General features: G+C 39.3%; 1 protein-coding gene across 2 annotated transcripts; it reads left to right on the top strand.

Moving 5' to 3' along the window:
- Nucleotides 1–21,909: 21,909 nt before the first annotated feature.
- Nucleotides 21,910–62,356, top strand: slc6a17 (solute carrier family 6 member 17). Of its 2 annotated transcripts, XM_017722027.2 has the most exons (12): nucleotides 21,910–22,289; nucleotides 29,453–29,869; nucleotides 37,640–37,797; nucleotides 43,056–43,182; nucleotides 45,217–45,398; nucleotides 48,534–48,644; nucleotides 49,489–49,730; nucleotides 50,101–50,293; nucleotides 50,516–50,708; nucleotides 51,589–51,748; nucleotides 51,962–52,124; nucleotides 53,878–54,246. In XM_017722027.2, exons 2-12 carry the CDS (start codon nucleotides 29,572–29,574, stop codon nucleotides 54,244–54,246), a joined length of 2,196 nt encoding a protein of 731 aa, XP_017577516.1. In that variant the 5' UTR covers nucleotides 21,910–22,289; nucleotides 29,453–29,571. The 2 variants fall into 2 exon arrangements, with proteins under 2 accessions (XP_017577516.1, XP_037391603.1); XM_037535706.1 differs by lacking the exon at nucleotides 21,910–22,289 and having other exon boundaries at nucleotides 29,572–29,869; nucleotides 53,878–62,356.
- Nucleotides 62,357–72,089: the final 9,733 nt, after the last annotated feature.

Genomic DNA, 72,089 nt, shown 5'->3' with positions numbered 1-72,089 from the left:
TTCAGGACTTGGTTTCTTCACTATGGGATGCAGGTCACTCTTCTCACTCTTTCACACCTATAAATGTGCCAACACCATAACCTGAGTATAGCACATATAGCACATCTTATTGTGTAGTCTAGGCCTGAGGCTTGACTAGACAACATGCATGAAGAATATTTTTGGTCTTTTATTCTTAGGAAAAGATTATAGGCTGAGCCCTGCACTCATAAAAATAAAGGCTCCATATGGTTCTTGGATAGCACAGATGGTCCTAGAAAAAAACCTTTCAATGATATATAATCTATATTATGTTTTTTCTACATGTAAAATATATGTTATATATAAATGCTATGTATATTTTCAACTTATAAAAGGTTCCCTCTCACACCCATGTCACAAAAACAGAACCATCTATTGAAAGGTTCTTCGGGTAACCAAAAGCATTAGCTTTCTGAAGAATCCTTTTTGGTTTCTTTATTTTCCAGAGCGGGCTTAGCTTGTTGAAAACTGATTTGGACATTAGAAAACTAGTCTGCAGCATTTGAGAACCTTCTATTCTACTATTTTTTCATTCTCTCAAGGTTGATTCATGCCTCATTCAAATAATTTCCATCTACCAGGTCTTAGGGCCTGGAACCCACCCAAATGCACCACCGCCACACAGTTGGTAATGTATAGCCCATTATGGGCCACTGCCTTTGAGTCATAATGCGTCTTCTGCACTGGAAGGGCCTAAACCCAGTAGTGACTATAAGTCGCTACTTCAAAAAGCGAGACAGGAGCATCAGACAGGAGATATATGTCCACAATCATTCCCTGTAATGACCATGCCGCTTGAAGCAGGGAATCTGAGCAGGAGTTTAAGAAGCCTAAAACTGTATATCAATCGTGGAGGCCATGGAGTTTTTATAGCGCTTTACACCAAGTTCGGCGCTGAAGCCAAGGTTGTTTAATATTGCCTGTTTTCATGAATACAGCAGCAGGCAAGGCTTAATGTAAAAAAGATGCCCCCCTTTTCTCTTCTACTTCTGCCAAGACAGTGTAGACCTGTATGTAAAGCTACTGAAGCCAGAGAAGACATCACACACCACTGCAAGTGAAATAAATCTCTCGAACTTTCTGGAAAACATTTTAGTTCTTGCTTGTGTTTTTAACGACTAGAAATATATTCTTGCTGTCATAAGAAAACCATGTATCTGTGAAATGTCGAGTTTATAGGCAAACAAGCTTACTTTCCTTTAATGTTTGCAAATGTTACAAGATTTTTATAGTAATTTTTGAATTATTTTCATTTATCCACATGTCACAAAATGTTCATACAATGTAAAAGGGGCTCACTCATATGGCGATTTGATATAATTTGTATAGTAGTCTGAATACAAACCTAAGCTCATGGAGGTTGAACTAGGGGAGCTGGAAATGTGTCCTTGGCAAGTGAAACATAAAACATAAAACTGTATGGAGGTTTGGAGCTTTAGAACGACACCAGTATGTTGGACAGAGGCCTGTAAGAATGGACCGGGGCTAACACAGATATACTAAAATGAAGAAGATGTCAGGTGAGGTCTTCATCTGCTGGAGCAAGAAGTGAAATCAATTGAACAATGAGGTGTGAAGAGAGGGAGGGAGGAGGAGGATGATAAGTCACGCTGCCCTCTGCGGTGTGGAGACATGGTCATTTGTCACTGGGTGGAGGGCTGAGAACATAAGAAATAGAAGCAGATATGGATTGCTTTGTGTGTGTATGTGTGTCAGTTTGTGTGTGTGTGGGCCACGGATGGTCCTCCAGCTCCTTCATTTTTCACAGTCAGAAAATACAATCACTCTATACAGCTATAAACTATGCACATGCAGCAAAAGCCACGGATGAAACTCAAACGTCATATGAACAGAAGAGAGCAGGGCAAAATACTATAATGTTCAGTAGTTCAAATCTAGAACAGGATTCCTGAAGTTTGGTCAGATTAAAGTTTCATTATGTACTATATACTGTCAAAACTGAAAGAAGCAGCATTACTGGGTAAGGAGAAAAAATGCTAAAATATGGTGTAATTGAGACTGGTTTAAGCTGAAACTAATTAAAAGTCAGATCTGTTGAATCAGATTTTATGGGGGTTTTCAGACCATATCATATGTCTTTACGTATTAATTTCACATGCACAGACTCCAAAAGAAGACCCAGCTTAATGTTTGGTTCTCAAGTGCAAAATCTACAATAGTAGATCATTGACTGAGATCTTCTGAAGACACTTCCTTCACCAAGTTTGGCCTTGGAGCTCTTTCTGAACTTGATGCACTTGCAATCATCACATTCATCCCCTCAGGGAAGAGGCTGACCTTGCACAATGTTTTTCTGTACATTGCGTGCAACTGCACACTTCTATCAGAGAGGTCTCCAAATCCCCAAGTCCCCAAAACTTGCATTGCTCTAGAAATTCAGTTGATATTGCCAGAATATAAGTGATTACACTTGAGCTACAAAGCAATTGTAGCTAATCAAAGCCATATATTCCACAGGCTAGCACTGTGTAAAGTGTTAAATCGTCTTACATTTTCTTCAAACCACATCAGATTGTTAAGTAATCTCAAACAGACTCACTCATTTGCTTTCACAATGCAAATTGGCAGCTTTCATTATTCGTTAGCGATGTAGCACTAGCGCAAAAGTAAAGAGGTAAATTTTAATTACCAAACATGTCTTGGCTGATTGAGTACATTTAGAGTACTCTGTATATTTTTTTTTGACAAACTATCCCTTTAAAAGCTTAGTGGACGATGTGGAAAGCTTCTGTATGGCTCTGAGTGAGCAGGCTCAGAGACTGTGTGATACAGCTGGCTCTCCTCTCCTGTGTGAGCACTCCACAGAGGTGACCTTCAAGAAAGCAGAAACACAGAGCACAGACAGTGGAAATTTTCACACATTTTCACACGCGCACACACACGCGCACAAACACACACACACACACACACACACACACACACACACACACACACACAGATCAGCAGGTCACACACACACACACACACACACACACACATACACACACACACAGAGAGATCAACATATCACACACACACACACACACACACACACTCACACACAGATCAGCAGATCTCTCACACACACACACACATACGCACACACACACACAGAGCCACACATAGATAGATAGATAGATAGATAGATAGATAGATAGATAGATAGATAGATAGATAGATAGATAGATAGATACTACTAATTCCTTCGGACCACCTCTATTACTCCATTCATCTTGAAATGTTCATACATTGTAAAGGACAGCTGGTATTTTCAAATCATTTTCAAATGTGTTGCTGTTTTCCTGAAAAAATAAATAATCTATACTTACTGTCTATTTTGACTGAAAATACATAAATACAATAAATACATGAAGAATGTTTTCTGACTTTTGCACAATACTGTGGAAATGAAGACAAAGAGACATGAAGACACTGCCACTAGAGGGCACTGGAACATAAGTCCATCATTCAGTTAACTAGTGAATTTCAGCTGATTGTGATAATAGTGCCATTTCACCTGCCTGCCTGCTTCCCCACACAATACTACACAGCAGAAACGCTAACCAATACATATTACAGCATAAAGATACTGATATTAATACTCTCGCATTTCAAAGCAGGACACTAACATGCTTCCTGAAGAGATGGTAGACTTGCACTTTATACTTATGATGGCACTGTGTTTGCAATTCCTTCTGCACAGATTCAGCTTGTACACTGCTTTTCCATCCTCCATCAGGTCATGGTGTTTTCCTATGTAGACTTAATTGGACGCCAAGAAGCGTAATAGATGCACTCCGGTGTGATAAGTGTGCAGACACATCTAGCATTCTGACTTCCTCACACACCTCCTCACAGCCTGGCCTTCTCTCTGTGCAAGAGCCGGATCTGTGCTGCTGGTAACCTTAGACAGCTGTTGTATGAGGTTAAACTGAGAACATGGAGAGACCCAGAATAGCTCATTGATCCCTGGCTGTTTGTGAGGCCTCATTGTTTCAGTGCTCTTAACTATCCCATAACAAGCGTCTGTTTTGCTTGCACTTTTATGAGTGCCACTATAATGAGCTTTACCTTCAGCTTACACGGAAATGAGATTCATGAAGCAGAAAGCAAATTATCATTCTCTCCCTCTCTCTCTCCCTCTCTCTCTCTCCCCATCACCTTCCTCGAGCATATGTGCCCTTCTGCTTAGTTAAACAAGAAATAAAGAACATAATAACCCGGGCTGAGCTGTAAGGAGATGAAGACATACAAAGACATCCAAAAAGACAAGAAGTCGTGAGTCACGCACTCTTAAAGATGAAGAAAACTTGCCTAAACAATCTTTCAATGGCTGTTTCCTTTAAAACTACTTTTGTAAAAGAGCAAGTGTGAAAATCACTTTAAAGCTTTATAGAACTTCATGTAAACATTGTATACCAGTAGAATTTATTACTTTTTTCTTTAAAAGCCAAGAAACGTTTTGTCGCTGTCCAAAAAAACCCTACATGCATCTCCATTTTTGTTGATTTTTATTTGTTAATTTATTTTATATGTACATGGCAGCAGTACAATGTGTGTAAATAGCATGAACGGACTAATAGAAAAGCTCCAAAATCACTTAAAATAAATCTTCTTCAACTTACATTAAAAATGTATACCCTTTTTGCCGTCTCTTGTAAAATCACCAATCTGGAGATTTTATTTATTTTTGATTGTTTTTTTTTTTTGTTTTGTTTTGGGTTTTTATTGGTTAACAACAATGTATGAGGCTTGATTATTTAATGTATTAATTAGACTGTTTCTCAATGGTTACCACTATATATGTAGTAATGTTAAACGTCTGGGCATTAAGTGTATTTATCCTAGTAAAAATACTCTCATTAAAATGCATATAAATCTTAGTGCAGTTAAAAGTAACAAGACTTTCTTATTGTCAAAAAAGTAGTTGATATCTTTTGAGCTTCTGTAAATCTGCTTTGGGACAGAAGCTGTTGGTAAAAAGCGCAATATAAATCAGTTGAACTGAATGGAAATTAACTGAACTGAATTGAATTGTTATTTTTCTTGTCTTGGTTATCATGTCACTGTGTGTGCTGTACACTGTGTTGTTTGCTGTAGTGAGCCAAACCCTTGTTGGTGTAGTACAATGGTGTGTGAAAAGCTCTGGCTGAGCAGTCAGTTTATTGATGAACTGTCATACTCTCTCTCTCTCCCTCTCTCTTTATTTTCATTTATCAAAAGGCCCCTGTGAACAAACCCTGTAGTCATTAAGCGGGTGGATTAAGAAGTGAAGCTTTAGGTTACAGATTATAAATGAACTGTGCTCAAGTGAATTGCCTCAAATGGATATTACACTTTTAATATGTTATAATGGGCACAGTTTTATGTACGGTAGTAGTACTGTATAGGTTCATCACTTATCTCACTTAGCAGTCATACATGCAATATGGTATAGCTATGTTATGCTCTATCATTAGTACTGTTGTTATTCTTGTGTATTAAAATAGGAAAGTAAATAGATATATAGACAGACAGACAGGCAAAGATAGACATTCTTGGATAGAATGACAGAGTGACAGACAGCTAAATAGACAGCAGTGTATTACTCTACTTCTCTATTCCAATAAATAACAAAATAAATAAAAAATCTGAAACTGTATATGCATTATTATTTATTTATGTTTATATATACCTACTTTTAGCACTGTAGTGTTGTCAGAAGCCAGCACAAAAGATTTTATTTCACTTTTACAGTGTAAATTGTGAGGTAAATCTAATCTGATCTAATCCTATCTACTATTATCCTATCTAATACTTCCTCCTTTCGAAAAGCTGCTAGAATGTTACCTTACAGCGAGCTCACTCTACTGTTTGACTGGCATTCTCGTGTGTAGCAGGAGAGTCTGTGCATCTGCTTCATTACTTTCCTATGAGCTAAAGCCTCACTGCAAATCACAGTGTGGAAGGGTCAGTAAACATGACCATCATGAAGGGTGGACTGTGTGTGACTCAGACTGACGTGCCGTTTCTGCACCGACACATCCTCAGCTCACAATGGATGACTCACTACTAACACTTTCCCTCTGTTTCCCCCCCTCAGTTCATGAATGCTTTGTTTTGCTCTTGATCATACTCTGCATGTTTTTCTGTTAAAAATAGAGACGGGGAAGCTGGAGAAGCACTGAAAATGACCACTGCTCCTACTTACCATGAGATTAGAGATCATTTTAGAGCGTTATATAAGCCAAGCCCGCTGTCTATGCTCAAAGTCTGTAGGAGACCATCTGCCGTAGCATTGCACCTCACACTATCACAGTAATATGGGCTTAGGCCTGACTTAACCCTCACAACCCTCTTACAGCGACTAGCCGGAGTGGCTTACGTAACAGAGACAGCCATCACAGTTCATATTAAAGATGACTAACACAGTACAGGACATGCAGCTTATTCTGCATGCATATACTGTTTTCCAAGGGCATGCCGTCTAAAGTGGGAAAGAAATGACAACCAGTGAATATGCCTCCTTAGGGGGTGGAGTTGGAAATGAGTGAGAGATATGTTCATGACAGTTCTGTGAAGAAGAGTGTCACGTATGTACAAAACATTCAGATTACACAGAAATATCAGAGGTTATTTTAGTATGAAATACTAATGGAAGGAATTCTATTGGTTATCTCAAACTATTCCAGTGCATTGAAAAATAAAGAGTGGCACCAACTACTTCGAACTAAGCTTAGACAATACTGATTTTGTTTTTACTGGGATATGCAACTGATGCCAGTGAGGGTTTTTTATGAAGCTGCCACTTTACAATATTTACAATCTGTGTGTTCATTGGTGAATTTCACACAAAAAGGTAGACAGACACACATACTCAACAATTACACACGGTGAGAGGCAGATGATGTGTATTTCACATAGCTGCATAACTCCAGACTTGAGTCATGAACAGTCTCGTAGAAAGATGCCATAGAAAGGGATGGGTCTACAGACTCTGGAAATGTTTGAACTGGATTTCTGCGCTGTATAATCGAAAAGATAGAGAAATCTGTATAGAAACATTGAATTTGATGTGCAGGTGTGTTTGTGGACCCCAAAAAGGTTAGAGGACCATCTGCTGAAACGTGCTTTAGCAAGCCAAATGTGGTTCCATTTTTAGCACATCATTTTCCACATGTTCAAAGTTCAGTCTTGGAAGTTGTTTGCTCTCACTGCTTTTCAAAATCCAAATAATCACCATTTCAAATATAGCCTCGGCAGTCCTGAAAACCTTACTCCACGTGTCAGATGTCCGGTTTTGTGTTTAGCACAAATTTTCTTCTTTATTGTCAACTCCTTGTCTTTTTAACAGCTTCTTGACAGCTACAAATCCTTTCAGACCCATAGTACTGAGTTGCCTATACACAGTGGAAGGATGGACAACACCACCTGTGGATTTTTTTTAAATCTGAAGCAAGAGTGGAGATTAATTTTCTCCTCTGTCTCAAAGATGAAAGCTTTAAGTATTGCTAATCTGAAGGTGACAGTTGTGGTGGCCTACCAGGTGTTGCACGGTAGTAAGGAAGCCAATTTATATATATATATATATATATATATATATATAATTTTTTTTGAATAGCAGCTTTGGAAAGTCTTGTTTTTTCATTTATTTTTCTTATTAACATTTTTCTTCCTTATGTAAGCGGATTATATCATTTCTAATCTTCTTAGAAATCTGAAAAATGAGTAACTTTTATGTAAGTGCTGTTTTAAGTGGACACGAAGAGTTGGCACAGGACTGTATGCATGTTCAATATTCAAGCGAAAGGTGTTCTTCACTCATCAACTATTTATTGTGCATATTAGGCCAAACTACAGGTGTGGAATGTACGCTGCTCAAAAAAATAAAGGGAACACTTAAACAACACAATATAACTCCAAGTAAATCAAACTTCTGTTAAATCAAACTGTCCACTTAGGAAGCAACACTGATTGACAATCAATTTCACTGCTGTTGTGTAAATGGAATAGACAACAGGTGGAAATTATTGGCAATTAGCAAGACACACTCAATAAAGGAGTGGTTCTGCAGGTGGGTCCACAGACCACTTCTCAGTACCCTTCTGCTTTCTGGCTGATGTTTTGGTCACTTTTGAACGTTGGTGGTGCTTTCACACTCGTGGTAGCATGAGACGGACTCTACAACCCACACAAGTGGCTCAGGTAGTGCAGCTCATCCAGGATGGCACATCAATGCGAGCTGTGGCAAGAAGGTTTGTTGTGTCTGTCAGCGTAGTGTCCAGAGGCTGGAGGCGCTACCAGGAGACAGGCCAGTACACCAGGAGACGTGGAGGAGGCCATAGGAGGGGAACAACCCAGCACCAGGACCGCTACCTCCGCCTTTGTGCAAGGAGGAACAGGAGGAGCACTGCCAGAGGCCTGCAAAATGACCTCCAGCAGGCCACAAATGTGAATGTGTCTGCACAAACGGTTAGATACCGACTCCATGAGGATGGTATGAGGGCCTGACGTCCACAGATGGGGGTTGTGCTCACAGCCCAACACTGTGCATGATGCTTGGCATTTGCCAGAGAACAAATTCACCACTGGCGCCCTGTGCTCTTCACAGATGAAAGCAGGTTCACACTGAGCACATGTGACAGACGTGACAGAGTCTGGAGACGCCATGGAGAGCGATCTGCTGCTTGCAACATCCTTCAGCATGACCGGTTTGGCAGTGGGTCAGTAATGGTGTGGAGTGGCATGTCTTTGGAGGGCCACACAGCCATCCATGTGCTCGCCAGAGGTAGGCTGACTGCCATTAGGTACTGAGATGAGATCCTCAGACCCCTTGTGAGACCATTTGCTGGTGCGTTTGGCCCTGGGTTCCTCCTAATGCAGGACAATGCTAGACCTCATGTGGCTGGAGTGTGTCAGCAGTTCCTGCAAGATGAAGGCATTGAAGCTATGGACTGGCCCGCCCGTCCCCCAAACCTGAATCCGATTGAGCACATCTGGGACATCATGTCTCGCTCCATCCACCAACCACAGACGGATGCTTTAGTCCAGGTCTGGGAGGAGATCCCTCAGGAGAACATCCGCCACCTCATCAGGAGCATGCCCAGGCATTGTAGGGAGGTCATACAGGCACGTGGAGGCCACACACAATACTGAGCCTCATTTTGACTTGTTTTAAGGACATTACATCAACGTTGGATCAGCTTGTCGTGTGTTTTTCCACTTTAATGTTGTGTGTGACTCCAAATCCAGGCCTCCATTGGTTAATAAATTTGATTTCCATTGATTTTTGTGTGATTTTGTTGTCCGCACATTCAGCTTTGTACAGAACAAAGTATTCAATGAGAATATTTTGTTCATTCAGATCTAGGATGTGTTATTTGAGTGTTCCCTTTATTTTTTTGAGCAGTGTACTTAAAATCTGCACTTTAAGCACAGTTTGCAGGCTGCCTTAAACTGCTGACGCCAGGTGAACTGTATGCTGAGGGATTATCTAAAGAAAGTTCTGGGAAACTTGGTTCTGCTCATCTTTCTATTCATAGACTGTGAAGGTAAATGCTTTTCCGGTGATCTTTTAACACACAACAGCAGCTCTGATTAATATATATTTCTTCAGATAAAAAAAAAAAATCTAATCCTTTGTGAACAGGTATGCCATGAAATTACAACAGCTGAGCAGAACCTTGAAATTAGAGCATGCAAATGATCCTAATCAGCGCTTTATTGTCCAGAGACACATACTGATTAAATAGGAGAGCACACACGGAGTGTGATTTTGTTATTCTGCTGCATAGTGTTGGCAACAATATCACATATACACAGCAGCACAATCCTCAGAGAGCTCCTGTCAGCATGCAGGATGAAACGGCTGTCTCGTTTTCTCATAGATGAATGATATATTTAGGTTATCACTGAAATACATTTTGACTGGGATCTTATATTCCTTTCAGTATAGTATATCGATGAGTCACAATGTTCCTGCGCATGCGTGCATACACTGCTGGAATCATCATAAAGCACTGTGTGGGTTTGGCCTCTCATGATTAAACCCTCAAATAAAGATTATGGAAGCACTGGCTTGAGCCATTTCAGAATACTTCATATTATATTCATTTCTTCTATTGAGCACATTGAATAAACAGGAACAATAGGCATTTAGTTTACTGGAAATGCACAGACAGGACATCCAAAATTTTCTTCTAATAAATATTGATTATAAACTCTACCATGGATAATGTTACAGAGAATGTAATACCAGCTAAGACAGCTTTGTTTATATATAGGTATGTCTTGTTCATGGCGAATTTGCTCTGCAGATGGTTGCATGTTTTGCTGTGTAGGCAGACCCACCATTCCAGACACTCATTAACTTTATGACCACAGTTTGCAGTTAGCGCAAAATGAAATGTGCTCCCAAGCTTGCAATCAATCAGAAGCAAAAGCTGTCACTTCTGCTTATGATGAATAGTGACAAACTGCTACTTTTTAACCAGTAAAAAGCCCATATAATACTTTTTTATCCACTTATGATATTTATGTGTTTATATAACAGAATAAGTCATCAATCTTTTCTACATGACCATTTCTTACTGCTCTTTAGTCCTTAGAATTACAACCCCAATTCCAATGAAGGTGGGACATTGTGTAAAACAGATTCTCTGAATCTTTTGATATTATGGACTGTAGATGATGAAATCCCTAAATTCCTTGCAATTGCACATTGAGAAACGTTTTTCTTAAACTGTTGGACTACTTGCTCACGCAGTTGTTCACATCCTTGCTTGTGAACGACTGAGCCTTTCAGGGATGCTGCCTTTATACCCAATCATGACACTCACCTGTTTCCAATTAACCTGTTCACCTGTGGAATGTTCAAAACACGTGTTTTTTGAGCATTCCTCAACTTTCCCAGCCTATTGTTGCCCCTGTCCCAACTTCTTTGGAACGTGTTGCAGGCATCAAATTCAAAATGAGTAAATATTTGCAAAAAACAATAAAGTTTATCCGTTTGAACATTAAATATCTTGTCTTTGAAGTGTTTTCAATTGAATATAGGTTGAAAAGAATTTCCAAATCATCGTATTCTGTTTTTATTTATGTTTTACACAACGTCCCAACTTCATTGTGTAACGCGGAGCGAGGAGGCGGACGCATGTGCTGAGATAAGCGAGATTTATTAGGGGCAAATCCAGGGTTGTGGTCAAAACAGTCCAGGGTCAATGAGCCAACACGGATAGATCGGGGGTAAGCCATGACAGACAGACAGACAGACAGACAGACAGACAATCAATATTTACACGGGGCAAGGACAACGACCAAATACACCAAACAAAGACCAATACAAAGCCCGGCGAACACAAGGGGCAAACACAGGGCTTAAATACACTGGGAAAATGAGGGTCAGGTGAAAACAATCCGGGCGGAGTTACAAAACCAAAACAAACGCACATGGACAAACCAAAACAAAAAGGCACATGGAGTGGGAGGAGCCAATCGTGACACATTGGAATTGGGGTTGTAAGATTGAAATATGTAAAGGCCTAAGTCAAAAAGCAGTCCAGGCTGAAACACTCTTTATAACTTCAGCATAAATGGGCAGGGCTAATCTGATGTAGGCTGACAAGATGGACATACACAGATCAGCCACAATATTAAAACTACCTCCTTGGATCTTCACTCACTGTGCATTTTATCAGCTCCACTTATTGTATAGGTGCACTTTGTATTTCTATAATTACAGACTGTAGTCCATCTGTTTCTCTGCATACTTTGTTAGCTCACTCTTGCACTGTGGTGAGGACCCCAGCAGGAGCACACATAAAGCAGGTATTATTTGATCACTCTTAGCACTGCAGTAACACTGATATGGTGGTGGTGTGTTAGTGTGTGTTGCACTGGTACGAGCGGATCAGACACAGCAGTGCTGCTGAAGATTTTAAACACTGCGTCCACTCACTGTCCACTCTGTTAGATACACTTATCTTGTTGGTCTACCTTGTAGATCAGAAGCAGTAGCTCATCTGTTCCTGCGCAGTTTGTGTTGGTACATCCTCCGGTCCTTCATCAGTGGTCACAGGATACTGCCCTGTGATGGCTGGTTTTTTGGATTGTATTTTGAGATGTGTAAAAACTCCAGCAGCACTGCTGTGTCTGATCCACTCGTACCAGCACACACACACTCATCAGCACCACCACATCAGCGTCACTGCAGTGGTCTGAATGATCCACCACCCAAATTGTACCTGCTCTGTGAGGGTCCATGGGGGATCCTGACCACTGAAGAACAAGGTAAAAGGGGGCTAATAAAGCATGCAAAGAAACAGATGGACTACAGTCTGTAATTGAAAATAAGGTTAAAATAAGGCTCCACTCATGGACTAAAATTCTTTGTATTTCCATAGAGACATGAAAATATGAGACAGCATTTTTTAATAAAGTTTTTATTCATTTAAAGATTAAACTCAGCTTTAATTTTTTTTAATGTGCAACTGCATTTTGCTGGATTACTTCTCTTAACTATTGTAGCAGATTTGTAACTCCACTTTACTGGTGCACAGTTAAACACAGTAGTCATATTTTGTGTGTCCGCCAGGCTTTAATCAAAAGTCAGTTTCTGACCACAAAACCAACCTTGGCTGGATTTTTTAGTGGCAAGTCACTCTGCCAATAACCCCACAATAATACCACACACACAACCTTGTCAGTCTCACTGCTGTGCTGACAATGATCCACCAACCATATAATAAGTAGTCAGTGATGGTCCTATGGAGATCCCTTCCTAATACATGGTTGATGTGGGCTGGTAAATTTTGGGGCAACAGATGGGCTGCAGTCTGTAACTGGACACCTATAGAGTGGACCTCATTATGTGGCCAGTCAGTTTCAAGTACAAGGTCTGTGTTTTTCTAAAGTGGACAGTGAGTGTACTCTGATACCACAGGAGATGATGTAGTAACACAATCACTTGTAATGCACAGACTTTAAGAAGTCATTTAATTTCAAAGGCATTACTTTTAATGATCTGAAGCAATTCTGTCTTCTTTCTGTTATCTCTTCTTAGCTCCTTTCTCTGGTCAAGGTCATTACTCGCTAGTCATATGCTGATCATTTCACTCTTTGCGGCAGAAGAAGCCAGTTTCAGGTGGTTAACTCTCTTCGTGTCTGACATTTCTACAGGATGAGGAGGACACACGCTGAATACAAAAGAAGTCTGCGCCTATCTGCAGCTCTGACACTGTGATAGCCCCCTGGCAGCAGCCCCTCATGGCTACTGTGACGTAAGAGACTGTGAAAAACAATATGTTCTAAGGCTATTTCAGTACCTCTGAGATGAGGTGTAGATTGTGCGGGCTGTGATGTAAATTAGGGGTGGGTGATACCACTGAATTTCTTTTTTGATTTTGATAATCAGTAATATGAAAAAAACAGTATGCTGATACTCATACTTGGAGGTTTTTGTGTTTTGTGATTTCTAAATTCAGTGCTGGAGTTCACAATGTAGGGGAGCCAGGGGGAGCTTAGAACCCACCAAAGAAAATTTACCTACCTCAAAAACAATGTATTCTAAGTTTTGCTTGGTTTATATACAAAAATAAAATCTAACTTCAGGAAGATGTAAGTGTTACACATTCAGGTGTAAAAACAAGGCACTCAGGGTTTGACGCTGCACACTTGTGAGAGCTTGTTTGGTTCTATATAATACCTTTTTCTACATAAAGGTGGCTAGATGTTTTCTCATGCTTCTTCTTTTCTCATGCTTGGGTTTGTACGTTTACTTCACACATGTCGAGCTCCAGTCCTCACAATCCAAAACACTGCAGACTTCAGCACACTGCCTCATTAAACACACCTGATTGAGCTCATCAGCTAATTGGAAAAGCCTTCATGAACTGAATTGAGAGTGTTAGATGAGGGTAAACTCTAATCTCTGCAGGACTTTGGCCCGGAACGTTCCCAGTTTGATATGCCTGGTTCAGTTATTGCATTTTGTATGTTTTGTTATTGGACTGTCATATTGTTAAGCATTGGTTTTTGCCTTTGAATTTCATTGCAGAACAAATTCACCCATGTCTGTGTGTGCGGGGCTCTGGGTTCATGCGTTTATGCTGTAAGCAGCGGGAACCCACTGGGCCTCCTAAACCTTTAGAGAAGGGTGTTCATTTTTATTTAATAGAAACATCATGCTAGTTGTACTTAAACTCTGTTATACTACTATTACTATTTCATGTTGAGTTTTGGTTGAAAACACAAACTGTCAAATTTTTGAAACATCTGGTAGGTACAACCAAGTGAGCTCTCCCATTGATTAGATCAGGAGCTGGACAGATGGCCTAAAGCTTCAGATTAATCATCAGAATTTGGAATTGACAGTAAGACATTTTGAAATACAACGAGTGAGACTAATTCTGGTTTTGTGAAAGTCCTAAATACAATATATGACTAACTGCAAATACCTTAATTTTGACATTAATGGCCCAAACTGAAAGAACAGTAGTCACAGTTCACCACTAGTAGCACCTGTAGGTTACTGTGCTCACTATTACAATATACAAGAACTGTATTTTACTGTAGGATGTAATCCATTTTTAGTGCACAATGCAAAGAAAATAACATCTGTAGTTACCTATGCATATCATGCTCATATGTGTTTTAAAGAAATAAAACCAAGGTTTGGACCACCTCACCACTGTAACAGTACTGTAAATTTCCAATACACTTGACAACACAATACACCACAATATAATGTGAAGCTATGCATGCCTGTACGTTATAACATCAAATCTTAAAATGTGTAAATCTGAACACTAGTAAAAACTTTTTGTTATAAAATTGTGCTTCTCAAGAAATATTGTGCCAAGAAACAACATTTTTACTCTCTAATGTTACCACTGAAAGCTTCTTTAGGTAATTAAAATTGCCTCTTCTATAGCATTTCGACAAAGGAACCCTTTTTTGCACATTTATTTGTCACTTTTACGTCAAATACACATTCGATTTCATTCACTATAATCATATAAATATGTGAAAATCATTGGTTATTTCTGTGTAAGGACTAATTCTCGAGTAACATCTGTGCCTGAAGCACATTCAGTATTTGTCTGCCTGACTAATGGCAACAGTGTGGTTACAGTCTAGAAATGGTTTATTAGATTTTGTCTCTTCGTGTTTTTAAAATAATACTACTAGCAGTAAGAACTGAACTCTCCAAGTCAATGTGGCCTGTAAAAAGAACAAAACAGCTCTCTCAGTTCTCTGGTTGTTGAGTCATTCTTGGAATCCTTTCTGTTGTTATTTCTCTTGTCCTCTCCAGAGTTGTGGTGCTGTGAAAAGGAAGAGTGAGAGGGGCTGGCTGAAGCATCCTATTCTCCTCCGTCTGGCACATCCTCCTCCCTCACTCTCTCCCCCCCTCTCCCCCTCCACCCCTCTTTCGTCAGCACCTGACATGCGTGAGCGCAGTGATGCTGACGAAAAGACGTTCAACACCACTCCGGAAGAGAAGGATCAGGGACGGCCAGAATTCTCAAAGCCAATTTGGCATTGTGGTGCAGTCCCACGGTGCACTCGGCTCAGCGTATCTAACAGCATCCGTTTGCTTCTATTGTTCTCTTGTGGATGCTCTGTGGGTGTCAATATTGTCTTCTGTGGGATAAATCATTCAGCAAAAGAATTCACACTAGGACTTTATTCCTTTCAAAAGTACATTGTTAACGTCACTAAACTGGCACGTTACAGCACGATCCACCATATCACAAGAATTAATCCTGTAAATCCGATATATTTTGACTGCACTTCTGTTTAGATCTGATGCGGCTAATTAAAACAGGCTAGAGTTCTGCTCTTTAGTTGGTCCTAGAAGCCTAGACTGACTCATGGGGACAGACTCAGAAAACTTATTAGTTCTTTCATTACCCAACAACAGTGCCACCAGCAGCATGGCTAATCTCATTAATGTTGCAGAACTCCGCTGAGGCTATTCACTGTGATGCCTTCGTCAATAGAGGATACCAGAGGGTAAACAAGGGCAAAAACAGCCTTTTATAATTCATCATGGTTGTGATGTCACAAACATGAATGGATGTACATGCATCCTATAGCAGACTGCTCATCCACGCTGAAGCGATAAGAAGTGTTGTTACTGCATAACTATTGGGGAAGTCATGGGCTGGAGGTTAGTGGAACCAGCCTCATGACCAGAAGGTCGCCGGTTCGATCCCCAGAGCAGACAGCACATGATTGAGGTGTCCTTGAACAAGACACCTAACCCCCAACTGCTCCCCGGGCGCTATGGATTGGGCTGCCCACCGCTCCAGGCAAGTGTGCTCACTGCCCCCTAGTGTGTGTGTGCTCACTAGAGTGTATGTGGTGTTTCACTTCACAGATGGGTTAAATGCGGAGGTGAAATTTCCCCGTTGTGGGACTAATAAGGGTTACTTAATCTAATTAATACACTTGAGTCCAAACTAGCCAATCAAAACAGAAGTTACTTGCATATACAGTTGTATGCAAAAGTCCAGGCCCACCTGCTGAAATTTCAGGTTTGATTTTTTAAGTATAAATAAGTTAACACGTCCTCTACAGAGAACACAATTCTGAAGATTTTAATACAAATGACTATTTATGCACTAAATTTAACAAATTAGAAAAATGGAATATAAAATGTGACCTACAAAATGTTACAGCACATTTTATATTGTAGTCTGTATTTTTTCCAACATGTTAAACTAAAAAAAAAAACAAATAAATAGAAATTGTGCACTAAAAATTAAACAAAAGGGTGTGTGTTATCTAAGTGTGTTATCTATAGAGGGCTTTTACTTGGAAAATCCACCAAAAATGCCTTGGCAGTGTTCAAACTTTGTATAGAACCATATTAGTCTTAAAGGCACAGTAACAAAACAGTTTGTTTTTAAGGGGTAAAGAAAGACTGGAAAAACAGTCTTCAGCCGTTTGCTGTATTTCAAACAAGCTAAATACATTTCATGAAAAGTACAATTGTGTCTTTGAGAAAAACAGTACTAAGAAAGAATACTTGAGAGAAAGAATAAGTGAGATCAAAAGATGCAGATTGGTCCTATTTTCTTAGGCATCATTGTTTGTGAAGTTGTAAATGTTATATAATTTGTTGTCAGTAAACATCCCCTGGTAGAATTAGATAACCTGTTCGTTTCACTCCAATTCACCACCAAATGTCAGTCCTTTCAAGTTCAGTGTAACCAAGGCTCAGGTTTTTAAAGCTTAACATAATCTCTTACATTCAAAAGTAATACACTATAATGTACTTAAACTCCCAATGACAACATAGAATGTATGTGTCACTGGCATCTTTACGAAAAGAGTGACGTCCCTGGCAGCACAGTTGCTAACATGACTTGCTGTTTAGTATCTATTAAGCATTAACTCTATATATAAACACCCATAAATTCAGATATAATAGCCTGTTTCAGCCATGCTGTAAATTCAGACCTTGTTCCATGCTCCATTACCTCAGTAATAAATATACAACCTGTCAGGCTCTAGCAGCCAGTGCCTACAAACCTTAAACACAGTGCATGATGTCTTTATCTATACAGAGGTGTGATGTGCAGCCTCTAGGCACTGCCAATTTGAAGCTTGAGTGGCAAAGTCTTGTGAAGACTGTATTAGTGGAAGTATTTTAATAGACCCCCTTATTTTCCTTTTTTTCTGCTTTTGGTTGCTATGCCTATAAGACTGATATATGTGAATGAGGTCTGTTCTGATTGGTTGCCCAAAAAAAACCTGAATGCGCAAGGCTAGACTGCTATAGTTGTGTATATTTGAAAGCATTGTTTTTTGTGGCATCACAAAATAATGGATTCAAAACAGATTGTTTTTGTTTTGTTAACGATGTATGAATATGAGAGTGAATATTGAAAATGTTTATGTAGCATCTCAGGCTCTTTTATAAAAATTAAAAATGAAAAAAAAAAAACAACAATGGAAATTCAGCTTTCCATAGTCTGGGTCCTTTAATCTCCAAAGAATAATTTCCAATGTTCCCAAATTTAGTTTTTTTCTGATTTTGCTGCGTATGAAGCAATAGGCAATAGTGGTTTTATCAGAGAGCAGATCTGATGTAATGGATTTTGCGGTGGTATTGAGTGGAAGTAGTGCACATCAACTGAGCTACATCATGCTCAAGGTCAGAGAGATGCGGAGGATTTTTCAATAATTAAAGGGAGACCTGTCATTGCTGCTTTATTGCACGTGGGAGGAGCGAGACACAGCAGTAATTTATTGTAGCATATCACACTGTGGTCCTATTACATGCTATGCTGTTGTGAAAAAGGATATGAAATGTGACTGTACCAGATTGGAATCAAGAGATATTTTGCCTTGCACATGAAGTAAAACTATTGTCAATTATGAGATGCAACTCAGCATTCAGATATTTGATCCTGGATGCTGAGAGCAGGCCAGCGGCTGTGTTATTGCATTAATATCCGGTGTCATCGTGCTGTACGTGCCTCTGTACCCATTCATGCCAGCCCATACACAAGCTCAGGATGGTGGGAGGACTTGGTGTTGGGGGAGTGGGGCATTTACACTGAGAATGAGTAAGAATCATATGATCTGCTGTTGCCATAGCAACAGATCCCAGCAGTGGGCCCTGGCGAGGTGAGTCACATGAGAGAGGCGAGGAGCTTTCGGCGTGCGAGAGCTACACGCGCACATGCTGAAGGCTCAGGGTGCTCCACTCAACCCAAGGCTACATACTTAAGCAGGAGGGATGGCCCTATGCCTCCGACCTAAATCTTTCAGTTGATGTTTGTGTGCAGAGTTTGTGTGCAGAACTCTAATGTATAGATATTACAGATAGGTTCCTATGTTTAAATGAATATCAGATCTCTGTTGGCTTATTTCCATATTAGGAACTGTGGGCCTAAGTAGTTTTTCTCTATGGGAAAAATAATTGTTTTTTCAAAATCGCCACTATTGTACCAATGTGGTTAACAAAAATGATCTGAACCCCATACGTTTCTATGTGCATTTCCTCAAAATAATGCTACATACTTGCTGCAAGCTTTCCTGCACATTGAAATGATGTTGCATGAAAGTAAGTCTACTTTAACACTACACCGGCTACTCAAACTGTAGCCTAAAATTGTCAAAGCAACTTAACTACCATAGCTGACAAAGCTTGCTGGTTTATGTGAGGTATTTTGGTGATGTACCTAGTCTTACAATGCCAGTTCAGTGTGCAGCAGTGTTAGCTTGCATGTAGCAATCATTCTGACTCTTTGACAACCTCGTAATTCAGAGGATCCAGCAACATTTGGGGTGAAAATGCAAGCACAGTGGGCAACAAGGCAAAAATATTATATTGTTGTTATTGGAACAAAACCTTGCAAAATGGTAACTTTACAGGAAAAGGAAAAAACATGCTTTACTTTTAGTGTAAGTCTATATTAGGTCATTAATATTAGGTCATTGTTTTTTGTCAGTTCATCATGAAATTTACACAATGTAAAAGACAACAGGCGTTTTCAAATTATGTCAAAAACTGTTGTTCCGACAACAGCGATACGATAAATATGATCATATGTACGATACACAATATTTTGACAGACAGACACAATTTACTTGTAGTGCCACATTTAAAAACAGCCATTAAAAACTCTGGGAGAAAAATCCCCTGTACAGTTTTTTACACCCATACATGAGCAGGCTCCTATCTCTTTAAACAGACAGAGACCTCTAAATCTGAAACTGAAAGCCATGTTAATGTTTCAAGGACCAATTTTAAATCACTGGCAGAATCTGACAAAAATCACTTAAATAGTTTGTAGCATTTCACTCAAACTTTGCAAACTTTTCAGCTTGTTCTGGCTACTGCACACATCTCCACAATGAGCGAGGGATTTTCTCTGCCTGCATCTTCATCACCTAGCCGAATGGCTTTTCTTATTGAAGGGCAATACACCATGTTTTATAAACTCTCATTCATTTGTCAATGTGTGAACTGTCTTCTCCTCCTCTATAATGATCCGACTGCACGAAATCTAATTAAACCGAAATATAATGTCAGCAACAAAATGACACAATAAAATACAGTAGCAAAATAACTATATCATTGTATTGCTCACCTCAAAATGTACGTACCGAGAAATGTATCGGGTTCATAACATTTTAGTTTACCCCAGGGCACAATGGTGATTTTTGAAACCGCCATTCATTTTTCCCATAAAGAAATCTGCTGAGAGCCAGAATTTCCTAAAATGGGCATGACACTGACTACAGAGTTGACACGACTTCCCAGGTCTATTCTGAAATGTACATCTTCTATATCATTACTCTCTTAAGTCATTTTCACACCATTAGAAAACACCAGATGCACTTTACAGTGTAAATACGTAAACGTCATGACAACTGGACCAATAGAAATGGTCTTGTTACATGCACGTAAGTAAAAATGAAAAATGTTTTGTCTTCTATAATGTAAACACAAAGATGCAATTTTTGTATTTACTGATCACAAAATTTGCTTGCTGGCAATAAAGACATCCTACTCTGTTATGAAGTCATCTTGTGTTGATCCTATCTGCTTGCTGTAAGGGATATCAAAATGATTGAATTTACTGTAGATCTAAGGCAGAACTATATATCATTTACTGTAGTTGTTATTTAGGTTAATGACCACATTTTCGAACATAACTCTCTCTCTCTCACTGTGTGTCCCCCTTCCACCTTCCACTCTCACACCTGGATAACTAGAGCTACCTGTTTATTGTTCCAGGGTCGAAGCAGAAGCCATGGCTGAACAGCTGTGGCTAAGCACTGATCTCCCAACCCAGGGGGTGCGGCATCTAGTCATACACACACTCAAACAGAGATGCCTTTCAATCACAGGAGTCAAATCCTCGGTTTGTTCTTCTCTCTGCTGATATATTTCATTTATGACTGTTTGAACTCCAATCTCATAATTATGTTATACAGATGGCGTTTTCCCATCATTCACCCACTAAAACACTCTCTATTCAGTGTAAACTTAAAATGTGCTTTCTGACATGGCTTTGACTTATCATGTATGATGGGCAAATAGAAAAGTTCATCTCAATTTATTTCCTCACATATCTAGTAGAGAGCAGTAATCCTGGGCTACATCCTCAGGTTTGTTCTGGCCAAGAATGCAGCCTAGTCCTCAGCCCAGATCAGGCCCACACTGTAAACTAGTTAAATACAGTATTGGTCCACAACATTCACAGCGGGATTGGCCTACAAATCTAGACACAAGACAAAACTGGATGAAAAAATCTGGCTCTGGAACTGGCATCTGGCCCTGCTCTGGCTTGCACATCTAATATCTGCCCAGTAGCAAACCAACCCTCACGTAGGAAAGCCAGAAATGGCCCAAAACCGTCTGCTATCTGGGATATCTTCCTGGAAGGGGAGTAAAACAGACATCACTGTCTTCAAACACCATTTTCTGGACAGCAATAATGAGTTGTGCTTGATATCCATCTCAATACTGACTGCACTATTGGGCACAAAGAGCAAATATGTACTGAATAAAGTCAAGGGCTGAATAAATTCACTAGACTTGTCAAGAAGAAAAATGAGTCAGACACAGTCTGACTCCTCTGCAGACCTGAAGAGACAGTGTGAGTGCACACCACACTTATTATCTTACTGACAAAAAAAATCTCATAAAACACAACACAGGGTTTAGCAGTTTTACTGTTTCGGACAAAACCGTTCAAGTTACAGCCACAGTTTCAAAAAAGCAATCCAATGAAAAGCACCGCATAAGTAAACGTTAGCTTAGCATGTCTGCGTAACCTGAATAGGTATTTCATCAGAAAGGTCCCGCGTTGCCCAGGTTACGCGGATGCTGACGTAGGAGCGCGTGGGTGACTCACGCGCACCTATAGTAGGCTAATTTGGTAATTCGCTCTCCACCAATCGCCATCAGAAAGAAGTAGTCGCGTTACACTTTTTTGTGTTTAACCGCTGGAGGGCGAACCGAGAAGCTGGCCGCACGACCCTCCAGCCGCATATGACCACCGGCTCGTTGATGAAAGTTGCTATTTTTGGGGTGGCTAACGAGGCGCTATCGGCTCCCGCGGGGGCTTTGCGTCAGGAGGCAGTGAGGCTCGCGCTGCGCACTGTGTGACAGTTTCAGCACTGACCGAGCAGAGGAAACATCCAGCGCCTCACAGAGAAGAAGACATCTTTCTGCACGGAGAAGACGCTCCGAAGCCGGAGGCTGCTCTCCCTCACAGACACGGCTGACCTAATCCCATAATTATCGCGCAGTGACAGTGAGTAAGGTGAGAGATTTTAAGTGATTTTTCTCACGTGACCGGTGCGCTTATTGCGTGAATGGGCGATGTAGGCTAGCGCTTTATACCTGGGACTGATGACTTTCAGCTCCCAGACTGGTTAGTGAGGAGGCAGGTTGGGTTCGAACACCTGCATTTCGAATAACTGCACAAACAGGACTGTAATGTGCTGAACATGAACGATGACCTTAACTTTAAGCTCGAATTGCGCACAGACGGATGGTGAGGCAGGCTGTCGTGATTTCCTCAGCTGAGTGTTTGTTTTGGCTCCTGTGGCAGAGGGTCGAGTGGATGTCATTGCTGACTCTCACCTCATTCTGGATTCCGCCCATGCAGTTGGTTTTGTCCTTTTTGCGTGTACGCCGATAGAAAATGTGTGCGGGTGAATTCACAGGTGAATTGCCCTAATCGGTAGGTGACCTCTTGCTCTCGTGGACACGTCAGTTTTAGGGTGGAAACGTGGCCCACTTGTTTGACCTTGAGGATGCTGCGTGCGTCTTCCGCGCATACGTGACAGTGCTGTTGAAGCCCCGCGTGGACCACGTGTTTATGTTTCCAAACAAATGTGCGCATCTGCTGGTTATGCCAAGAGGTCAGGAAACCGAGCATGGTGTGTGTTGGATGTTTGAGACCTTAGTCCGTCAATGCAGTGGAGTGCATCCTCGGCATAGTCATGTCCCAGTTCTGCATCTAAAACCAAAGGTTCCTCAGTGGAACCTCTCATTTGATAAAGAACTTTTCTTTGTGTGGTGGTTCTTTCAACTTTATATCAATTAGCATCTACTGAGATAGAATCCCACCAGTTTTTCTTGTGTTTTCATTAATGACTCCATCATTAAAGTAAATGCATACCAGTGCTCATTCAGAGTGATTTGATGTGAAATGTTTAGTTCTAACCCCACCCCCTGTTATCTTTGGGGTCGTTTTGACCCCATTTAGTGTTCAGCATCTCTGAGTAAATGATTGACATCATTTTTTGCTTAATGCTTAATGACTTTTCCTAATTTAATGAGGACAACTGAGTAAACATGTAGTTGACTTAATATGTTTTAAGTGATCAGTTCACATTTTGCATACCTCAGTGTTTTGGGGGTCAGTTTGACCTCAGGCCATTTTAGCTGCATAAAATACAAGCAATGTTAACATTTTACACAAATTTGTCTTCTTTTGGATGATATTGAGGCCACTATGAGAGGGCCATAACCTAACATAACCGTAGTGCAAGACCCACTGATAGTTCACATGATTCCCACCAGAACTTTGATGTTTCCTGGAGGTTTAAATAGCTGGGGTCAAATTAAACTCAAGCATATATTATGTTATTAAATTTGAGGATAACAGAGGAAGAGAAACTAACTGAGTTTTCCTCAGTGGTAGTGCTAGGAACCAGACATGCTCAGAGAATGATGAATGTTACATGAAATTATTAGGAGGTGCATTGCCAGATGTTCAAGACAGTATTTCTCAATCATTTTCAGATAAGACCTAAAACATGGAGGATGGAGAGGTACATACATATAGGGCATTGTAATACAAATTACTAACAAGAATTATCGATATTTTACAACATTATGCATAAAACCTTAGAAGACACATGTAGGTTCACTGGTCATTTTGGATATTAAATAAAATGACTTTGTAGATATTGCGACCTCTGAAAATCACTCACTAAGTTTCTAACTTCTAACTTTGGTAGCTTAATCTGAATGATTGAATCGAAAATGAATCAAATTCCCCATCAACATGTTAATTAAGAAACCGAAGGGCTTCTTTTATAGCGTCGCTGGAAGGACCCTTCTTGACACTTTTATTTTTAAGAGAAGGTCAACTACATCATGTAATGTCTGTGAGAAACTGTGTTGTATTCTGTAGAAAGAGAATGTTTGAAGCTAAAGTCTATTGCTCACGATAAATGTGCATAAATTATGTCATAAAACTCTCACAGTCAGGTCGTTACCAGTACTGATAACCTTGCTGATAGTCTTGGACGCATGAGTCACTCATAAGGTTTTAGCCTATGTATCTTGGGTACCTTATTTGTTTGAATGAATCTTTTTATGATGAGCTCTTGTGCCTCACAGCTGCTGCTAGCAAAGTTGTGAAGTTCAACCCATACAAAGGAAACAGACCTAGGACAAGGACAATGCCTGCCAGGAATTTAATTCTTTAAGGCATATGCAATGTCACTTTGCGTTATCTTCACTAGGTAGGGTTCCATCCCTGGACACGTGTGCTTGTGCCATTGTGGGCATTGTTGTACAGAATTGTGCCTTTTGTACTGTCTTTGTATTCTGATGTAATTGTGTTAAGTTGTAGCCGTAAGTCTTCCCCTCCATGCAGCACATTTGCTCTGTTTTTCGAGGAACTGTCAATCAAAGTGCAAACAGATGGATGAGTGAAAGCAGAGGTTCATATGAGGCATGGAGAGTGAAAATTTCTTCAACGCCTATTGCCTAGCAACCCTTTGAGATAAACTAGAGCAGTCTCCACTGCAACTGCCAATTTGAACGTAATGTGTTAGATCAGCAGGATCTTTTTTGCCTCTGGAGAAAATCTTTGCCAGATGAAAACCAGTTACAAGCTGAGGCATAGATAAGGTGTCTTTACAATTTAAAAGTGTCACCGCAAAGATTAGTCACTTTATTGCATAATATCAATGACTGTTCTTTCAGTAATAAATAATACTTTTGCAATAATATTCCTGTTATTCCAATGCTAATAATGATCTCAATCAAAAAACTTGAGATGTGTGAGTGTGGAGAAACCTTTTTAAAGGGTCCATTTCATGGAAAAGCAAATTTCACCCTTTTTTAACAAAGGAGTTTGACATAATATGTAAATACAGGTAAAGTATAAAAATGTATCGTTCACTCTCCAGCTCATACAGTCCATGTATGTACAATCCAATCTGCAAAAACAGCCTGATTTGAAATCATTGTTTGGGTGATGTTGAGAGAACCAGCTCATTTAGATCTGTTCGCCCACAGCAGTTTAGCTCTGCCCATTCATATTGAAGTTTTACAGTGCGTTTCAGCTCTGAGTGCTTTTTTAATGAGGCACCAATGAGGACAGCCAATCAAAACAGAGCTTATTTATGTTATATCAGTCTTAAAGGACAGTAACAGAAAGAGCTTGATTCATTATATGTGTTATTTAGACAACTGAAAGTATAAAGAACATCCACTATAATGTAAAAGTTCTATAACAACTGCAAAATATAATATTGCGACAAAACTTCTTGAATGTAATGTATCTAATATTTCTCATTTTTAAAGTTGTTTTAAGTAAATTCTAAGATTATTGTAAGAATATTCAACACATAGTGGAATCCAGAACTCTGTTTCTGTTTTGCGTTCTTTTATCATTTTTATACAGCGTTTGTCCCCACAAGCCGTATTCATAACAACAGTAGTGAAAAATAGAATCTCATGAAATTTAAAAATGAATTCCAGAATTTTGTAGTATTTGGTTTGTCTGCACTTTTTTATTAAGTGTGCACACAAGCTTAACTACAAGTTTCTGCAATATCCTCTGAGTAGACTAAATCCACGAGTCATCTGAACACAAGCTTCAGTGGAGCATGGTCACAGGTATGGTTCAATTTGAATGTTAACCTAGAAATCATGCAGAATCTTCAGTATTTCCTATTCTAAAGCTTTTTGATGTTTATTTCCAAGTTTAAATGCAAACAATGCAAGGTTTTCAATGTAGACTCAAAACTTGAGGAACCCAGCTCTATTTTTAAATTTGTTGTAACTATTTAAGTCATGTTATACAATGAAATTATCTTATTGTGCAGGCAAATAACGTGTTTGTTTATTTCCAGAAATAAAACTTATGATAAGAAAAAATACATAATATAATAAGACCATTTCCTAATACAATCTTAAAGCAGGTATGAATGTCTCAAAACAAGCTCAATAATCTTACAGTAATTTTACAACAATCACAGAATGAGAAACATAATAGATGTTGACAAGGTTTAAAGCATTTTGCTTCCCAAGATGTCATTTTTTTGCAGTGTTGTTGAAAACCAATGTTCATCCAAACCGAAACCCTTTTAGAAGCCTTTATGTTTAAGAGTGTGGTGAAGACTGCACACACTTGCCTTGGTGCACACTAAACCTACCAAACCTTTTAAAACAATTTGCCATGTTCTGCTGAGTGCTTCATTGTGCTCAGAGAAGGGCAGTGCAGATGTCTGAAAGGCTACTCTGTCCTTCGCTCCCAGTGGCTGGCTATGTTCTCCTGGACCATAATGTAAAATTCGCTTCAGCAGTGCTAGGAAGTTCTTTTAGTACATGTACAAGCTGGAGTGGATGTAGTCTGTTTCAGTATTTTAGTCTTTAGTCTCACACATGCCAATTAACAGCAGTAGCATTTGCAGTTATCCTGTAAGGCTGACTCTGTATTTACATTGCACACTGTCTATATGGTGAATACTAAAATTCACATCTTCCTTTGAACCTTTACTGCTGCAATGGAAACGACTTTGGGTTGCTGGATGTAAGCCAGAATGCTCTTCTTGTTCTCTGCTGACAGGTTGCATTTCTAAGTAGATCTTTTCTGGGGAGCTTTATAAATAATAGCTTGTGTACTGACAGCAGGGCATGGAGATTAGAATGTGCCAAATGTCTTATGGTCTGCATACATTAGGCTGATTATATGAGAGTGTGACCGTTTTTGCTTGGTGTGGAACAAAGTTTCATTGATATGTCTTCCTGAACAGAAATACAAACACATTTTTCTGATCAGCCTTCATCAGAAAGACGCTGCAGTGCCAAAGAAGAGATTCCAAATGAAATATAGGTCATCACTTTCAAATGATTACCATTTTAACTACTGAGAAGGCACATCGGCAGGTCCAGATGTCCACTCCTCACTCTTGTAACTAGGTGTCTTACAGAGCACTTTCATAAGAGTTTCATAGGACACTGATGTTTATTTTGACTGAAATGTGTACATAACACTATGTGAGGGAAAAAAGCACAAAACATATATTTAACAGAAAGAGTTTTGCAAAGAAATCTGCAGGGTTATTTTCGTGGTCCCAGTGAACTCAGACACATTTAATGACTTTGTGGTCAGTCCGTTGTTCTGAGAACATCAGCAGCTTCTTTGTTTGATTTGCACATTTTTGTGTCCTTTGTTTTTTCAGTAAGGGCTTCTTGACAGCTACGCATCCTTTCAGGCTTATAGCGCTAAACTGTCTACTTACAGTTGGATTTTTTTCAGATCGGAAGCTTGATTTTCTCCTCCCTCTCAAAGACTAAAGCTTTAAGTACTGTTTATGTAATGCTGACAGAGGTCTACCAGGTCTTGCATGGTCATTAGGAATCCCATTTTTCTGTACGTTTCATAATTTTTTACTCCTTTATTTGGAAACGCCTGTTTTATCGCTTATTTTACTTTGACGTCCCCTTATGTAAGTGGATTATGTTATATCTAATCTCTTCAGAAATCTCCCTGGCAAAATGAATAATGTACTGGATGTTTTGGTGAAATTAAATAAATAAAAAGTGGTCTCTGACTTTTGCACAGTACTGTATATTTTGCACACAAAAATATGATGCATGACTCCTAGCTAACCCCTAGGTGTTTTCCAACCAGGAAGCCGGTCTATAACTGGATAAAATGGTTAGCATAGATTGTGCTGCTTAAATAACCCATGTTAAGTGTGCGCATATCTGTCCTTAAACGTTCTTTAGTTGTAGAGTGTGGGTGGTAGATTGTACTTCCTCATAACAGGCCTGAGGCAGACTAGAATCATGCAAGAATGTTATGTTGTGAGGATGCAGTGAGCACTGGGTGGGCATTGCCTAGCAACACCAGCATTCTTCGCACTCCTCTGACCTTCATTGATCAAACATGGATCTGTGACATGAAGAGCATTTCTAGCTGTATTCAGCTTGTCACAGGGATAGTAAAAAATGAGCAAGTTTCACTAGTTCTTCATTCTTGTCCATAGAAAAAGAGGTTGTATTAACCAACATATAAAAATAAAAAGTGATTGTTTGGGGCCTTTATTGTGAATAAAACTGTGGTGACTTTGACTCCTATGTAGTTGTCCAGCTCATTTGCATGGCCTCGCCTTGTCGGAAGCTTATGTTATTGTGTAATTAACCATGTTATGCACCAGTGTTGTATGTGTGATGTGAGCCAGCCAGTGAGTTTGACTGGTACATGTTAGTTTTATCATTCACATGAAAGCCAGCTGAATATATTACCCCCGCAGTTTCGGCCAGGGTGGCAGCTCTCTTGCCAGCTGGGTGCCAAACCTATATTGTAAGCATGTGTCAGCCTATAAAAGAGCATTGCATGTTTTGCAGTGTCTACTGGCCCTCCTCTTGGGCTCATCAGGAAATATAACTCAATTGAGTGGTTTCATCAACAGTTACCATTTTTTAAAGAACCATCTGTTAAAAGGTTCTTTAGGGACCCAAAAGTGGTTCCTCTTTGGCATCACTTCAAAGAGGCTTTCATGGCACCTTTATTTTTAAGAACCTGTTTACAAATGCATTTCACCTTTTGCTCTTTGTAAGGGTAGTTCAGTAGGTCAGTAGGGAGAATGGCTCCCTCTTAGCCGGTGGCTTGCCCAGACTTCCTTCACTTCCAAAGGGATCAACCAGCTCCCTGCTGGAAGGAGCTACTGATCAACATCTTCTGGAATTTGCGGATTTTCTAAAATCTCCCCCTGAAAGCGGAATGTTACCATAGTGAATTTGGGTCTGAATGACTCAAACAAATCCTTCTCCCCTTTCAGAGACATAATTGCCTAATCAGTGCTGGCCAAACTACTCAGCTTTTAGAGCTAACAGCTGCAGTGCAAGGCAAACCTAGAGAAACATGTGCGACTTCCTCAGCAAATTAATTCTATTGACTACTGTTATCTTTCATTTGTAGATAAGCTTTTTAAACATGGGCCAAAAAAGAAACATGGGTAACAGATTATTCTTATGTCAGACTAATGGGAAATATTTCTTTGCTAGAGCCCTACAATTTGTGCCGTGACAGCTGCATCAATCATGGTGGTGCGCTTATCACGTATGGTCAGGTGTGTTGAGTTTCAGCTCAGTGAATTCAGGCTTTTAATGCAGTGTCTTATTCTTGTCATGCCTAATTTCTCCAATTCTTTTTCTGTCCCTGTACAGCACAAGCTCTTCTTCAGCTGCACATCTAGGGCCAGAGTGGTGGCTAGCGTGTCCACCATCTTGTCCCACTCTTGTTTCTCGCCTACACCTGTTGGAGCCTACACAAGTGCAGCACAGCCATGCCCAAAAGCAGTAAAGTGACCCAGCGCGAGCACAGCAATGAGCATGTCACAGAGTCTGTGGCGGATCTGCTGGCCTTGGAGGCCCCCATGGACTACAAGAGCAGTCAGATGAGCATGAACATGGCTGGAGGAGGACCGCCACCAATAGGCAAGCAGCCAGACATCTCCCCCGATCTGGAAGACGGACGACCAGCCTGGAACAGCAAGCTGGAGTACATACTGGCCCAGGTGGGCTTCTCAGTGGGTCTGGGCAACGTTTGGCGCTTTCCCTACTTGTGCCAGAAGAATGGAGGAGGTAAGGTGTTAATGGTCTCAGTTGGTTTTGCAGATTTCAGTGTTTGTATGACCTTATAGTCATGCCATAAAAATGCCAGATGAAGCAAAAGAAAAAAGAATCCTTAAAGTTTTCTTAACTTTTAAAAATAAAGGTTCCTAAATGATTGTTGGCTTACTAGAAAACATTTAACTTGTATAGAACTTCTAGATTATGTGTAGTTTAGAAAGATTCTTAATAGTCACAAATCTCATTTACAACATGGTCTTTCAAGAACCATTAACTGAAAGGTTCGTTAGGGAACCAAAAGTGGCTCTTCTGTGGCATCACTCCAAAGAACTCTTTCTGGTAACAGTGTTTGCTAATATCTGTGGGAGCTTTCTGATAAGATCATTAAGTAATCATGACAAGTAGGGGTGGGCAAACTGAAAAAAATGTTGGTTTGAATTGACTTGAATCAAAGGTATATATATGTGTGTGTGTATCACAGATATCATCAGTATTTAAGGAACAATGATCAACTGTATGCTCACTGCAAACAGCAGGATTAAGTGTAGCACAGTATGTGAAATGCTGAATAAATATGATTATTTTTATGGATTTTTATAGCATTTTTATGTAGCATTACTAACATACTAACTTGTATATTCCAATTTATCTAACCATAAAAAGCTAAATATTGTAATATATACTGTGTATCAAGAAAATCCTTTGATGTATTGTGATATATTTTTTCCACATTGCCCCCCACTGCACTAAAGTAATCTGGCATCAACCTTATTTCTTACAGAGTATGATTCATTAATCACTACATTAACCTTTACATAGCACTTTAAAGAAAGCCTATTTTGGTCTTGGGTTCTGTAGTCCTTGTGTGCTGAATTTTCTGAGCTGACAGTTTAGTGTAGTTATTTACAGCGTCTGAAGCTAAAGGCATTTTATAAGCAGGCTAGTCAAGGCCGCAGGGGCATGATTTAATCTTACTTTCCCAATTATATCTGCCATCACTCTGGTTGCTTGATATAACTATACATTGTGAATTCGTAAAGAAAAGCTGTTTCAGTGGTGTTGTATGTGCTGTATTGCTGTTGCACTGTTATATAGGAGACATCAGGACAAAGGCCTGACAAGTACATGAGACAGAAGTATTTCCATTTTTTGTCTTTGTAAGCAGACGTGGTGATTAGCATAGAGACTAAATTCAGCTTTTGCAGTGATGTTTCATCATTAGCTTCATCATGAAGTTTCCTAAAATCAAGGGACCAGGTTGTTTTTAAACCTCTGCTGACAGATTCACTCAAGTGTAAAAGCTAAATTTAATATTGAGATTCTCTCCTGGTACAGACTTTGCTGTACTTCTGTATAGCCATGTTTGATTATTAGCATCAATTTTTGTTAATCATCATGAGAAGATACATCAAATGAAATTTTGTTAGTTTGTGTTTGAGTCATTGATTAATCCTAGTGGATTATCCACTGAAATGCCCTTTTTATTAGTGCCTCTAATATTAGGTATTCATGCACTTTGCACAAAGCATTAAGGAACAGCTGAGAGATATTTAATACACTTACAAAGGTTAAAGGGCTCATATTCTATCTTTAACTTCTGTTTTATCTTTTCCCTGAGGGCCACAAAAACAGTCAGAATTTATTTGACATGACCATTTCCACCCTTTACTGTGCCTGATATATAAGATATATAGATATATATGTTATATAGAGAAGACTGATATATGTGAATGAAGTCAAGTAAAAGTTTATTTATATAGTGTGTAACAGGGAGCAAGGAGGCGGGCGCATATGCAGAGATAAGCAAGATTTATTAAGGGCAAATCCAAAATCATGGTTGAGACAGTCTAGGGTCATAGAGCCAACACAGATTGAATGGGGGGCAGACATGACAGACATGAAGCAGGTTCAAACACACAGTAACTAGACCAACCAACACAGCAGATAACACCAACACAACCAACATACATCAAACAAAACGAAACGAGGGGGCTAAAGCAAAAAAAAAAAAAACACACATGGACAGGACTGGGAGGGGCCAATCGTGACATAGTGCTTTTTACATTAGACGTTATCGCAATGCATCTTTACAGAAAATCAAGGTCTATGCCCCAGTGAGCAAGCCAAGGTCAACAGTGGCAACAAACAACTGCCTAAGAGCACATGAAAGAAACCTTGAGAAGAACCAAGACTTGAAAGGGGAACACATTCTTCTTCTAAATGATATTCTGACTGGCTCCACTGTATTGTGCCAAATTCAAAAAAGCAGTGCAGGCTGAAACACTCCTTATAACTTCACTGTGAATTGGCGGGGCTAATGTGTTGTAGGCTGAATAGGTGGATATATGTAAATGTTTTGCTTTTTATGACATCACAATTCAAAATGAGCTGTTTCTGAAGCCTAGTTTCCATAGATGGACTGTGTGGACTTGTTCAGCCATAACTAGCTTTGAGCACATGAGGTCCAGAAGTTTCATGCAAATTTCAGAAGGGTTTTTTCACATATTTCCATTCATGATTTTAAATGTGAAAACAGCACTGTTCTGATAACACAGTAGTACTCTGAGATGTTTTTTTTTTATACTTTTTTAATCCCACAAATGAGGAAATTCCACCTCCGCATTTAACCCATCCGTGTAGTGAAACACCACATACACACTAGTGAATACACACACACACACACTAGGGGGCAGTGAGCACACTTGCCCAGAGCGGTGGGCAGCCCTATCCACGGCGCCCAGGGAGCAACTGGGGGTTAGGTGTCTTGCTCAAGGACACCTCAGTCATGGACTGTCAGCACTGGGGATCAAACTGGCAACCTTCCGGTCATAGGGCCAGTTCCATAACCTCCAGCCCACAACTGCCCCCGTTTTGTTTGTTTTCTGTGAGTGCTGTCACTTTGTTATGGCCAATCAAATCATTACACCCTAAGCCATGCTCCACCTTATTTTCTCAGCCCTTCAATCAGTTTTTAGCTCTCTGCAATTGCTTCTAGCCTTCAGTTTGTTTAAGCACCCACCATGTTCCTAACAAGCATAAGGAAACTGAAGTCCTCTGTAGTTTTTTAACCTTTTTATGAGATTCAGTGTGGAAATATTGTTGCAGCGAACCTGCCTAGAGCCATTTTGACTTCTTCAGATGCAACATTACAGGTATGCAGCACACATACTATAGACTAACATACAACATTACTATGATAAAATGTGAGAGTGTGTGATGATAATTATGTTATGATTGTAAAATGCAGAGCCTATAACTTGTTTTTTCATTTTGGAGCACTCATAACATTACTAGCTAAATAGCACGCTTTACTCTAGTTCCAGTGACTGCTCAGTTTAGGTGACAGGTTCTGTAGTGGGCGATATTAGTGATCAGATGAGAAAATAATGGTAGTTCTACGTTGTATTGTGATGCCTACTCATAACATAAATAACATGGGCATTAGAAAGCTCACTGTTAACTAGCATATTGGTAGCACAGTATCATATATTGTATATCAGAGCTCAGCACATACATGCTGGATTATGATTGGACAGACAATTATAAAGTGTTTTTAAAATATGCTTTTTCAGTAATCTGTGAGGACAGAGAAGGAAAGGAACAAAAGAGACAAGCACACACACACACACACACACACACACACACACACACACACAATTTCTAAGCTGATTGTACTCCTGGGTGGTTGGGGGTGCTGGAGCCTGTCTCAGCACTCATTGGATGGAAGGCAGCAGAGAAACTGAGAGAGTTAAATCAAATAAAATTAATGCAACTATCAATTGATTTAGTAGGTTTTAGCATGTATTTTTAGCTGAAAATAAATGGGTAAATAAAGAGTTAAATTATTAATTTAAACAATTAAACAAGGTAACTGGAGTTTATGGAACAGGGATAGCAGTTTATGGAAGACTGGAGTGATGGGAAAGGAATAAATGACAGGAAAAGCTTCATAACAATTATGGACAGATAAAAAGGAGCAATGATACGGTTAAAAAGAATAAAGGAGAAAGTGACCGTTGGTGTCATACACATATTCGGCAGTTGGTATGCTCGCTGCATGATGCAGGTCACTTTTCTGCCAAACGGACCACGCAATAATGTTGATCCTAGTTGCAGCTCTGTGGACTAGGGAGCAACTTTTACATATTACGTCATAATCTTACTTCAAGAAAGTGAGGAAAAATATTTTTATCAAAGTTTTTTACACTGAGTTTATTAGGTACACATTTCTAGTAGTGTGTTGCGCCTCCTTTGGCCTGAATACAGCATTTGCGTGGATATGGATTCTACAAGATTCTGGGTACATTGTACTGGAATGTTGTATCATGCAGAAATGACTGCATTGTTCACTTGCTGCAGAATGGATAGATATGTGCACAATCAGCCTTTTCCACCTTGTCCCCAAAGTGCTCAGTATACTGTTAGAATTAAAGGTACCATGCAGGTACATGATTCGTTCATCAAGGTACAAACAATGTAAGTGTATCCTCAAAGGTGCAACAGTGGTTTTAAAATTCAGTTGTGTACCTTAAGTAAGTTTTTCCTAGTGGAAAAGTAGACATTTGTATCTGTTTATAAACTGTTTTAAACAGAACAATAAAGCCTGGAGGAGAGACAGGGTGTGTGGAGTCAACACAACTTATAAAATATAATTTCAATAGATTATTGTACAGTTATGTTCCCTGACTAAAGGTACTGAGACGTACTCCTGAGGGTACCATCACAGTGAAGAAAAAGGTACTGCCCCAGTGCTAGTGTTGTACCTTAGAGTGTAGGTTTGAGATTGTGGGGGGATGTGCAGACCACTGAACCTACAAAAATTCACTGTCATGTTCCTAGAGCCATGTGATGATAATGTGCCTTGTGATTTGATGCCTTATCATAGTAGAAGTGTCTATATGAGTGTAGATAAGCTGTAACCATGGAAGGATGAACATGGTCAGCAACAATTTTCACATATGTGGTGATTCTCATGCTCTTCAGTGAGTATCAGGGCTTTGGTGCATGCCAGGAGAACATCACACACCTCATCACACTGCCACAACCACCCTGTGTTGCTGATACCAAAGGGTGGGACTTGCTTGCACCAAATTCTGATACTCTGATATGGAGTCATCTGAGTAGACAACAGTACAGTATATATCAATATATGTATGCATATATATTAATTATTTATGTTCCCAGTACGCTTGTACCACACAGTACCATGCCACTACCATATTATATTTCTCTGCAGTGCTGAGGATGGTCCACCATGCAAATAATGTCTGGTCAGCAGTGGTCCTATGGTGGTTACTTTAAACTAATGGACAGGATACTGGAAGGCTCATTTGTGCAGCAACAGATGGGCTACAGTCAGTAACTGTAAACCTACAAAGGGCACATACATTTTAGGAGATTTTGATAAAATGGCAAATAAGGGTAGATACAATATAGATGCACCTAATACTCAAGTCAAGTCAAGGGATCTTTATTGTCATACCTGAATATAACTATACATTGGAATAAAATTAAATCAAATGTCATTCTTCAGGCCTCAGTGCTGCAAAACACAACAGCAGTTCATTAGTCAGGACTACAACGTGCAGATACATGACAGTGTGAAAGAAGTGCAGAATATACAATGAATACACCAGACAATAGATATAAAGCACAATAAATACTAGATAGGACATCAAAACAGTATATAAGACTGGGCCTTATTCAACTCCATACAAAAAACTGCATCAGAGCAGCATGTGAGTGGTGAAGGAACTAGTGCAAACATTGTCAATTGTAAAATGTACAGAAACATTGAAATCTTACAGCAGAATTCAAATAATTTTGTAATAATACGAATGTCAGAAAAAAGTTATGAAACTGTCACTGGGGCAGTAACTGTCTTGTCACTGGGGTGGCAGGGTACTGGCAGGGGTACATTTAGGGAGCATAATTGTACCATAATCCACTGAAATCATCATCTTTAAGTTGTATTGATTGCAGACACCCCGCCTCGTCTCCATTATTTTATTGTTCCGTTTTGAAACATTAGGTCATGAAAAGCTACAAATATGTATTTTTACACTGGGAAAAACTTATTTAAGGACACAATTGGACCTTAAACCTTCTGTTGTACCGTTGAGGGTACATTTACGTTGTTTGCACCCTGAAGAAAGAAAATTTACCTGCACAGTAGCTTTATTAGAATTTGTGTAGTTATTAGATTTGAGAGCAGACATTGGATTCTGGAACATGTGGAAGCAACTAGGAAAACCTTTGTTGACATGCTGACATGCTGATGTTGATAAGTGTTCATACAGAGAAGTATGAAAATAATTCATGAACTTGGTATGTAGAAAAGGGGTGGAAATGGCAGTGGCCAAAGCAGGGCATTCATTTACTCCACTATGTATTGCAGATTGCACTGATGTTTCCATATGGCAACAATTATATTTTATCATTATATAAAACTGTTCTAGGTCTGAATTGGTTTCTTTAATGAAAAAATCCTTTTTCCCATAAAGTTAACAAGAAGTTGAAAAAAACCTCTGTGTGTTTTTAAAAAAATTAAAATAAAGAAGTTCAGAGTTCTTTACTGGCAACACCACAGGGTTAAGGGTTAAAAGTGTTTAATAAATTTGACTGTGTGATTGGTAAAGTTTGGAAACTGCAGTTTGTGTAAAAAACTGGCAACCTAGGTGTGAGTGCTAGTGTGCCTGTGAGTAAAGCATAGCACCTTATGCAGGTTGTTATCTCAAGCCTCAGCTTGTCTGGTAGTCATGGAGTTCTCTCTTCCCTTTGTCATCCCATTGGACCTTGTTTCCTTTATGCTCTCTCCCTTGCTACTACCCCTCTCTCTCTCTCTCTCTCTCTCTCTCTCTGTCTTTCTCTCTTTTTCTCTTTCTCTGTCCCTGTCCCTCTCCATCCTTCCCTGGTCTTTTCTTTGTGTCCTCTGTTCCAAGACAGACCTGTAATTTTCCTTTCATTACTGGCCAGCATAAATAACTCTCAGACAAAAAGAACAATAGAGCAGTGCGTGACACCAGACAGCAAAAAAGCATCACAATCAAACTGATAGCAAGAAGCTTTTTTATATCAAAGCCCCTCAAAGAGCAGTGTACTGTGATCAGTTCCAGCTCTAATTACATTCATAAGCTCATGGAAAACTAGAATAGTGTTCAGCGTAACATAAGCACTGGTCTACTGAGCTGTTATTTTGAGAATGCTCTTTGACTTCAAACGGAGGCTTGTGAAAAGGAGGATCAAGGTGTAGTCAGCCATCTCAGAATGAAATCTCCGTCACCATGGAGCTGCTTGACGTCAAGCCTCTGCATCATGATTTACCATTCCATTGTGTTAGGCTCTGTCTTCTCACTCATGCTTACTGGACCACTGGTTGTCATTAGATGATTCAGCAAGGTACAAAAAATCGATACAGGCCACTTACTTGAAGACATGAACTCGACACATGTCTTTTTGCCTTATTTTTAATAATGAAGAGGGATAAATGTGAGATACTAAATGATGGTCTTTTTGAAAAATCTAATATTACTCCAAATGTAGTTGGACAGTCAAGGTGTCCAAAATTTGCTCCTTTCATTTTGTACTAGAGCTACAAAGCTTATGTAGTTAACGAGTAGTGGAAGCTTATGCAATCTGTGCCATTACACACTTTCCTTAAACCATGCCAAACTGGTCAATAATGTTTGTGTAAGAGATAGCATCTTAGCCAATTGATTTAAGGCAACTCTCACTACGGTTATCTCACTATTGTGTCCATAAATGCTGTTATCTTTTCTTCAGGTGCATACCTTGTCCCATACTTCATCCTGCTTCTCCTCATTGGCATCCCACTCTTTTTCCTGGAGCTGGCCGTGGGTCAGAGGATCCGCAGAGGGAGCATTGGGGTCTGGAACTACGTTTATCCTCGACTGGGTGGCATCGGTGTGTCCAGTTTAATGGTGAGTGAATGGATAAAGGATAAAGGGGATAGAAGTATATAGATGGAGTTAAATATGAATATAATGAAGTTCCTCTGTGTTCTTCAGCAATGGTCATTGACATGGACTGGCTTTTTGGGTTTTGTATTTTCACATTTCTGTAAGTAGTCCTCTTTGTCTGTAGTGTATCTGGATTTGAAGAGCACAAGGGTAGGTGGGACAAGCCCCTAGAGCAGCAGCTAAACCAGAAGCTACACTGAGTCTTCCCAGGCTAATTTATTCAACACATTATCATACAGACTGCATGTTCTGTCAGTGCCTGCCTGATGGCAGCCCAGACTGAATGACTGATGTGGTTGGAGATGCTAGTCTGGACATTAATGTGCTGAAAAGGGGTCAGTGTAGAGAAACTGTTCCAACCTATTTCATTCAGACTAACTTTATCTCTTTGACATGTTCATCTAGTGCGACTGATCAGCAGCACAACTGGCTGCACAGCAGTGACTGATTTCTGCTTGATTGTAGTCTCAAGGACTCAGAATAGAAGTTGACGTGGCAAGCTAAATGATGTGAAAGAACCATACATTTTTGATGAGTCACCCAGGCCTGACAATGCTAATCCTTCTTCCACCGTAGTGCTGACTCACTCTGTAGCCAAAATTGTATCCTCACCAATGATCAGCAAATGTCTCCAAAATCTATTGAGTAGCAACACCTTGTTTGTTTGCTGAAGTCCACACAGAAGTTTGGATTTTTGTGACATTTTTCATTTGGTTCAGTTGGTTTCACACTACAATGGTTAAAGTGTGTCAAATTATACACATAAATGTTATTTAATTGTTCAGAAATTCAGCACTCTGTTACTATCATGTTTGCCACTATTAAATGACCTATTTTTTCACTACTTTCACTTTCTTAGCATGGTATAAAATCTAGATCTATATATTATAGATCTATAATAAAGATGCTTAATGTCTACATGTACGGCAATCAAAGTAAGATAGTAAAAAACACAGTTTGTTTTTAAAAAACACACTACTACTTTATGATCGAATGGTTTAATTATGCATCAGTTGAATTCAGTTTGAATTCAGCCAATGTCCAGCCTAACCTATAAAAAATACTTTTCCATGTGCCAAAATCAAACGCAATAAGGAAATTATGCTCTGGTGTTGAATTGTATGGTGCAGAAAATTCTAAAAATACATTCCCACCAGTAGTGAACTGACCCAAGTGGAATGCCTTAAAAGCAAGAGATTCTTACTGGAGCATGGCACAAATTTTTAAATATTTTTATTATTTAAAAATTTTGTATTTTTTTTTGTGCAGACCCAAATAAAGAAAACGTTTGATTGGTCCACAATAAACACATCTGAAAGCACCTTTAGTGCTCCATCAAGAGCTCTAGACAAAAGTAAATGAATCTGCTGCTGTCCTATCCTGGCCATGTTTCACAGAAGAACAATGACTAATCTTCCATCACAACCGTCTTGACCCAAAAAAAGGCTAATTTAACAAAGAAAAGGACGGTTCTCGTTTGAGGGCCCCATCAGTATTTAAGAGTAAGAAATCTGGAAGTGGGTCTGCGGTGACGAGAGCTGCTATTAATACCCACAAAGAGAAAGCGGCCCAGGCCAGAGAGAGAATGTGCTTCAATAATTCATTGACTCCTCCTGACTGTAGACCTGTGACGTAGCCAGGAGCCATTTGCACGTTAGGCCTGAAGACACTAAGAAGTACAGATTTGTACACAAACATGTGGAATACAATAAAATGGTGCTTAACTAGGCACATATAAAATGCTGGCAAACAAGTCAGTAATTCCTTAACATCGATGCAGAAAGTGCCTTTCTGCCCTTTAATCTGCTCTTGTCTCTTATTTCTCAGTGGTTTTGTCACTTATTATGATCTGTAAAAAGCATGGCCTACACTGTTAGAAATACGGCTCTTCCACTTGTAACAATATAAGAAGCCTTGTTAATGTTATATAGAAGCATTTTTAAAAGGTTCTTTGAATAGTTTCTCTATCATGTGTGAAGAATGGTGAGACTGGATGTATGACAAACTCTGAGAATGACACCAAATAAACTACCAAACTTTTAACCAAGAACCACATAGAGCAAACCAAATACAGGGCAAACATGCAACCACCACCTATAACAACATAGACTAGACAAGCAAGAACTGAAACAAATGGGTAGAAATAGCTAGAGACAACAGGGAACACCTGGGAGAGGGAGGAGACAAGAACTACAACCAGGTGGGAATCCTAATAGGGAAGGTATGGAAAAGGGCAGAGCAAAGGAACTAAAACAAAAATATATGGCCTAAAAGCCATACACAGGGAAAGACCCAGGCACACTCAGGAAGCTGTCATGGTTATATACTGTAAAAAAGAAGAAATTACAGTAAAATAAATGACAAAGTAAATGATTGCCTACAGGTTGCATTATTTCCACAGGAATTTACCTTACCATAGAAAAAGTAAAATAACAGCTGTAGACTGTGATTTCACAGTCACCTGAACCACAAGATTACTGTGATGTAGCTGTATTTTCTGTACACTTCTGTACACAGTAATACACTGTAATTAAAATATTGTAATTTCCTCTATTTTTATGTAAAAGCTGTAAGTCATTCAACGTAGTAGCCAATAATTTACTGTAAATTAACACATGCATAAATGACTTTTCATTTTGCCAGATCAATAAGGTAATTATAAAAACAATATTGATGAACTCACCATGTTTTGCACTGTATGGTAAAAGAATATCACAACTACTAATTTTTATAGTGCAAATACAAGATATTTAAGATATTTTAACATGTCAACAGTGTTTCAGCATTTACATAATAATAATAGATCCACTGTAAAACTTTAAGTGTCTTTATAACGCCACAACTAGAAGAAAACCTTTTTATCTTTCGCTTGCTATCATAGCTTGTAATGCTATGGAGTACAGCTCAACATCACAGTAATTGTTATTTACAGAAGATATTTAAGGATTAATTGATGAATGCAGTGTTTTAGTGTTAAATATTGTGAAATCTATTAATATGTGTAGACTTTTATCTTGCTTGCTTGTATGGGAGGCAAATTCGGCCAAAAAGGAAATGAAAATGAAAACAATAAAATGTAAATGCAAACCTCTTTTTGCCATTTCTTTTTCCAAACATCTGCACAAATATCCTGCCAAAATTGAAAACGAAATGAAATGCCTTCATTTGCAATTTCATTTTTCACATGAGCACGAGCCGTTTGTGACAAAAATAGAAATAAATTGAAAATGAACTATTTTTCATTTCATTTTAGTCGTTATTGTGGTTTTTCATGGCCAAATCTAAAATGAAAAAGCTAACAGACAAAAGAAAACACAAACTTCACTTTGGCTTTGGCTTTTCCTCATGAAACGCACAACATGAGTCAAAACTAAAATCAAAATGCAAAGTTTACTTTCTTATTTCTTTTTCATGGCAATCGGCTGCAAATCTGACAAAATTAAAATGAAAATGCAAAATGAATAAATCAACAGCAAAGTGAGCACCTGTGATTCAGTTTTTGGCACTGACGCGCTTTAACTGTCAGAATGAAAAGGCAAATGAAAACAAACATCAGCGCCACCTGCTGGAGATTCACTTTTCATTTTCCAGTTTCATTTTCCAACTGGCCAACATGCAAATATATGTTAATTAGCACTAAGTGGGGCTACGGGGTACATTTTAGGACATCCTCAGCCGTCCAAGGGAAAACACGTCATGTCTCAGATCTGGTGACCAAATGGCCCCAGAGAAAGGGTATCAGACCAAACAGCCTCAGCCTCAACTGGCCCTGTGACCGGAAGGTTGCCGGTTCAATCCCCAGCACAGACAGTCCATGAATTGAGCAAGACACCAAGAACCCGGGTGCCGTGGATAGGGCTGCCCACTGCTTCGGGCAAGTGTGCTCACTGCCCCCTAGTGTGTGTGTGTATTCACTAGTGTGTATGTGGTGTTTCACGTCACGGATGTGTTAAATGTGGAGGTGGAATTTCCCTGTTTGTGGGATTAAAAGTATCACTAAAAAAACTGTGAAAATGTTACACTGGCATTTATATTGAGATACACCAGTTTCCTAAGTCATACGAATCAGTCTGTGCTCGACCAGGCTTGTGTTTGGTCTTATACCTTTTCTCTGAGGCCGTTTGGTCTGATACCTTTTCTCCGTTTGGTCTGACAGCATTTGGTCTGATGTTCAGTTTCAACAGATCTGAGTCATGACGGTGTTTTTTCTGGAGTCTTGAAGTATTTTATGTTGAGGAATGATGGCCATTCTGACGCAGATGGCTGAGGATATCCTAAAATGTACCCTGTAGTCCCGTCTAGTGCTAATTAACATATATTCTGCATGTTGGTCAGATAGAAAAAGAAATAGAAAAGTGGAAAATGAAAAGTGAATCTCCAGCAGGTGGCGCTGATGTTTGTTTTCATTTTCCTTTTCATTCTGACAGCTAAAGCTCGTCAGCGCTAAAAACGGAATCACGAACTGGCACTTTGCTGTTGATTTATTCATTTTGCATTTTCATTTTAAGTTTGTCAGATTTGCAGCCAATTGCCATGAAAAAGAAACAAGAAAGTAAACTCTGCATTTTGATTTTAGTTTTCACACGTATTCTGTGTTTCATGAGGAGAAGCCAAAGTGAAGTTTGTGTTTTCTTTTGTCTGTTAGCTTTTTCATTTTAGATTTGGCCGTGAACAAACAGAATAACGACTAAAATGAAATGACAAATAGGAGTTCTAAATTTATTTTTATTTTGTCACAAACGGCTCGTGCTCATGTGAAAAATGAAATTGCAAATGAAGGCATTTCATTTCATTTGCGCAGATGTTTGGAAAAAGAAATGGCAAAAAGAGGTTTGCATTTACATTTTGTTGTTTTCATTTTCGTTTCCTTTTTGGCCGGATTTGCCTCTCATAGCTTATGTTGCAAACTTCCATTTTGAGCAAGAAAGCAAATGCATAAGAAAATACTTCACTTTTCAGCTTTTTATTGTTACTCAATAATAAGCCGTTTTACTGTTCTATCATGCCAAACATGGACAGGTACGCGGTGAAACTTCTCTGTTACACAAGCAATATGTTACCTAGGGTTAATTATTTAAGCAGTAATAGAGGTGAGGTTTAGAGAAAATGCTGGTTTAGTCTTGGTTCTGCTAATAATAAAAAATGTTAACATTTTTGTCATCTCTACCTTTTTCATTCTCTCTACCTCTTCCTCTGTCTCTCTCTATCTCTTGCTGAAGGTGTGTGGCTTTGTGGGTCTCTACTATAACGTGATCATAGGCTGGAGCATCTTCTACTTCTTCCAGTCGTTCCAGTATCCTCTGCCCTGGAGCGAGTGCCCTATCCGGAGGAATGGAAGCCAAGCCAGTGAGTGTGCTGCAATACTAACACTGACAAACTCTTCAGCGGCTTCTTCTCTCAGATATAAATAGCTGACCTGAATGGTTTGCATCTGTAGTGTGCTAAATAAACTACAGCTTGCAATGTCGTGATTTTCCATGATTTGAGAGCAGCCCGATGAGCTGACGTGTCTCAGATTATATTTGTAACTGTCTACTCTTTATGTAACAACAAATAAAACCAGTGTTTTACAGTTCTAAAAGTTTGGATTTAAAATGATGAAATCAGTTTTTGCAAATATAGGTATAAAATCTTCTAATATTGTTGAAAGCTGTATAATAATGTTACAGTAAAAACAATAGCCAGGATCCCTCAGTTTTGAAAAGGGATGGTAAAATCTGAAGGCAGATAATTTGCTGAAAAATACTGCAAATATTAATTACTGTAAATTAATCATTATAACAGGCTATTTTCTTTTTGTTTCCAGAAAACTTAAAGCATTGAATAATGTATTTAAATATACATTTTAATGTTGATTTTATAATATGTTAAACTACATATTCAAAGTTATTTTTGAATAACGTATGTCTATAAAGAGCATAACATGTTTTTCTTGATTGTCTAAGTGAAAATAAGTTAACACTTTCTCTACGCACTTCTGCATAGTTTAATACAGAGAACACGCTTAGTTTAACACACTGGAGAAAAAATAAAACATAAAATGTGGCCTGTGCAAAGGTTATGGCACATTTTTATATTTTAACAGTGATTGTAACTGATTACAAATTTTGCAGTTGTATTTTAATTAATTAGTTAAACTCAACTCTGCTCTGAAATTTGTAGAAAAATGCCAAATTTACATTTTTCCCTTTAGAAGATATGTTACCTTATTTTTATTGTTTTATTGTCCTATTTTTGCTTCAACAAAACATGTAATCTGACCCAGAGGTGTTTAAGCTTTGGCATATGACTAAATGTATCAATATGTAATCCATCTTTTTAATGCATTACCACTTTTTGGTACATTACCATACAGAAACCATCTGGTGCCACTGAAACTGTATGTTTGGACTGAGTCCTGTTTTACTCCTACCAGCAGCTTTGCTGGTGGGTGCAACTGTCAGCTGTCTTTTGTGTAAGAGTTCCCAGCATGCCCTGTGGCCAGTGTCCACAGTGTGACTGACTGGAGTTCACACTGGTGCAGACAGAGCGTAAGCCCTGCAGACACATCTGCTCTCTGCCGCTCCAGCTGAATCGTCTAAAAGAGCATCGAGCACTGAGAAACTGGCAGATGAAACCTTGTATTTCTGAATGAGTGACTTTATATGGAAAGAAAAAGTGTTCTTAATATCTATCAGCAAAAGAAAGTCCACTTAAATGTCTGCTTTGCAAAATTTCTTTTGATTGTCATGGAATGTTAATGCAAACATGACAATATACACTCACCGGCTGCTTTATTAGGTACTGTTCAGTTGCTTGTTAAGACAAATAGCTAATCAGCCAATCACATGGTACTTGCTAGTAACTCAAATAACCAACCAAAATCTCTGAGGAATGTTTCCAACACCTTGTTGAAAGTCTGCCACGAAGAATTAAGACAGTTCTGAAGGCAAAAGGGGGTCCAACCTTTTACTAGCAATGTACCTAATAAAGTGGCAGGTGAGTGTATAGACTACAGATGAACCCTTAGAAGTCAATAGTTATTCCTATATTGCGCTTGAATATTTTGAGTTATTATTACAATGCATTACATTAATAGATTGAACATTTAGAATTTGCACTTTTAACAGAATTCCATAAGCTATAAGAGAAATAATTCATATTGAGTTACTACATGCTTTCACTATTACTGGCGCTAACTGTGACTAAGAGTTAACCGTTATTGTAACTGATTATAAGACTTTCGGTGATATTTTGATACTGCAGCAAATATGAAACAAAATATATGTGATTTGATCACATCAGAATTGTAGGCTACATGATGCCGCGATTACAATTGCTTGTCATATGAGCTGAACCCATGTGAGTGATGAGCTTTGTCTTGTTTTTCTACCTGAGCAGTTGTGGAGCCAGAGTGTGAAAAGAGCTCTGCAACTACGTACTTCTGGTACCGTGAAACATTGAACATCACCAGCACTATCGCTGACAGCGGAGGGCTGAACTGGAGGATGACTCTGTCTTTGCTGGGAGCCTGGATCATCGTCTGTCTGGCGGTAATTAAGGGCATCCAGTCATCCGGGAAGGTACAATCTCTAGTACAATAAACTGCAAATACAAACATTCATTTTTTCACCTTTCATTCTGGCCTCTGTGATTTGTTCTTCACCTGGCTTCACCTGACTGTTTTACATGCATAACGCAAAATCATTTTGTATATGTAAATATGCACAGTATGAGTAGTTACATTTGCTGGCCAGAAACACCTTGTTGGTACACCTTGAAGGTGTACAATTACACATCTTACTATCTTTCTTTTTTCATACATAATAGGGACCACTATTGGATGCATATTTTAGGTTGGCATACTATTCTTAACCCAACAGTGACAGTGAGACGTGTAAAACTCAGCAACACTGCAGTTCCTCATTTATTGTTCCAGCAGCAACCACTCTATCATGTTTGAGCCAGTCCTGAGTAAAGAGTGGTTATTTACTTCTCAAATAATGTGTGGTCTGTAGTGGTCCTATGATAGCCCCTTTCCACTGATGGACAGACAGTTCCTGCTACTGCAACCAGGATCAGACTGTAAACTTACAAAGTGCACCTGCATGTTAGGTGTTTCTGATAAATTAGCAGGTATATTTATTACAAGTACATACTGTCAGTGTTTGCACTATAGTAGCACCTAAATGCCTACATGAGGGATGAAATAAAAGCACATTTGTTTGTATCTATTTATTGTATAGTGGTAGCTATTTAATGTATGATTTAATATATGATATGAGTTCTGATATCTTTAAAGTCTTATCAGCTGATGGCTGATTTTTTCAGATTCTTATTAGCCTTTTTTTAACCCAAAGCTAAATGAATACATAAAACACACTAGAACTTTTCTAGAATCTTCTGTTAGCCAAAGTTGCAATAGAAAAAAACAATATTTGCAAACTGGCATTTTAAAATCTTAAATGTTCAAAATCAGTGGCTTGTTTAAAGAATGTGAATCAAATGAAGTGTTACACTGAAAGTATGAATAAAACTGGGTGTTTAGCAGAGTCATGTGTGAGTCATGCATAATTCTGACATTTTTGTATAAGTAAAGTGCTTACTGCTGCACATTATTTGCATTATAAAATTTGTTATAACAATTGCCCAAAATCAAAATAATGAACTGGCACAAAATACTTGGCACATTCTACAGGTGCTGGTTATAAAATTAGAATATCATGAAAAAGTTTATTTATTTCAGTAATTCCATTCAAAAAGTGAAACTTGTATATTATACTCATTCGTTACATACAGACTGATATATTTCAAGTGTTTATTTCTTTTTATTTGATTATTATAACTGACAACGAATAAAAACCCCAAATTCAGTATCTCAGAAAATTAGTTAAGATATTATTATTTAGATATTACTTATGATCAGTACAAAAAAGGATTTTTATAAATACTGGCCAACTGAAAAGTATGAACATGAAAAGTATGAGCATGCACAACACTCAATACTTAGTTGGGGCTCCTTTTGCCTGAATTACTGCAGCAATGCAGCATGGCATGGAGTCGATCAGTCTGTGGCACGGCTCAGGTGTTATGAGAGCCCAGGCTGCTCTGATAATGGCCTTCAGCTCTTCTGCATTGTTGGGTCTGGCGTATTGCATCTTCCTCTTCACAATACTTAAGGTCAGGCGAGTTTGCTGGCCAATTAAGAACAGGGATACCATGGTCCTTATACCAGGTACTGGTAGCTTTGGCACTGTGTGCAGGTGCCAAGTCCTGTTGGAAAATGAAATCTGCATCTCCATAAAGTTGGTCAGCAGCAGGAAGCAAGAAGTGCTCTTAAACTTCCTGGTAGACGGCTGCGTTGACCTTGGACCTCAGAAAACCCAGTGGACCAACACCATGAGATGACATGGCACCCCAAACCATCACTGACTGTGATAACTTTACACTGGACCTCAGTCAACGTGGATAATGTGCCTCTCCTCTCTTCCTCGACACTCTGGGACCTTGATTTCCAAAGGAAATGCAAAAAATAATTTCATCAGAGAACATAACTTTGGACCACTCAGCAGCAGTCCAGTCCTTTTTGTCTTTAGCCCAGGCGAGACGCTTCTGACGCTGTCTCTTGTTCAAGAGTGGCTTGACTCAAGGAACGCGACAGCTGAAACCCATGTCTTGCATACATCAGCTGCAGTCCAGTCTTTGTGAATCTCCCCCACATTTTTGAATGGGTTTTGTTTCACAATCCTCTCCAGGGTGCGGTTATCCCTATTGCTTGTACACTTTTTTTCTACCACATCTTTTCCTTCCCTTCGCCTCTCTATTAATGTGCTTGGACACAGAGCTCTGTGAACAGCCAGCCTCTTTAGCAATGACCTTTTGTGTCCTGCCCTGCTTGTGTAAGGTGTCAATGGTTGTCTTTTGGACAACTGTCAAGTCAGCAGTCTTACTCATGATTGTGTAGCCTACAGAACTAGACTGAGAGGCCATTTAAAGGCCTTTGCACGTGTTTTGAGTTAATTAGCTGATTAGAGTGTGGCACCAGGTGTCTTCAATATTGAAACTTTTCACAATATTCTAATTTTCTGAGATACTGAATTTGGGGTTTTCATTCGTTGTCAGTTATAATAATCAAATTAAAAGAAATAAACACTTGAAATATATCAGTCTGTGTGTAATGAATGAGTATAATATACAAGTTTCACTTTTTGAATGGAATTACTGAAATCAACTTTTTCATGATATTCTAATTTTATGACCAGCACCTGTAATTGTGCAACCCTACTATTGGACTTTGTGAAACTTACCTGAAGATTATAAATATCTGTGATTCTTTGATTAATCTGTGCTCCATCATTGGTTGGAAAAAACTAAAGTGTCACAAATGGATTTATGAATGTAAAGAACCTTTTAAAGGCTTAAACAACTTTACCAATTCAATGGTTCTTCATAGAACATTTGCATTATGGAGAGGATCTTTAAACTTTTCTTCAGTCTCACACTTCTCTTGCACAAGATCATTTGATTGAAAGGTTCTTTAGGGACTGAAAAGTTGTTCTATGGTGTCGTGCAAAGAAATTGTAGGTAGGATCTCTACTTGTGTTGAATAGAAAATCTCTTAGTCTGACAGAGCTGATTACTTTTTCTACATGAACGTGAGCATGATAAGGAAACTCTCACTCACAGTGTGCATTGTGGGGAATTATCCTCTTGTTTAGGTGATGTACTTCAGCTCCCTGTTTCCATATGTGGTGCTCTTCTGCTTCCTGGTACGTGGAATGTTTCTTAAAGGCGCTGTGGACGGCATTGCTCACATGTTCACCCCTAAGGTAAGAAGAGTGAGCACGCATGCACATACAAACAGGTGCATTTTTGTATGATGGCAGGGCATGAGGTCATACATGTGTCGCATGTATTATTCATACATAACTACCTATGTGCAATATTACATGTTACCCCTAACCTTAACCTCAGTATCAAAACAAAAGTCCTTTTTTCAGTCAGTGTTAAAAACTGAAATATGTAGCTCTTGTGAAAAGCACTTCACAAAGTCATTTTGCTCCTCCTGACATTGTTTTCATACATTTTTGTCCTGAAAATGCACAAAAACAAACACATAGACACACTAGACTAGTCAGAGGACTCAGGGTGTTTTTCCACATCTCTAAGCAGTGAGGTAAGGGGACGCAAGCAAAGCTCCAAAATGTACTTAAGAGTCAGCATTCTAGATAAGAAGCTCATTTCAATGGCTTGAACTCTTTAGCTCATTCTCACGGTGCCTGACTCTAACCTTTGCCTCCCCCTGGTGGTGAACACATTGTAACTACATGCAAATTAATACAGTGATAAATGTCCATCCATTACTCATGCATGTCCAGAAAGGAGCATGGGACTTAAGGGAGGCCTGATAAATTAGTTATTAAGTAGGTGACTATAAGTAGATACTGGGAACTAATTTTAAAGTAATAAATTATTGCCACATAGCTCTGGCAGTGGAAACTGACTAAGGATGGGAAAGTGTCACACCCTTTACTTGAAGTGTTATGACCATGCACTGGTTGTACTTCAGTCAGGGAGCAGAAATGGAGGTAAATCAGGCCTAATATATATTTGACAACTAATAGTTTTGCTGAGTGACAAATATAAATTCATAGTCGTATTATATCCCGGCAGCTGGAGATCATGCTGGAGCCGCAGGTGTGGCGTGAGGCTGCCACTCAGGTTTTCTTCGCATTGGGTCTGGGTTTCGGTGGAGTCATCGCTTTCTCCAGCTACAATAAGAGGGACAATAACTGCCATTTTGATGCTGTGCTGGTCTCCGTCATCAACTTCCTGACCTCCATTTTAGCCACGCTGGTGGTGTTTGCTGTGCTTGGATTCAAGGCCAACGTCTTGAATGAGAAATGCATAGTGGAGTGAGTGGCTCTCTCAAGTAGTCTTTGAAGGCTGTATAAGAGTGTATATGACAGTACTTTGGTGATTACAGCATATTGTCACTGTTTGGGCAAAAGTTTGGGTGCCCAAATGACATGTTTTGTGGATTTTATAAGGGAAAATAAGTTAAAAATAAGTAAAATATAACCAGGGATGTTAATACTTGCAAATGACTATGTATAATAAATATTATGAAAATTATAATGATTGAGTCTAATGCAATTTCTATCTATTAGTAACATTTCTCAAGAACGTTTTTAGAGCATTTCAGAGTCATTGAAGAAGTGACTGAATTTTTTCATAATGTACACCATCATAGCTATCTTAACAGCTGTGTTCTCTTCTTATTAGGAACGCTGAGAAGATACTGGACCTTTTGAACTCAAATGTGCTGAGTCATGATCTGATCCCTCCTCATGTTAACTTCTCCCACCTGACTTCTTCTGACTATGCCGAGATGTATGAAGTGATTAAAATTGTAAAAGAAGACAGTTTCTCTCAGCTGGGCCTGGAGCAGTGTCTGCTGGAGGATGAACTCAATAAAGTGAGCTGCCACTGCAGTAGTGCTGTTTGGTCTAATAAGCAGTTTAGCATACAGAGGCAGACTGCTGAAATCTCCTTTACATTACCTGTAATGTGTTTTGCTGTAGGATTAGGGACACCTTCCATTGAAATATTGTTCTTTTGGCCTTGTACCATTAAACTCCAGTCTTTTGTGGTTGATCTACAGTCCTTTTACAAATGTTTCTTATGATTGCTTTTGCAGGCTGTTCAGGGAACTGGTCTAGCCTTCATTGCTTTCACAGAGGCCATGACACATTTCCCAGCATCCCCCTTCTGGTCAGTAATGTTCTTTTTCATGCTGATTAACCTTGGCCTGGGCAGCATGATCGGCACTATGACTGGCATCACCACTCCCATCCTCGACACCTTCAAAATACGCAAGGAGATCCTCACCGGTGAGAGCTTCCACACATTGTAATGGCTGGACAGAAAGTCATTAGCATTGTAGAGCAACGATCATGTTTTGAGCACTTTACTGATTTAGCTCAATTCATTCAGTTTAATTAATCTTTATTGTCATTATACTAAAACAGTATAACAAAGAGTGTCTCTGTTGTTTCTTGGGCAGCATGGATTCTTAAATGTCACCACAGAAACATTACTGGATAGTAACAGTTAAAGAGGCAGTCCAACCTAAAACTGCCTTTTAACATGTTATCATCTGTAGCGCAATATTACATTCTTCAGTCTCATCAGCTTGACAGAATTCACACTTCTATGTCATGTTTTTTTCAAAAATGTTCTCTCACTACAGTGGCCACCATGTATTATGCAAATGTATGATACATATCTGTGCTGTCAACCGATCCTAGCCTATTCACTGATCTGTGGGCTAATAAATACAACCAGACTAGTATTAGTGACTCTTACCTCAGTCGCTGAAAAAGTACACAGTGATTCTGTCATTATTTAGCGTCAGAGATGGTAGAAACTAGTTTTTAACCTTTTAGCCAGAACAAGATATTTGGCATCTTAATGGTAATGTTAATCCCTCCCTTCCTTCTGCATGTGCCAGCCAGTGAAAAAATATATAAAACAGCCCCACAAATCCACCACACATCCTCCATCTACGAGATACATCATAAAAAAGAAAGATTTCCTATTCTTCGACACAAAAAACCTCACTCCAGAGACTACTTCTTCTACGCTGCTGTAGGATGTGTGTAAACATATTTACAGCAGATTTAGTGATGGCTAACTGTCGCTTGACTGATATTGGACTGTGAGACACCTTTAGCAGACTCTAACCTAACTTTGACTCGTGTGTGTTCTCAGTGGCCTGCTGTATCGTGGCGTTTCTCTGCGGCCTGTTGTTCGTCCAGCGCTCAGGAAACTACTTTGTAACCATGTTTGATGACTACTCTGCCGGCCTGCCTCTCACTATCGTAGTCGTCTTGGAAAATGTGTCTGTGGCCTGGATATATGGCACCAAGAGGTAAGCAGTGTATTTTTAGCATCACTGTCAGTTTGTGAAGATTGTTTACAAGTGTCTCAGGATAGAATTGCTGACCGCTTTTTCTGCTGAGGATCTTTTCACTTCTGTGTGTTTGAAAATAAATTCAAAGCTAAACTGAGATGCTTCATCTGCGTGGTACCATATATGAAAAATGACAATTGTATTTTAATTTTAACTATTTGTGCTTACCAGATTCATGCAGGATCTGGAGGATATGCTGGGTTTTAAACCGTACAGGTTGTATTTCTACCTCTGGAAGTACGTGTCTCCAGTCTGTCTTATTATTCTCATTGCTGCCACTGTTGTTGAGATGTCCATAAGTCCACCTGGATACAATGCTTGGGTTCAGGACCTGGTGAGTGGAACACAGTTTAACACGTTTGTTTTGGTTTGTTTTTAATCTACTACATTTTTCATCTGTCATATACTGTACAAATGTCTTAGGCATCTAAGCGAATTATTTAAAATCATTTAAATAGAGAATAACAGTGTTTTTTGCTGACAAAAACACCATATAGCAAAAAAAATACAAACAAACATTAATACAGGAAAAAAACAAGTATTTCCTGTTTTCAGAAAAGCATTTAATATCTTTTGAGCTATTTGGAAGTACACAGGTTTGGTTCTGGAATCCTTCTCACTGCACTCCAGCCAATGCATTGATTTGTTCAATCACCATCATAATTACAAATAATACTGTGATATTTCCTCATGGAGAAGTTTGGAATATCAGTCTCACATTAGGACATTTTCACATATAGTTATTTTTAAATGAACCAAACTGATTTCTGTTAAGGTGAATCTGAAAGGGAACCAACTGCAAATGACTTCAGTTCTTTTTGTGTTCAGATGTGAACTACAAAGAGGACTTTAAGAGGACTTTTTTCTTTCTTGTCCTTTGAGATCTCAGACCACTTCTTGTTCAGACAACGACTCTACTTGAACGCAAAGTGGGCAGCGTTCTTTGATAAATCTAACCTGTCAGGTGGCAAGAGGAACTACTAAAACTGCCTACTGCTCTCCTATTGGCTGTGCTGTAACGATTGGCTGAAGTGCATCATGCAAAATTGGAAAAATGGCCCTGCACGTCTGTTTTCAGATGTGCTCCTCACTAAGCTCTACCTGGTAAAAATCCACATCTACAATGACACAGTGTATTTTAAAGAGCAGCGGTAAATTTTCATTCATTCAGCATTCACTGTGAAAGCAACTTAAAACTCTGTGTTGTGTGCCTTTACAGCATGAGCCTTTAACATATATGTCAGGGTTGCTGTCTTGTTGCAGATCTAAGACAGATTTTATCCTGAGTAGAACCTTATAAATTATTCTTGGTGGTCTGTTTTTACCTGCTGAAGTGCTGGAAGATTCCAGCTGCATATGGCAAGCCTCAAGGTCTTCACTATAAAGCAAAGCAAAACGAACCAAATTGAAACCACCTTGAGAATTCGTTTGTCATGTTCATATATGCACAGAAAACCATGGCTTAGCGGTCTGAGTCCTCTTCAGATACTGAAACAACCCAAGGGTGAAAAGCTATTAGCTTTTTAAATATAATTTCTCAGATGCCTAAGATGGTATTACAGATCTAAAAACACATCCGTGCATTGTGATATATCAGTCTGAAGGTAGTGAGTCAGCTGCATCAATTTTGGAATGTCAGAACTGATTATGATTTTAAGGTCTTATCAATTGTAATCGAAAATAAGCCCTGTATACACTGCATCTGTTGGATTTGCATGCACCAGTCTTTATGTTGTTCTTATCAAATAAATAAACAAATAGCTTAGTAAAAAAATAATTTTCAGTAAAATATGCACTCACCTTTTGGCCATAATCAAATTCTTGGGCTATTTTTTAAACATGCAAACCACAAAAACATTGTACCATTGATTACAAAATCCAGGACCGGAAAATGAATTCAATGTCCAGATTTAATGACCTCTGTCCTAAAGAATCGTAATGCAATCAAGTTGTTGTGAGGTTAGAGATTTACAGCCATAGCTTCTATGAATGCCCCACCATCTCTTTCTCCATTATTCCATCTGTACCTCTAGCTCTATTACTTTGCTTGCTTCTGGTTTTTATACCTCTGCATCCTCTTATCCCAGGCTACAGAGAGGTTCCAGAGCTATCCTCCGTGGGCGTTGGTCATGTGTTTTGCCCTCATCATTCTGGCCATGCTTCCTCTGCCCCTGGTCTTCATCGCCCGCCATTTCAACTGGCTGCCCGATGGCTCCAACAAGCTGTCTGTCTCCTACCGCAAGAGCCTGACCAAGGACACGTCCAACCTGGAGGATGAGACACGCTTCATCCTGGGCAAGAACCCCAGCGAGGCGCCCTCCCCAATGCCCAGTCACCGGGCATACCTGGGCCCTGGCAGCACATCGCCTGTGGAGCTCATCACCAACTCCACCTCCATCAGCGGCTATGGCAGTGGCTACCAGACCAACCCCGCCCCGCCCAAATCTGAATCATGAACCCCCACCAGCACACCCCAAAAGAACTGAGGCTGAGCTTGATGCAGCGATGGAGAAGAAGAGGAGGAAAAGGAATTGAAGGGAGTGAAGTCACAGCCATACAGAGGAAACGATAGGAGAAGAAAGGACAAAAGGAAAAATAGCCTGCATTCACCAAGTCACTAGAACTAGCCCAAAAGTAACAGAAGGTATATTAACACCTTGTCTCTCTCCTACTCACCCATCTGGACCAAAGCTGCTAAGCATTTCCACTGATGAGGGGGTGGACAGAGATTGCACTGAATCATCCGCACAGTACTTAGAGGTCCACATAACCGTCTGGTGAGTGGCTTACTATGACTGCCCTTGCATATAGATTTGCTTATAAATGAAAATACTGTAGATACATTGTTAAAAACCAGTTTAAACCACTGACTAAACTCTGTATGGCAAGGCTTTGGGTCCAGTAATGGATGCAAGAGGGATGAAGCACATATTTATAAAGGCTTTTCAGTATGTTTCTCTCTGTTGTAACCTTAGCTCTTGCAGCCGACCACAATGATGCAGTGTTTAATGAGCACTGTCCAAGCTGCAGGAAACTTTTAGACCTGCGTTTCCGTAAATGGAATTTCAGAGTGTGGATGAATAAAAAAAAGAAACAAAAATTGAGCCTGCCATTCTAAGTGGTGTAGCCAAACACATAAAGATGTAAGGGTATCACAACATTGAGAAATATACTGTACAGGTAATGCTTATGTAATCAATAGTATTTACTCTAACTCTTGTTCTTTGTAAGTGTTCATGCTTATAGATAGGCCTAGCACAGTCTACCATGATCTCACCTAGTACTGACCAAATGTCTCCACTAAGGGGCAGCCAATGTACCAAAAAAAAAACAAACAAAACACAATATAGTCTTAATGCAGTATCAATCATACACAGTATCAATGACAGCTCGGTTTTGTGGTTATAGGAAATTTTGTTGTGTTTTTTTCCTTAAGGTTTCATTTTGGAAAGCCTTCATTAGATATAGATATATCTAGTTTTAGTAATAAAATGACTGCCAGAACAGAAAAAGATAGCACAAAAAGAAGCACATTTATGTTTTTTTGGAGATGCAGTACCAGTACAGGAGATTTTCAAGGCAGTCTTCACCAAGCACAAAAAACTATAGTACAGCTTATATAAAAATAGGCTAATGTTGTTGCCTAACAGTAGGATTACACAATTTTCTGTGAGTAACTTAATTGGTTGAATTAGCTCAGCCTGATTTTCTTATTATCTGTAAAAAAAAAAAAAAAAAAGTAAAAAGACTGCACACCCAAAAAAGCAACAAGTGGTAGCTTTTATGGACACAGTACATAGTGTTTTGTGCTTAGTGGGGACAGCCCTTTCTGACAGGAATGGATGTAATTATACAAAAAGAACTACAAGAATGGTGACATACCAGTTATTATTACATTTGTCTATGTTATTTACATATGCCAATATCATATTATTGTGTATAGCAATTATTTTACACATCACTTGCACTGCACTTCGATGCTTATTGCCTACTATAGGCCATCTGATAGTGCCTCCCTAGTAGGCAATGAAGTTAATTTGCTCAAAGAATCACACAAGCAAGATTTTGTATGTTGTTGTTGCAGATTGTTGTACAACTGTGAGCACAAGTTGTTTGGAAAACAAAGCAGACACTGGCATTCTCCTCTAAAAGTAGGCACACTTCAAGCTATTCCCCAGTTCTGCACCTTGGCAAATGAGGCAGCAAAGCGTTTGATCGCTCGGCAGCTTGCACCTTCCCTGTGTTTTCTCCGGCGACCAGCACGGTGAGCACGGTGTAAAAATAGAGGCGAGCAGCGCGGTGCGCAGCAGCCGGTCCCCAGGGGAGCCCGTGTCACACACAGTGCGACCGCATGCTAACGAATTCTCATTGCGTGAGGCGGAGGGGTGGGGGGGCAGATTCTCAGCATGGACTTGCTGTTCCTACAGGAGCTTTGTGGAACCCCTGGCAACCACTGCACTCTCTCTTTTATCCAATGCATGAAAACAGTGAGATTCCACACACTGAAAAAAAAATGTGATGCTTGAAATTGAATTTGATGTTTCTTCAAATTTGCTTTAATCAAGCAAAAATGTTTACATCATTTCCATGAAATATATCACAACACAATTAAGGCCTAAAATACATAAACTGAAAGACAGAATTGTGCTGATGTAATGCAGTTTATTGATGAGAACATCATGTATGCATTTGAATTGCAATTAGTGCATCACATTTTTTAGTGTTAAAATTTTTAGTGCACTTTATTTTTCCACTAATAAATGTTCCAGATCCTTTCTGAATAATTATTCCATTACAAAAAATGTAAAATCTGTTGCCTATAGCCTACTTTATGCTGCACTATAAAAGCTACGCTCCACATGACAGAAGTTGCAGCAGATAGAGTTTAGATTGAAAACTGTTGCAATTCTCCTTCAAAATATTAAAGTCAAACATTCCTTGGATGGTCTAGATTTTACCTTAAGGAGGGAGCGATGTGACACATCTGCTAAACCTGATAATCAACTAATGAATTAAATTAGGCATGTTGAAGCAGGAAAATCACCCAACTGTGCTGGAAAAAAGCCCTCCAGGGCTTCAGTTAGGCCTAGTGAGATAGTTGTTGATGTTTTGTCTGTAATATCGTATTGTAACCACAGTGTGTCGTCATCTGCCAGTGAAAGACAGCCTGAAGGTGTGTCTCTATGCCTCCTTTTTCTCCTCCATAGCATCTCCAAAATGTCAGTGGACCAGCCCCCTCCACCCCCACCTACCCCATTTTCTCCTGCCCCAGCTAAGCTCAGCTGCAAGACAGTGCCTATTAGTGATTTCTAGAGCACTGTCCTGATGTCTAGTCTGTATGTACGCATATTATTGTGCTGTTCAGAAATGATGTCAAAGGCTTTATTCAGACAGGCAGCTCAAATCCAATTTTTGGCATGTCTGGTTTGAGAAGGAAAGAGTTTCTGCAGTGTGAAAGGCAAAAAGGATAGATGAAATTCTTTTTCCAATTCAAGCTGCATTTGTATTTCACATTGGTTTTAAATGCGATTTCAATTTGAACATGTCACTCAGTTTGGCCAGTGAAAAAGCACAAACAGAATCAGATTATATTTGAATATATATGTATATATATATTAAGGCACAGTAACACAGACAGCCTATTTAAAAAATTTTAAAAGAATATTTGGTACATAAAACTACACAAATATTATGAGTGGACCACAAAGCAAGAGATAAATAGAAGAAAAATGTTTGATATAGGTCCTGTAATGTCATTGAACTGTGTAAGTGAAAGTGAAAATATAATGTTAACATCTGTCAGCTTATTTGAAGTTAAATAAAATCCTAATTTTGATGTAATAAGTTCCATTTTCACCAAAATGCATCCCCGGTGGGATCAGATTTTACTTTTCCCATGTAAAAAGCATATCAACACGTAATTTCCATTTTATTTTTATTAAGTACATTAAGAGTTGATGAGCTTGGCTCGGATGCTTTCACCTTTTTTTGAGAAACTCTAGCCTTCCATATGCTCCATCTTTTCTTTTATTGTTTATCCTTTCACCTGCTCGGCAGGTGCATTTCCTTTCACATAATTGTGTGCAGTATACAGATACAATTACAATATACAATATGTATACAATTTTATACAGATAGTAAAGTCGCATTCAGTCTCCAACCACCTCCAAGTGTGGTTTGAGTGATCCAATTGTAATCTGTTTACAGTGCATCCTGGGGGTGTTTACACCTGGCTTTTCATGCAGTCAAATGGATTCCGGATAGAACAGCCTTTTTACTCCTTGCATCAACATGCACTGTGATCCGATCACCTAAAACACATTTTAATGTAGGGTGTAAACAGGCTCTTAAGCGAAAGATGTAGCATCTGAGGGGCTGGAGTGTTCCCCAAACCATGTGCCTTCTTGTACTCTGGGCTGATGGAGGAATTCTAGCCAAGCTCATTTTGTAACTGGGAGAAAAGTAAATTAAAGTAAAACAGAAACGATGCATGTCTTGATGTGCTTTTTACGTGGGAAAATAAAATTGGATCTCATCTGGCCAAGCTGTTGACACATTTTAGAGAAAAGGATGAATGGAATCCCGTTCAGCTTTGTCCAGATATGATCCGGACACAAAACGTGTTAATAAAAGGGGTAAATGGAATTTAATTTAAGAGATCCTGATTTGACCAGCTCTCTGCACAAAGCTTTTGAATTTGCCTCATGTCACCCCTGCCGTAGTCCAGGCCCCAGACTTGCACCTTGCCGAGCACAATCCAACAAAAGGATGGTTTCAACAGTGCTCAATTGCAGGACTGATTAACAGACGGACAGAAAGAGTGAGAGTGATGTAGAGGTGAAGGCTCTCTGTTCAAATTTCCATCGTGGGCTCTTCTCCTCCACTGCACCATCAGTACAAACATCAGAAATGTTTGCGGGACTATGACAAATGAGAGCTACACAAACAGGGAGAACAAAGACTACACTCTGCACTGCTAGCGTGCACACACACACACACATGCACAGCACAGGAAAAGATGGCTTTAATGAGCTACATTATCACATACAAGCACATCATTCGAAGCACAAATGAATGCAGTAAATTGTAATCAAGGCTACAAGAAGTTTTTGTTGTTGCAGAGGCTTGAAATGCGATATGGTCAGGTGGAACATGGATGCTACTGTCTTAAAACCTGAGAGTATCTTGCAGATCTTTAGTCAACGACTCCAGATTTATGTGAAGGTGTTTCCATATTAGGTGCTCATGCACTTAAAAAATTGCCTTATAATATAAGGTTCCAAAAGGTGTAACTTCATAATGCATCCTTATCAGCCTGATTGACTAAAAGAAGTCAAAGAATCTATGACTTTAAAGAGGTAATTATTTATTGATGAGCCAATAATGCATCCTCTTATGATGAAAGCACATTGTAGGCTGTACTCTGACATCATAGAAATGATAAAATTACTCTTACTTTCCAAAATTCACAGCAGGAGTTTGATCATATATCATATATATAGTAAAATGTCTTGATGTTGTCTGGTTCATTAAAAAAAAACAAGATTTATTTCAAAATAAAAGTCTGCAGAGTAGGATGTCTTTGAGCAAAATATTGATACAGAGTTATAAACAATGCAGGAATTGACAGGATTCGCCCAGATGATTAGCTTTGATCATTGATGTTGTGTTCCAGGAAAGGTGGCAAGTAACTCACATCCCAAGGAAATATATCACCTTATATTTTTCAATAATATTACGTATATTTTACCTACACATGCCCAAATTGACATATAGAAATATAGTGACATATATGACAATATATTGGCATTTAAATGTTTAAAAATGGCACAGTTAAATGTATTTAGCACATTTTAAAACATCACATATATTTTTAATATGAGCAAATATATGTACAGATGTTTTTCTTTCATGTGGGAGGAGAGGTATGTCAGTGGTACAGTTTTAAATATTTATTTTTTTTGTCAGTGTTGTCTCCAGTTACAGGATTGAACTAACCTTAGTGTTATGTAAGTCATTAAGACAATCTAGAACTCACCAAATATGTTAGGGATGCACCCATTCTATTTTTTTATGGTTGATAAAAGTCTTGATTTACACCCAATTGGCCTTTGTTTTTGGGCCAGTTTTTAAAATTTTTATTTATTTATCTTTGTTACCTGACTGTATGGGATAAATGTGGGACACTGTGGGATAAATTAACAAACAAAACACGCTAGCACATTTTCAGCACTTTCTTTTAACCATAACCAAAGTCACAATGTAAACAACGTCACAGGCAAAACTGCCATTTTTGATTCTTAAATGAAAAATCAGTTACATGTAGTATCAAATAAAACGCAGTACTGGAAGTGAGAGATAACCGTGAATTTAGCACATTGAGTCATGCATAATTGTGTTATGACATATAGGTAGTATACAAGAACAAGAACATTCAAGTACAGTGCAAGTGTACCACCTCACATAATTTACAGTAAGTTACAAAATGCAACCTAGATTAAAACCAGAATAATAAATTAGCTTATTATCTAGACTGTATATGAGGAGCAAAACTGATCTTAGCTGATTCCCCTAAAACTGTCATGCAGCCTCCGGAATCCCTTGTGGAAATGGACTCGATCTCCCAGAATCCTCTGGGAGATCACGTGACATCACAGCTGACACAACGCCCCTCTCAGCGCTCTAGGTCTCATTGATGAGCATCACCTGGGTGATGCACTTGGGATGTCATATAGCCCGGGCTATAGCTTAGAGACATTGCGAAGTATTGATTCACCTGGTGTTGATTTACTGAGCGGTTTTTCTATTGTTATATCATTCATGTATGGCCTACTGCTATTCATTTTCAGTTTATGCACTTTCTGCCCTGCCCTTTGGATGTATTTACTGCTTTCTCTGATTTTTGGATTTGAACTCGGCCTGTTTTTGTGACTACGATTTGGAACCCTGTTGATATCAGTAAAAGCCCTTTCGACTACAATCATCTGCAAGCGTCTGACTGTGCTGGAAACCTTACAAAAACCTAATTCACTCGTTATTCTTTCCATAGTAGTAGCCTTACTGCAACAAAATACAGCACGCTATGAGCGCTAGGTGGTGTAACTAAATTGACTTAACAAGGCAAAATTGAATTTGTCGAAAACTATTAAGCCAATTGCAACTCTGGGGCCTCTGGCCATTTCCATTAAGTCTCACAAGTAGAATAGACAAGATTGTTCTAGCTGGCTTATCATTTTCAAGTGGTGCTGGGGGGACATGGTATTTGTGAGCAAATGACTATACTGTACATGTATGTAAATTGTGATTCTGAGTATAATAACTGTAAATATTGGTGTAAATTTTGTTAATTTACTGTGAAGAGTATATATTGTATGACTGTATACAAACGGGTGTATTCTTGTATCCTTAAGTATAATGTACATTATAAACTTAGAATATCTATTTTGTACATGTCTCCGTACCAGTGTACATGTTGTATGTGATGCTTGTGACTGATGTGTCAAAAAAGTGTGTTGAAAAATGCAGGGTGTTTTTTTTCTTCGTTCTTAATTTTGTTTTTTGTTGTTGTTTAGTTTTTTTAAGTGTGATGTTGTGAGACCTGATGTTTTCGTTGGTTCTTCCCAGTTAAAGGGCCTCAGGACCGTGAACTGTCTGTGCTACTGTCTGTCCTCTGGACCTCTTCACCTTAGTTCCCTTAAAACGACTTAGGATTTTGTTGTAAACGTTGGTTTTAATCAGTGTAGCCGTCAACATATTATTTAATACCAACTAGACCTTCTGTATTTTACTCAGTGTGGTTAATCTGCAATATTATTGTTTTTTGCTGCTGTCAGATTTTGTGAAAATGTCAAACATTCACGCACTTCTTTAGTTCAGTGTGTTGGTTGTCATTAGAGAAGAAAGATGATAGAATACCTTTAGCTAAAGCAAACGCATTCTTTATGTCTCCAAATATAATGACACACGATAACAATCAAAAATGAAATAGTAACGCACTCTGGCAGTGCACTTTTTATCATTAGGAATGTTTATTGTGAATGTAAATGCATTTTGATCCCCTTAAAGTGCTGTAATATTATTTTACTTATTTAATGTGAAACACAGCCATGCCTTTTCAGAAAATGTTTATGCTTTTATCTTTAAAAAAAATGATGTAAAGTCTACACATTTGTGCTGTACTAGATTTAGGTGCAAAAAAGCAATATTTCTGCAGGCACTAAACATGGGTAGATGAACTGTGGGACAGATCAAGTGTGAGGTAATATCAGAGTCATAGAGCCTGTTGGGACCAGCACTGGTGGCGTAGCTCTTTTCACGAAATAGAACGCTGTCATCGTGCAGTGTATTTTAGGCCTTTCAACTTGATATGACCCCACACCAAACCCTCTTCGTTAGGGTGCGAGCACATTCATATACTAGCCAAATGTACTCTTTTACTCTTAGCTGTACTGAGGACTCTTCTGATGTCAGTGTCATTGATATTGTACAGTATTTCTGACACACAGAAAATATATGACTACTGTATATTGACCATCACAAAAGTCAACAATAAAGAGTTGATTCTCAGCCCTGTAGTTCTGTCTCATTCTGTCTATCAGTGTAAAGACGGTGTTGAATGCAGGGGTGTAAAGCGCCACCACTGGACTGTAATGAATCACGCTTGTCCATCTGGCAATCCGATGGATGAGTCTGGGTTTGGCGGTTGCCAGGAGAACCGTACTTCTCTGACTGCGTTGTGCCAAGTGTAAAGTTTGGTGGAGGGGGGATTATAGTGTGGGGTTGTTTTTCAGGATTTGGGCTCGGCCCCTTAGTTCCAGTGAAAGGAACTCTTAATGCTTCAGCACCAAGAGATTTTGGACAGTTTAATGCTCCTAACTTTGTGGGAACAGTTTGGGGACGGCCCCTTCTTGTTCCAACATAACCGCACACCAGTGCACAAAGCAAGGTCCATAAAGACATGCATGAGTGAGTTTGGAGTCCAAGAACATGACTGGCCTGTACAGAGTCCTGACTCCAACCCGATAGAGGACATTTGGGATGAATTAGAGCCAGGCCTTCTCGTCCAACATCAGGGTCTGACCTCACAAATGCGCTTCTGGAAGAATTGTCAAAAATTCCCATAAACACACTCCTAAACCTTGTGGAAAGCCTTGCCAGAAGAGATGAAGCTATTCTGCAAAGGGTGTGCTGACATTATAGTAAACTCTTAATGGATTAAGAATGAAATTTCACTCAAGTTCATATGTGTGTGAAGGCAGAAGAGCGAATACTTTGGCAATACAGTGTATTTTATTTATGTCATATCTAGAGTAAATTTCTGATGAGTCTGTGCATAAAATATAACCTGTTTTGAACTTATATGGGTGGAGTTCATAGACTTGTTTACCATGGGAGCCTTTGTTAAGCCCATATACATTTTTTGTGGTTTTCTCACTGACATCCACGTCCTATATTTGTGTGGTTTTATGAACCAAAACCATCATTTAAAAGTTTTACTTTACAAGTAATATATACAGAGCCCCTGAAGGGACATATGATGTATTTGTTTTTAAGTAACTATGTATAGTAGCGGGTGCTGACCTGATAGTATCAGGTTCTCACCACTTAGTGTCTAGTGCTGACCTGTTAGTATTGGGTACTCACAAGTTATTTTACATGACCCTTTCCCAACCTATTTATCATTTAGAATCCCTAAAGGCTTCTTTTGTTACTGTCTTTTAAAACTCATATATGTAAAAAAAAAAAAAAAAGCTCTGTTCTGATTGGCTGCCCTGTATTGTGCCTCATTCAGAAAGCAGTCCACACCAAAACACTCTTTGCAACTTCAGAGTAAATGTGTGGGGCTAAATAAATGTATGCTAAATAGGCACATGTATGTAAAATTTCTTTTCATGACATCTTAAAACAGTGGAGTCTAGGAACATCATAAAAGCTAAAGAAAAAAAAAATGAACTAACCCTGCCGTGTACAGGCTGTACTTTAGCCTGGCTTGCTCTCACTGTAAGCTGTTAATATGCTTCAAATGGTGCTATATTCCAGACATCAAGAGGGTGATTCAAATAATCTAGGAGAAAACTTGGTGGCTTATCCACACGACTCAGTAACTGAGTAAAAATCTTTTTTGATGAAAAGTTATATTTATGGTTCAAGAAGTTTTCAGGGTGAATCTTGAGAAATGTCTGTCAAACTGTACATAGATGAGGTTGCTATGGGAATGAGATGACCAAAAGCACCTTCTGCTTAAATCTGTTAAGTTACATAAAAGGTCCATGTTACATTTTACACAGTGTCAGGTTGTTACCTGCTCTCCCCTGCTTGCAAAGTGCTTTCTAACTGTTAGTGAACACACACTGCTATCTTTACACTGACATACGCCTCATCTGTGCTCTACAGAACTGAATACACATTCACTCTCCACCAGACAAACACACACACAGCCACACATTTGCAAAGTTAAACAGTCTAGTGAAAAGCCGTGGACGAGAGGCTGAGTCACTGTGTTGAGTGGTGCTTCTTTTCAGGCCTGATGAAAGCAAACACAACAAAGTGAGAGTGAAAGAGATGACACTCGCATGACATCCAGTGCACTTACAAAGAGAAAAAAGCATGACTTTTTTGTTGCACATTTCTGCAGTAATTTACTTCTGACGCTATGCAAAAGTTTGAGCACCCTCATCAAATGTAACATTTTTGTTGATTTTCAAAGTGAAAATAAATGAACACATTCTCTACAAAGAACACACTTAAACATGGCGTTTTCTGCTCATTTGCATTGTATTTATATCTGACTCTACCTAGAACCTACAAGAATAAAGTCTTGCAAATACTATATGAATAAGATGGGAATTTAGATACATTTAGCATAGCAAGGTCTTAACAAAGTCTGTGTGCTTTACTGCAACTTGTAACTTCTGATGATTAAATATTACTTCAATCTCTTGTATTAAAAAAAAAAAGTGAGGAAAATATTCACTTTACTGTGGACTGAATTAGATGTGAAAATCCATGGCTCAGAACGCCTGTCCTGCACTCTCTGGCTAAACCTTTAGACCTTAGATTATTCGCAGCACTTCCTATGTCTAAAGTGAGTCTCTGTCCAGCCAAGCGTGTGAAGCAAAAGACCATTCGTTGACAGGAAGTCAGGCAGAAGGCCAAGTGGATTTGACAACACTGGCTGGCTCAGAGGCAATCCTCTCAGCTGGCTGGAAACAATTAATGCCTCCAGATCGATCAAGAGGTCTCTAAGGAATCAGATGGAGCTGACATGAAAAAAATATGGGTTTATGTGGGTCAGAGTTATGTGCATGAGTGTTCTTACCTTAAAGTAATGTTGTATATGAAAAAAAAAAAAGAAATTGTCTTTAGTTTGCTGCCACTTCAGTGGTACTCCTATGAAACACTTATCTCTGCATTTACTGGAGCTCAATGTACAGATTTGAGTGAATAAAGGGCTGTGAAAGCCCAGCTCCACTCAAGCTACATGATTTAGCTTTCTCAACACTTTGCACATGCCTTTTAGGACCATCGCACTAACTGAATAAAATTGCTGCTGGGATGCCTGATCAGGGCAGATTTCCCCTGTAAATGGACACATTTGACATTTTTCAATGCATGTTTGGCAGCCATTATTGTCACATGGGGCAATTTAGCCCTGGACAGCTAGCACACAACCCAGCATTAGCGGGGCTCACTATCTCAGCTCTGGCACAAATTACCCAGTGTGAATCTGGAGGAGCCAAGTGGTACTCACCCTGCAGGAGCCAGCATTAGCAGCTGCTGTTGAAAAAAGGACAATTTGAGCTGTTGAAGGCTGACTTTCCTCTACCGTGCAAAAGGCTTGCTGATGTAGTAAAGATTAGAGGAATAGCTTCTCAGGTAGGTTAACACTTCACATATTAGCTTCTCTCACAAAAGTAAGTAGGTAACATATCCTTGCATGTCCATTTTACTTCACATTCTTACAGGAACATGTTATTTCCATTTGCTGCACTGCCTGACCCCCTTTTACTCTGCTTGTCCAGAATACTGATCACCATTCACACCACAAGCCACTACAAGTACAATTACCCCAAAACATTCCACCTCTCTGTGAAGTCTTACCATTACCAAGCCTTCTATGACAACAACCCTTACTCCTGTCTCTCCATGCTTTCTGCAGTTCTGGTTCATCATTTGTCTGTCCCTTCCATTTCTCTTTTTTCCTGGACACCACTAAACTCTCTGTCCTACCTAACCTGTTTCGCTGTGTGACAGAAGACTTTGCGGCAAAACAACAGCAATCCTATATTCTGAGGCTACAGCAAGCTTAGACACTGAGGCAGTTTTATCAAAATACCTTCTCTCAAAACATCTTTTGCCAAACTGACTGCTGTCAGAACAACCTTTCTAATCACCCCACTTCAATTGGGTTGCCAGGAAAAACATGCTTGCACTTCTTGTGCTCAACGAAGACCTGCCATGGTTTCCTCCTCTGGTGCTCCCTGTACTTCACTTCATCATGTTTTTTTCAGGTCAGTGTTCAACAACAGAGCAGTGTAGCAACAGAGGAAAAAACAAGACTCCTACTGAGTACCCCCCTGACTATGAGCAGTGGATGCAATGATCTTCTGGTTTAAAGAAGATATCTGCAGGAGGAGATCCAAAATAAGCTGGCCAGTAGAGATGACTGCATACCATACAACATTGATCCACTCTTGCCCATTCTGAATGGTTTCTTGTAACCTTTTGCTAGAAGCCCAAAAGAAAACACTGACCATAAATACCAGCATAGGAAGTGATTTCTGATTGTCTCATTGACTTAGCTCTCCAAGAAAAATATTTTTTCCTGATTACCGTCATGTCTCTGCACAGTTGTTCTGCACCTCTGGTCTATCACAAGCTCCCACACAATAGAGGCAATCTTTGTCCCAGCTGTACTCCAAGATCTCACAGAGGTATTCAGCAAAGCCAGGGTTAAGGTATCACCACCATATGGATAGATTCTCCAGGCCTTCTGTCTAATGATGATGCCCAGGCTGCCTACATTCCAGGGACTTTTGGAACAAGTGTTTTATGGATACAAGCTATCAGAAGGTGTTGTCAGTGGCCACAGTATGCAGTCCACATCTCAGTGTCATATCTGGTCACCATAGCTTTGGTAGGTCAACTCAGTCAATGTCTGGTATAAGATTCTCCCTAGAGGAGAGTATGCATACAGCTCACTTGCTTTTCTTGGAGTGACTCCAGTGCATGGCTGGATATCAGCTTCCCTGTTCCTCTGGAATCCAGTCCCCTGGGGTGTTCTAACAGTGGATAACTGATTCCACTGTAGCAAAGTGAACTGAACCTTGGTGTATTGTCATGTTGAGTGGACCATCAACAGCAACATTCACTGTTGAAAAGCACTGGAATGCCAACCAGGGAAAAGAGCCTTGGAGAAGGGTACCTTTTCCTAGCCAAACTTGTTTGACACATATTGATGAATTAACCAGGTCACATGTAAGCACTGGGTATCCCTAAAGCAAAGTGGGTCTCCATGTTTTATGTATCTCTCATTAAGCCAGAGGTTTCAGCCCACTGCAGGAGACAATAAATGTAGAGAAATGTTTATTTATTCTCACTCTGGACAATCAGCCAGCTTGTGCCTTAAGGCCATCCAGAACTTACTGAAGCATTGACTGTCTCTTGTATCTGGTTGACTGAAAGAGATCAGCCTGAAGAATGATGCTGGATACCTACAGGGGACAACCTGGACCAGCGGCAGAAACCCACTGTCACCATCAAGACTGACCAGCTTCAACCTCCAGAATCCCAGACTAGTGCAAAAGGAGCTGTGTTTTGGGGGGTTACTGCCAGTCGTTGCAGTACCCAGCTCCATCCACCCCTGGACACTTATTACTCATCCATTCCTTAACTATATTGCTGGCAAAAAACATTATAAACAGACCTACCTACCAATGCAAAGGCTTGCGATAGGAGGCATCGTTGAGGATTATCCATGTTCTTAGTTCTATGTGTCTCTGTGTTCATTCTTATCCCCAAAGGGATCCCTCCAATCAAACAGAGACACAAATGATTCCATTTGTTTAATCAGTTTGTTTTAGTTTTCAAACAGCTATTTAATGACATTAAGAGTGCTCTTGCTTGGTTGGAGTGAAAACTTGCAGCCATACATTTGCAGGCAAGATTATCAATACCTGTTTTAGTTCAACATGTGCCATTATCCTTTAATCTTTTCATGTTCAGGTTCTGTTTCGTTTTGTACCTGCTTTCCATTAAACTGTTTGTACACTTGTGTCTTATCTACTTTTTTTCCCTTGATTTCTGTGCTGTTGTAATGTTTGAGGTTTTTTTATTCACTGTTTTCACAGTTCTCTTCCTGTGAACTCCTTTTCTGTTCCAAAAGCTACATATCCGTTACCAGCGGTGCAAACTGTGACTTTGATTTTCCTCAGTTGCATAAACATATGGGTTTTGGGAAGAGTGCAGGACCTTGTCTTGACTTGGCTCATGAGCGTGTTTCTGTTTTGCAGTGGAGATGTGTCATGCCTGAACTCTCACATTCTCCCCTGTGTTCTCTTTGAACAGTATCCTTCTCATTTATATCCTGTAAAAACACCCTCACTTCCCTCGTGCTCCTGTGATACACAGGGATACTATCAGGCACACTCATACATACACATCCTTTCTCTCCCTCACTCACGCTCAAAGTACTACGAAGCACACTTGCACAACTGCACACATCCTCTTTCTCACATACACTCTTGCAGTCACTGCTGGGACTGACATCCTGGCAGGCTAATTAAAGAAAGAAAAGAGGATGCGCTTGTTTCCAGGTTCCTCTGTAGATGTTTACTTGGCTGAGAGGCCAGTGACGAGAAGCCGTTTCCCCTTTTCCCACCAATGGAGCAACTGATTTAGTAACAAACTCTCTGCACTACACATCCATTCTCATCCCGACAGCTTTCACAACAGTAAAGGCTGCTAACAAATATATTTTTGTTTCCTTTTCTATTATAGTAATACCCAGAGCTAGGCCTTAGTTCGGCTAATTCACTTCAAAAACAAGGAAAAAAACACCTGGATGTTAATGCTAATTTCCAATGGTGAACCATGACTGTTAGAGCCAGGCCTTTGGGACATAAACGTTAAAACCTGGTCAAAACATAAGGATAACACCCACCTCAATGATCACGCTAACTTCTGGTAGCATCCCTAGTTAACAGCTATTTGCATGAATGCTTTCTGACAAGGCTGACTTTAGTTTTTTATTCGAATTTTCTGTTCCCCTTCAAACAGTGCAGCAGTGTTTAAGGTGGAACAAAAAATTGGTTGGCACCAGAATGTAACTGCCACACTGTTTAAGGTGGGATGTAAAATTCCAAATCCATCGATTCGGCTGCCACTTTTATTCAATTGGTGATATGTCTATAACATCTAGAAGGACTAAAATGATGTTTACCTGATGGATTGGGCCTGTCTATTGGAAAATAAAACATAATTGTTTGATTCCTCTGACAGTTCATCATAATGTTGATAGTTAAAGTATCACGTTAGGCCTTTTCACCTGATGTAATAGGAGAGCTTGCTGTGCTATATCTACCTAGATAACACAGATTTCCACTCAGCCTTCAGGAATTTAACATTTTTGTTTCCATCCTATACTTAACAATAAATCAAGTATAGTACTGCAATACTTGCAAAGTTTGAATGCAAGCTAAATTGAATAAAAATTCATTAAATTACAGGCCTGCATTTTTAGTCCCCAGAAATCATTAGAAATCGTTTAGAAGACCTTAGATTCTGTAACGTGACAGAACCACTCAGATGTTTGTGGATAAAAAAAGGCAAAAAAGGCTTTACTGTTAGAATTCTCAACCAAAATCATTGTCAGGAAATAGGCACAGGTCAAATCCAGGGCAGCAAGAAAAGACAGACAAACATTACAACAGGCAAAAAAATAATACAAAAGGGGTAAGGCAAAAATGGTTAAATCAAAATACAGAAGATCAGTGAAAACCAGAAACCACAATATATAAACACTCAGTGACTCATACTTCACACTGAGCTAGTCTAAAAGCCTGGGCTTTATACTAAAGCTAATGAGAGTCCAACAGGTGTTACAGATTAGTATTCAGGTGAGAGACATCTGTGATTGGCGCGTGCTGGAGGGTCAGGAGTCATGTGATCTCCTAGAGGATTCTGGGAGTTGGAGTCCATAGAAACCTCTGAGCCAGAGGGATGCGTGACCCCATTGCTATTTTCTGCTAGTAACCATGTGAGATTCTAGTAGAATGTTAGTGCTAAACTAATCGCGATTCACGTTAACTTTTTTGGTCATTTAAAATGAAACACATACATTCCATGGATTATTTGAATTTCATAAAAGACATATTAACATATTTCACTTTAAATGTAGTAGTTTTACAGTGACTTCATGTAATGAGCTTCTGCTGCTATTTTCTATTTCTAACAACTGACTGCATTAGACAGGCACCTACTCAGTCGCTTTTCAGTCAGTGAGGTATCTAGGACTTCTACAAGGCATAGAGTGGCTTTTTTTCTCACACATCACATATTGTGTTCTCTGGTGCCAAATGTTGGAAAAGTAATCTGAAATGCCTGGTCTGGTGATCCTTTACAAAAAATGCTATCACACCCCCAATACTTAAAGTAGGTTCACTCAGTGATGAGGACTGCTGTCATAAACCTTCTAATAGCAAGAGGAAACATATTTTTCCAACTGCATTTAGGGTGAATATGGTGCAAAAATAGTAACAATGTTGTATTATATAACACATTATACAACAAGTGCAATAGTAGAACAAAGGCTCTACTTGCAGCTCTAATTTAATTTCAGATTATAGAGGCCAAGGGCACAGAAAAAAGGCTGCTGGTTTTTGGATATTTAGAATTGTATGTCAGTGGGCTTTAACAATATTATTGTCTATGAAGTCAAAAAGTCCATATATGCTAACTCTGCTCTGTTTGATGGAATTGAAAAGTGACATAATGAAGTTAAGGTAGTACAACAGTTATTTTTTTGAATGGGAGAGAGAGAGAGAGAGAGAGATCTAATGAGGATGGTCTGTGTCTCTGAGGGGCGGGGGGGGGGGGGGGGGGGGGGGGCAGATTGAACAGACAGGACAGAGGAACACAGACACAGCTTTTGTTTTTTCCTGTTTGCGGTAAAGAGCGGTGCGTGACTTTTCCTCCGTAAGATAGCTGGAAAGAAGAGAGAGTTGACCACAGGACCATTGTTTTCTCCTGGCCCAAGGGAGCAATGCTCAAAGGGTGTGTTGATTCAGGAAAGCGACCACTGCCAAGAACGTGCACTGACCGCCTTACGCTGCCTGCATCCTCACACCTCTAACATCCAGCATCCTTTTGCACCCAAAATGCCTGGAGAGGCTTGAAATCTCACACATTAATCAGCTAAATATAAAACCCAGCTTTAAATTGACTCAAATGAACACTGACCATTACTTCCTAATGTATGATTGCATATCTAAGGTAAATATATCATTATTTCAACTGACACTCTTGACTTCTATTGTCTTCTGCTGGCAAGTGTTTGTTTCCTGAAGAAAACAGGAGTGGAGACTCGAGGAAAAAGAAGTTTAATGAACATGCGTCTTCCCAACCAAGCAAGTCTGAGGCAATGCTAGATTGGGGAGCTATAGATAACCAGATGTGAAATAGGTTATCCATTGGAGGTCATTACATGACAAAGGACCTGCTCTCCACAGCCCCCACACATCACCCATACAAAATGCAAATGAGATTAGCACAAAAGGCATTTGAAACAGAAGGTAAACAGAAGTTACAAAGTTAGTAAAAGCAAATAAAGCAAAATAATGTAAAATAATATTTAACACTTCTCACTGAAATATTTATTGGACATCTCACTTACAGAGAATAGTTCGATTCATTTACAATTGCTGTTTCATAATGTAGATGAATGAATGGATTTAAAAATTATCTTAAAGATTGCAAAACAATGTCTTAGATACTCTGCAGTGTATTCATAACGATTTCAAGTAATAATTTTCTGTGAGGGAGATTTTAAAGGCGTTAAACCCTTCAGATGTCTGGTTTCACCACCATAACCACCACAGTTCAGTAATTCTGACTCAGATAGTTTCTCTAAAACAAACTGTCTCACAGCATCCTAACAACATAATTATGCAGGAATAAAAAAAATGGAATTCCACATATATCCATCCATCCATCCATCCATCCATCCATCCATTTTCTAAGCCGCTTCTCTGTCAGGGTCGCGGGGGGGTGCTGGAGCCTATCCCAGCTGTGTCTATATATA

The sequence above is a fragment of the Pygocentrus nattereri genome, chromosome 28, assembly GCF_015220715.1.
Source record: "Pygocentrus nattereri isolate fPygNat1 chromosome 28, fPygNat1.pri, whole genome shotgun sequence".
Classification (NCBI taxonomy): domain Eukaryota; kingdom Metazoa; phylum Chordata; class Actinopteri; order Characiformes; family Serrasalmidae; genus Pygocentrus; species Pygocentrus nattereri.
The sequence above is the reverse complement of the archived record's forward strand: the minus strand, read 5'-3'. Positions and strand labels throughout refer to the sequence as shown.

Bases quoted from the DNA above. Each gene is read 5' to 3' on its own strand.
- slc6a17 (XM_037535706.1), top strand. From the start codon at position 29,572: ATGCCCAAAAGCAGTAAAGTGACCCAGCGCGAGCACAGCAATGAGCAT. The intron at 49,731-50,100 runs GTGAGTGGCTCT...TCTTCTTATTAG, and splicing joins AATGAGAAATGCATAGTGGA to GAACGCTGAGAAGATACTGG. The intron at 50,294-50,515 runs GTGAGCTGCCAC...TTGCTTTTGCAG, and splicing joins TGGAGGATGAACTCAATAAA to GCTGTTCAGGGAACTGGTCT.